The sequence below is a fragment of the Triplophysa rosa genome, linkage group LG1, assembly GCF_024868665.1.
Source record: "Triplophysa rosa linkage group LG1, Trosa_1v2, whole genome shotgun sequence".
Classification (NCBI taxonomy): Eukaryota; Metazoa; Chordata; class Actinopteri; order Cypriniformes; family Nemacheilidae; genus Triplophysa; species Triplophysa rosa.
This window is the reverse complement of record NC_079890.1, coordinates 15,607,926-15,668,873: the sequence shown is the minus strand read 5'-3', so window position 1 is coordinate 15,668,873 and position 60,948 is coordinate 15,607,926. Positions and strand designations below refer to the sequence as shown.

Here is a 60,948-nt window from a genome sequence, read left to right as displayed (position 1 = left end):
GAGCAATTTGTTTATGAAAATGACTTTAAATACATGATTCCTATCCTCTAGGTGACCTAAAGGGAGTACGTCTATAAAACTAAACACAGAGATATACACAAATATCCTCACAATGATAAGAAAAGTCTTAACTATCTGCGTAGCCTACCAGCTAGAGGTTATAGGTTAAATGGAAGGATGAGGTTAAGGCAATAGAAAATACAGTTTGTACAGACATCATTACGTATACGGAAATTCCCCTCAATGTATAAAAAACAAACCTGTGCAGTCCTCACAATGTATAGAAACTTGTACACACCCACAAACATTGTTTCTATACATTGGGGACTTAGCATAGACATAATGACTTAACTTAGACTGTAGCCTATCCCTAATCCTCATCGTACATCTAAATTTAACTCTCTCACAAACCTGCATTTTACATGAAAAAGCTTAATTTCATCAATAACCATATTTTAAAAGACTAAAAATTGTTTCATATATGTAATAAATTGTAAAAGTACAAAAACATTTGCTTTATGGTAGCACACACAGTATGTTCTAAACGAATAGGGGATTAAACATTTTAGAATACTTATATTACATAAATAATTTTAAACACGTTTATACAGGGGTATCCCACGAGTAAGATTTGAAAACATGTGAAAAAGTAAAAAGTTAAATTACCCCTTATTATGTTACATTTACCTCTATTTTATCCTCAAGAGTAAATTTTACCCTCGTTGTGAGACATGTGATTTTGCCCTACGGCGCTAGTTCGGGTATTTACATCATTCGTAGTCTTTTCAGCACAACCTGGTTAATATGGATTGAATATGTTTTTCAAAGATTGCGTGACGCTGCTACAAATAGCCCACGGGGATTTCTGCAAACTCAACAGCCAATAGGACACGACGTAAACACGCAGCGTGTCATTATCAAGTGACAGTGTCTTCTTCCTTGAATTTTCTGTAACGGCATCCAGTGAATCTAGTGCAGCAGTCTGCAGCATCCAGACACCGACCGGGTCCAGAGGTATGGCTCAGGTCAACCATCTGCAGGACTTTGACGAGAAAGACTTGCGCGATGTAGTTTTAATAAGAACCAGCGTGGGCGCGTGTTTGCGTGGCTGTTTTAGAAGCACGGGACGCCAAGTGGCTGTCAAGTTACTTACAGATAGGTAAGATCTTATAGTCACGTTTCGTTTACAGATACGGATAATAACAATTTAGTACAAGCATAATTTTCTATTAAATTGCAATACTTTGTGGAATAAAATCTATGTGTTTTAGAGTATTTCTTGCTTTTAAGGGATAGTTCACCCTTCATTTATATTCACTTTAGAGTCGTTCCAAATCTGTATAAATGTCTTTGTTCTGATGAAGACAGAGAAAGATATTTGGAAGAATGCTTATAACCAAACAGTTCTTGGAGCCCATTGACTACCATAGTTGGAAAAACAACTCTCTATATTTTGTTTTGTTCTGTTGAACACTAAAGAAGATATTTTGAAGAATGTAGGAAAGCAAACAGCTCTGGGGCACTTTTGACCACCCATACAGAAGTTACATAGGTAGAAATATATGTTACAAATATATTTAAATATTCGATTTTGGCCACTTTCTTATATTTTTCACATATATTAAACATGTGTAAATATATGTGTAATGGATATATTTACATCTATTTATGTAAATAAGTTTTACATGCACATATATGTAAATATATTATTTTGCAATGTCCATAAATGAATCTTTAATATTTGTTAACATATTAGTTTCCTGGTATATTTAAATCTATTTTAAACATATATTCAATTAGTGCTCCTTTAGTATATTTCACATATAAAGAAACATTAGGCTATATACACATTTATATCGACTTTATTGAAAAACACTCCTAACATTTCATTTTACATACATTTACTGTATAATCTGACACTCCCTCAATAAATCAAGCACTCAGATAACATTAAAAAGTTGCATCTTCCAGATTATGCAATGCAAAAACAATAAAGTACAGTGTATAACATTTAATGCACATTGACTTCACATAAACAACATTAATAAAGCCAACAACAAATAATAGACTGGGACATATTCACAAAACATTTTATCTTAGCACTAGGAGTTCTCCTAAATAGCAGTAAAAGTTTTTAGTTAAGCGTTTTCTCTTAAAACCTATTCACAAAGCTGCCGAGAGAAAGGTTAACCTCATTATAGGTTATTTTCAACCTATGCTGGGTTATTTCAAGCCAGAATGCTAGGTTATTTTAACCCATTGTAGGGTCAAATATAAACCATTTGATGGGTTAATTTAACCCAGTGGTTGGGTTCGTCCCTTTTTAACCCAATGCTGGGTTGAAAATAACCCAGCATTTTTTAGAGTGCAGATTTTAAAATTATATAATTTATGTAAACGTATATGTTCAGTAAATTGTCAGCCTCACATGTAACTGATTTCAGCACTAAAGCACTTGTGAAATACCCTGACAGAACGAACGAGCCTCACTGAACCTAGCAGCCATGAGTAGCTGCGATCCCGGCAGGCCCACCTTCTATTCGGCATCCGCCAGAAGGAACTGGAGGTGCGGATTTTTGCCCGGGATTTCCTGACTGCGGCAGTGGAAACAGAGTTCAATGAGGACGAGCTTAAGCTCATCTTCAACAGTGGCCTCATTGAACCCCTGACCGCCAGCGAGGTGAGAATGCTCAGGCCTCTGGACTTTACCGGCACGGTGAGGTACCTGTGCAACCGGGACGAGTCCGGGACCTCACCTCAAGTCAGGCCCCTCTTTCCTCTGGCGGATATCCCGGAGCACTGCACCCTGGGCACGGTCACCCTGGGGACCTCAGCACCTTCCGCCTCACCCCCTGGAGCCTCTCCACCACCAGCTAGCCTCCGTGGCAGGCGTGGATGGAGGGAGTCGTGGGACTCACCGTCCGACTCCATCACGGAGCCAGCCGGTTCCCCCATCGCTTCTCTGCCCCCGGCCACACATCTAGTGGGCCGGTCTAAGAAAAAGCAGAAGAGGGGGTCGCTGAGTCCTGCCCTGCCGCAGTCGTCCAGTCCTGCCCACCCGCAGGCGTCCAGCCCTGCCCAGCCGGCGATTTTGCCGGCGTCCCCGCCGGTGATTCAGCCAGTGACCTAGCCTGTTGCCCAGCCGTCGGAGAATGCTGCCCAGCTGCTAGAGAGCGCTGCCCAGCCACTGACACCCTGTCCTGTCCCGCCGACACCCAGTCCTGTCCCGCTGGCGACTCAGCCAGCCTTCCAGCCTGCACCCAGCCCTGCCTCCAGTTCGGCACCCTGCCCGGTCCTGCCGGCACCCCGGCCGACAGCCAAGCCGGCCCCGGTCAAGTCCCCCCAGACCCCGCGCTCTCGAGTTCCCCCCTGGACTATGACTCCCCCACCCAGCCCCAATTCCTATGGACTTCCCCATATGGACTCTTTTGTTCTTGTTTCGCTCTTGTCCTGTGCTCGTTCGTACTGTGATATAGCGTGTTCACACCGCCTGTACCCTGTATTGTATGCCTTGCCTTGTTCGCCGTCTTGCATTGCCTTGTCTTGTCCCTTTGTTATTTAGTTTGGTGTCCGGATTACTGTAAATTTTGTTACCTTGTTCCTTTGTTTTTCCCCCACGTGGGAAGTATTTAATTTTTGTTTTGTTATTTAGTCCTGTCCTTATTTTACCCCCCCCTTTGTTTTGGGGGGGGTAAAATTCTTTGTTTTGTGTTTATTGTTTAAATAAATCTCGTTTTATGATTAACCCCTTAACTGCTGCCTGCACTTGGGTTCTTCCCCGAAAAGCTCATCAGATGTCACCAGAGCGTCACACATCAATATGCCCATATATGGCAATATTTAATAGCCAATTAGCAGAAAGACCCATATATGGCAAACAACAATTAAAATTGCTGGTGTTAGTTTGACTGCAGTGCAGAAATACAGTCCAGCTGCTGTTTTGATCAAATGAAAATATTTTCACTAAATTAAAGTTCTAATATTGTAATATTTTTATTTTAAGATTTAGATTACCATATGGAGGTTTGTTATTCTTAGTAGAAACCACACATTACAAAAAAATCACTTAATTTATTATTTGATAGATGACTTGAGACATGAAATATATTTTCAAACATAAATAAACCTATTTAGAAATGCAACATTAACATCAGTTTGTAAGGTTTAGGATATATGTATTTTGAAAATACGTTTTATATAATAAAACATATTTAAAATAATATATTCAGCAGTGTTTCACATATTAAAGCAATAATCCCCAAGAAGCAGTGGGTTACTGGGGTATTTTATAACGGCTTAGAACTCCGCTCAGCCAATCAGAATCAAGGACCAGAACTGACCGTTTTATAAATGTGAATATATTACATTTCCGTATGGGTACCATTGTCCTTTTTCCTACTATGGTAGTTAATGGGGTCCAAGAACTGTTTGGTTACAAGCATTCGTCCACATATCTTTCTCTGTGTTAAGCCAAGCAACTACATTTATACAGATTTGGAACAACTAATGAGTAATTCACGTTTTTGGATGAACTATCCATTTAAATTAAAATCATTTTAAAAGAGTCTAACTTATTCAAAGTCATGCATTGCTTTTTGAAATTGAAACCTAAGTGCCTTGTGTGTGTGCATATGTGTCTATCTGTCTGTGGTATCAGTAAATGGATTGACAGGTTACAGAGAGTAAGAATTTGTTGCGAGCATGTACTAGTCCCGCTGGGCGTATACAGGGCTAACTCTCTAGTTGGGCTGGTGTGGGACTGGATGACAGAAGGGTCTTTAGATTCAACACTGCACGAGGTAAGTATAACCTTGCACATCACACATGTCAAAACGTTTTAATAATAAACAAACAATTGTCTTAATGTGCTGGATGAATCTGTGACCTGAAGCAGGATGCAGTGTGAGTTTATCTCATAAACTGAGTGGAAATCCCCTGGGAATTGTCCAATAATTGTCAAGTATTAAAATAGTAACTAACAACAAACAGTAGGATCAGGTTTTGGTTTCTGTGGTTATTTCCCATTGACATAAAACGTTGTTTCTTTTAAGAAGCTAAAACATTAAAATTTGCTTTTAATAGACAGACCTGTTCCCAGAGCTTTCAACGGCTCTTTGTCTTCGGATCCTTTTGGATGTTGCTGAAGGGTTATCTCACCTCCATGCCATTCCCCTGCCTCATGGAGCACTGAAAGCCACTAATGTCCTTCTGGACCAACAGTACCGTGCCAAGGTACTGCATGGCTTTGTCCAAAAATGTATTTGAAATAAAAACACGATCACATTTCTTACTTTTGCCCTGTGTGTGTCATTGTAGTTGTGTGACTGGGGCCAAGAGATAGACATGCATTTGATTATGAACACCTCTAGCGGCTGTCGGCCATGCTACAGAGACCTGGCCTATATGTCACCTAAAGGTGCTATTCCTTCTGTGGAGGCAGATATTTACAGGTGAGTTTGTAGAGCAACATACACACATTCTGGGGTCAGACCAGAGATTGTGGCATACGGCTGATGAGTATATATATTTCTCTTCACTGTTTGTGCAGTTTTGGGATTCTGCTGTGGGAAACACTGAACAGAAAGCGTCCATGTGAAGGTATGATGTCAACTCCTGATGGTTGCTGAATCTGTGTTGTAATGTCGTAATTCTATTCTGCATAAGGATTGTTTATTCATCTTTGGGCCATTTCCACTGCAATTGATTAACAGGTATGGATCAGCTTCAGGCCCTCTTGCTTTCTGCTCAGGAGAAGTTGGAGCTTGGTGTGAGGGGTGACCGCCTGGAACCAATGACCCCTCAGAATCATGTACTTACCCAGCTTATCATTAGATGCTTGCACAATAACCCTAAAAAACGGCCATCAGCTCAGGGTGAGTTATTCATTTCTTATTAAGATTATAGATGTTACGTTATAACGTTTGCTCAGCACTCACTCCTCTCTGCTTATACAGAGTGTGCAGTAGTTCTACGGACAGCTTTGGCAGTGTTTGAACCACAGACTTTCACTGATGCTGTTCTACATCTGAAAACATGGAAGGTATTCATCCACAGTTTATTGACCCAGTAATAGTTAAAATTGCAGTTTTGTATGTTGATTATTGTTGCTTAAATATTTCATATGGTTGTGACGTATTTGATGATTGACCAACTATGTGTTTGAGTGGGAATGTTTATTTGTGTATGTGTTTGTCTTGTTCATTAGGAGAAGACGCTGGATTCATCCTGGGAGTTGCCTATTGAGCTACACAACCTAGAAGTGAGAAAACTGTGTTTTTGCATTTGTTCTTTGTGAATATGTGTAAACATATCAGTTCTTAGACCTGCGTCTGACCATTGACTGCTTTTACCACCAGCAGAGCGGTAGCTGCACAGATACCAAAAAGTGGACCTCCAAAGTGATTCCAAGGAATGAAACTTGTTCATCAAAGAATCCCAAATTAGAAGCAAAGGGAAAGGTTTCTGCGCAGACGACCAGAAGAGGTTATCCTCAGATTAGATGCTGTATGGGTTAGTGATCTCTTATTATTCGATTTTTTCAGACACTTACTTTGCTAGTATAAAATGTCTTACTTTTTTCCTTGCTTTTGTTCTCCATAGATACTCAGAATAACTCTGTCCAGTCTGGTAGCTCCTGCAGAGATCATGGTTTCACGCAGACTCCTGGACATTGTGGAAGCCCCCAGAGACAGAGTCCCACGTCTTTAAGGTCCCATTGTGTTTCTCCCGCAGCTCTGAATCAGAGTACACTGCAAAATAATGCTGGCAACCAAGGTGAGTAATCAGTTCCTCCTCCGGAATTTCCTAACAGTATTATGAGTTTTTTTAGTCCTTTTATTTCTCTCCATTATTGTCCCACACACTGCAGATTTATGAGTCTGGTCCAAGAATATAAACAAATCTGCTTTAAACCCATCACAAAGTGTCTGCTTTTAGCTATATTACTCTGGAGGCCTCTAAATAACTTCTCTTTGTGTATCTATTCTAACATACTTTTAAACACGACTAATTGTATGCAGAAATATGTATCAGTTATCATTTGTGTTGTGCTTTACTGTACATGTGCGAAGTAAGCATTTCTGTGGGACTGTGCTTGCTTGCTTCCTGAACGTAACACTACATGCCTTATCTGTGTTCAGTGTGTTTCCTCCCTTGTGGGTTTTTGTTTTTCTCAGAATTAGCCTTGTTTTGTTCATTTAAATGTTCTGGCACCCAGTAGTTTTGTCTCATCCAGCAGAATTCTAGCATTTTGAATGGTTGAAGGTTTTGCAGCCATAAAAGAGCTGATTTTCCTTGCTAATTTTAAAACATTTTACTATTCTACAGTAAAAACATTGTACTATTCGACAGTAAAAAAAAATACTATTCAACAGTATTTTTATTGTTTATTTCTTCAAACCGAAATGTAAAGTTTAGGGTAATGTATGAGTTTTATTAGATTATAAAAAAATACTTGTATTTTATTTTGTCTTAGTTTACCCAAAATGTAAAATCTTTTATTATGAACTCGCACTTGTGTTATTTCAAATCTGTATGACTTTCTTTCTTATGCCAAACACAAAAGATATTTTGAAGAATGTTAGGATGCAACAACATTGGCCCCCACTGATTTCAACTGACACAAAACAGACATTTCTCAAAATATCTTCTTTTGTGTTCCACAGAAGAAAGAGTTTATACAGGTTTTGGTAAATGAATGATGACAAAAAAATATTTTTGGGTGAACTATCCCCTTTAATAAGTGTATACAGAATGAATCCTGATTGATTGATTGATTGATTGATTGATTTGTTTTGAGTAGTTTTAAATAGTCATTAAAGTGATGATGAAAATTCTGTCATCATTTACTCACCCTTTTGTCATTTAAAACCTGTATGAGTTTCTTTCTTCTGCAGAATACAAAAGAAGATATTTTGAAGAATGTTTTTAACCGAACCCATTCGCATGCATTAGTTTGGCCAATAGAACTGAATGGGTGCCGGTGCTGTTCGGTTACCAATTTTCTTCAAACTATCTTCATATGTGTTCTGCGGAAGAAAGCAAGTCATGCATGTTTAAAATGACAAGAGGGTGAATAAATGATGACAGAATTTGCATTTTTGGGTGAACTGTCACTTTAATTGCACCATTATGTTTAAATTAAAAGCAACTTTTAAAAGATGAAGTCAACTCACAATTACATCATGAACTCTAATCCTTCCTCTTTCTCCAGTTACATGTCAAATGTCATTGGGAAGGAGCTGTTGCCAGCTTTTGCAGGAGAGAAGGGAGGCCATTGTTCGTTTCATGACCGAAGGCCGACTCAACAACCTGTTAGATGTGTTGCGGGCCAGGCAGGCTGTGACCCGTGAAACATACGAGATCATCACAGCTGCCCTGACCTTAAATGCACGAACACGCTGTTTACTTGATATCTGTTCCTGCCTAGGAGAAAATGTTGCTATTTTGGTGGCCACAACTTTAGGTCTAGTATCTACCAAAAATACTCAGGAAGCCTATAAGTGGCAGGCTGGATAGCTTGCTGTAATGTAGTATATTATAATGTTACATACCATTATAATATGTGAAGCCTTTATCTTGTTTGGTCTGCTTTGGAGCAGAGATAAGGTTAGGTTGGACCCTCTGAAACGGTACGCTGCCATGCAGTTTCAATCTAATAAAATCTCATCAATTTAACAGTCGTTATTAAAGGTACTAAAGATTTTATTCATTGTTTTCCAGTTCACATACTGAAGGGATTAATTCTATGACTTTGAACTGGAAGGTCCGTTAAAGGGGCAGGCACTGTTTTGATCACATTCTTTTGTGTTTAAATCTGGAAAGTAAAGAAATAAGAAGACAATTACCCTTTATTTTAATTCATGGAGGCATACTTCATGCATACTTCTCACATCAGTGTTTACAGTAAAAATTCACACAGATACTGTTAACACAGTTGTAGTTGTTTGGGCCCATTATAGATGATAAGATAGAGAACAGCTTTTTGGATGATCAAATATTTCACTTTTTTTCCTTTGTGTACTCTGCATCTCTGATACAAGGTTGCATGTGTTTGTGATGTTAAAATTGTGCATGCTGCACAACTGACTCAGTAGTTTCTGATTGTAGAGTATCTTGCAACAAGACCTTTTTTACTTGCATTTAATGGAATATTGGTTGCTTCTATATGTACTTAACGTAACCTGTTTAAACCATGTTTAAAGAATTTAAATGAAACATTCATCTAGACAAAATGAATGGTGTTTTCCTTTTTAAGATATATAATATATGACTTGTTTTAAGCCCTACCACCGCTTAACAGTGTCCCACTACAACTTCAGAATTTGACTTAGGTTCTTATGTAAGACCCAGTTCTTGGAAAACAGTTATTATTACATAGGTAAGGAGGACAATACCATGTCACATACCTCCTAACATACTCATTATAATTACATGGATGATCTATACACTGGTTTACACATCGATACACTGATAAGGTCTTTGCTGTAAGGGCCTTACTCTGTAATGGGAGACATGACATTTTTTGTTTACACAATTAGGCAATCGTGAACAACTAAAGACCAAAATTGTTATTCTTATTTTTTATTATTAGTTTTGTTATTATGATTTATTTTATTATTCATTTAATTTTTACCTATTTTATTTACTGTATAGTTAACACATTGTGTATAACATTTGGCTTCATCATTATTACCCATTTTAATGCTAATTCCTATATCAGCATATTATGTGTAAATCAGATTTAATCAGAAACCACTTAACACATAGCCTAATACAGAAAAAAACACATTAGCTTAAAACAGGTCGTCATCTTGTCTTGAAGGTGGCTGGTACTAATGCCATACTTGATCGGACATACAGCCAGACCAGACCGGGTCCCAGCTAGCACACGTACGTCTGTAAGACGTCTGCTAAAGAGCTGGAGATCTGGAAAACATCTGCTGTGTAAAAACATCTGCTAAACATCTTAGAAAGAGCAGTTTTACATCCATTCTAAATCATAAACATGTTACAGATGTCTTAGATGTCTATATGACATCTGACAGCAGACGTCTCCGAGACGTATGGCAGATGAGCAAACTATGTATTGCAGATGGCAAATAGACTTAGAGGTCTCCCAGATGGAGTGTGCTAATATCAGGGGTCGGTTTGTTTGATTTGCAGAAACCGCACGTGACATCAATTTTACCGGCATCACGTGACTTTCTTGGCTGCTTGCCCTTCGTGTTTTAGGGTTTCTGCTGTTGTTAAAGATGCTGTCCTGTCTGCTAACCTTATCACTTGGACAAAGGGGATAAACGGTGGAAGAAGGCAGGTAAGGTAAGCACAATTTCTGATTTTAACATGACGCTTAAAGAAGATAGACTGGTCTAGTTTCCTTAGATGAGCGAGATTTATTGTCTTTTAATACTGTTAACCCGGTTATTTCTTAAAATTCAACGGAGTGAATGGTCTTTGAATATGTTAAAAATAAAATAAGTTTGGAGAATAACAGCGCGTCAGGACGCAGTGATCAGATCTTATTAAGATCTTATCTTATTATGATCAGACCTACTGCTGCTCTTGGAAAAACAGGATGTCGCTTGTCATCCCATCGATTACACAATGCTACGTGGATCAACTTTTATTACAGTCATTTATACTACCAGCTTTCCGAATAACTGCATTAATCAGTCATTCGCTTAAAAATTAAAGCGATTGTACAAAGGACATCAATGCGCGTTTAAAAAGCAACATGATGGGTTGTTTTGACGAACAGCTGATTTGTTGAAGTGTCGTAATACCTCTTATCTGGTTTCAGATACTTTAGTTGGTTGATTTCTTTTTCTGTCAGTCAAAACCACGTAATAATGAGCAGTATTTTGTATCGAACACGATTTTGAATTCTTTAGTTTGACGCGATAAGCGACTGATGTTCAGTCGGCATCAAAGCGGGTTGCCAAATATTAACTTGTTTTGAGCTGGGGATGCCAAATTTGTTTCATAAATGTGAATATTGAAATTGTTTTCCATTGCACTTCCTTTGCTTTTACGTTTCCTAATAGCTACTTTCGCGTTTCTTAAAAATCGAAAAAAGATGAAACGACAACCTGTCAATTTTTATTTAACTTGATATGCGCATACGCCGTGCTAGACGCAGTATGTCATTTTTCCTCTAGACAAAAATGTGTACCAGTTGTATTAAAGAAACGGCTTTGTTTTGAGGAAAATAATTGACTTGGTTATAACGTTACCAGTCCTTAAACCTAACATGCATTTAAACACATGCATGGCTGGCTAACAAACATCAAAACGTTTTTATATGTTTCGATGCGAAGATGAAGCCTGTTTTATTATGCACTTATTTTCTTCTGAATGAGCACCTATCGCTTTGATATTTGATATAAACAAGACAAGTTCCCACAACAAGGTAACTGCTCAGTCAAAACAAAAATGATGTCATTGGGTTTCCAGGGGAACTGCAGTGGACTGTCCTTTACAGCTGTAAACTTATGTGTCAATAGGGCAAATGTTTTTAGGATGGGAAACAAGTCTTGGGGAAAGTAAGCTCTTTGTGGAGAATTTGGAGAAAATATATTATTTAGTGTAATGGTCAGTTCGCAAGAATTGGTGTTTGGTGCAAGTCGATTAATGTAAAGGAATGTATTATCAGCTCTCCACAGTAAAGAGAGGTGTCAGCTGTAGAACACAATGAGTTTAATCATTTATAAAGGGTCAACAAACGGCAAATACCAGACTGAAACTGTGATTTCTAAATGAGAGAAACCTGACTATTAAAGTCTCTAATTACACTTTATTGTGTATAGTGTTCAATTTTTATCTTAGAATTGAAAAAGATTTACAAAGAAGGGTGTTGAGATTCTGGACTCTTTTGTTACAGTCATAGTGATGCAATCTTCACACTAACATTTCATCAGTTAGACATTTTACACGTATGTTACATACTTATCATGCTGCTTACCCATGGATGCTGACTTCACACCATCACTAGACATTGGAGGTTGCATGTGACTTTAATTAAATATATTTGGTATACATTATGCAGTGACGAGAATACACCTGTTCAGTCCACAACTCCTAATGTCTTTGGCTGAATGTCATAAATAAAAGTAGATAACTTTGTTTTCTGTTCACAGTCAGGTTGGACAAGGCCGGCAACGGCCGTTTCTCTCTCTGAGCACCAACACGCAGACCTGTGGACACAATGGAAAACAACCCCGAATCCAAAACACTGAACGGCCAGCCCGAGGGTCCTGAAGCCCCCTCACAGCCCAAAGAGAGCATGCAGCTCAAAAAAGAAATCTCGCTGCTGAATGGTGTCAGCCTTATCGTGGGCAACATGATTGGTTCAGGCATCTTTGTGTCTCCAAAGGGCGTTCTTTTTTACAGTGCCTCCTAAGGACTGTCCCTAGTCATCTGGGCCATCGGGGGCATTTTCTCAGTGGTGGGGGCTCTCTGTTATGCTGAGCTGGGCACAACCATCACCAAATCAGGTGCCAGCTATGCTTATATCCTAGAGTCGTTCGGAGGCTTCATAGCTTTCATACGGCTTTGGACATCGCTGCTTATTATCGAACCGACGAGTCAGGCTGTCATCGCCATCACTTTTGCAAACTACTTGGTTCAGCCGCTTTTCCCCACGTGCGAGCCCCCATATTCTGCCTCTCGCCTCATCGCTGCTGCTTGTATATGTAAGTTAGCTTCATGATGGTCAACGCATGGATGGGGTAATGGTACCTTTTAAATGATGGAATGTTTAAAACTGTTTTCCTATTTATGTGAATTTTACAAATCCTGTTTGAGAATGTACAGATCACATTTAATATTAAAATCAAATGTTTGACATAACACATTACATTCTTTTTTACATTTATGCATTGCATAAAACGCAATCAAATTAAGCAACTGAGCACCACGCACCCCACCCTAGTTCTCACTTTGTACTTCTCACTACAAAGTTCTCACTTAAATTTCAAGATATTAGAATTATATATTTTTTCTCATATATTTTGACACTATATCCGTTTTAAAAATCATGCTGTTTGTGTGCTTTAACTGTTTTTAAACATCTGAAAAAATGTTTAAATTCACATATTGCCCTTCATCCTTTACTGTTCTCTTTCTCTGCTTTCTCACCCTGATAAATTGCAGATACACCTTCTAGTTTAACTTTAAAAATGTCTTGAGGCTGCCTTCAGGAAGCTTGTTTTTCTGGTTCTGTGGGGCCTCTAGTACCTGTTTCACTTGGATACCTTCAGTATCCTCATTCTCTACTCCATTAGACATGCCACTCTAAATGACAGAAACATTACTGTTGGCATGACTACATGAAACTTTCACTAATCCCTTCCATTTAGATTAACTGCTGTCCTATCCTAAGGGAGTAACCACTGTGGTATTTTCGTAAATAACACGCCCACTGTTGTGCTGCTGTCAATCATTGTACATTCATTTACCTGTTCATCTTTCAGAAATGTTTCATTTGTTTAATTTTGTGTTAACGCGCTACCTATTTGTGATATTTCAGGCCTTCTGACCTTTATTAATTCCGCTTATGTCAAGTGGGGTACCAGAGTGCAGGATGTGTTCACTTATGCCAAAGTGCTGGCCCTCATCGTCATTATCATCACCGGGATAGTGAAACTGTGCCAAGGTAAAAGAGTCTACACTATCATGCATGCCTTGTATTTTTCAAACGTTAGGCTTGTTTTGTCTCAAATGTTCATATATGGAAATCCATGCCATATTTTCTAACCAAATATGTAAATCGGCATGATTAATTAATACTGCAGTTGGATAAAAAGGGCTGCTTAACAGTTTAGTATTTTTATGATGTTTCTCACGTAGGTTACACCATGAACTTTGAGGATTCTTTCCAAGGCTCGTCTAAAGACCCAGGAGCGATTGCTTTGGCACTGTATTCTGCACTTTTCTCATATTCAGGCTGGGACACTCTTAACTTTGTCACAGAAGAGATTAAGGACCCCGAAAGGTACCCTTTTGAGGCCAACACAAATTCGGAGTGTTTGTAAACTATAAACAACGATATAAAATGACTAATTCTATCCATGTGTGTACCAGGAACCTTCCTCTCTCCATTGCAATCTCCATGCCGATTGTTACCATCATCTACATCCTGACAAACGTCGCCTACTATGCAGTGCTTGATATAAGTGCCATCCTTGCCAGCGATGCTGTCGCTGTGGTGGGTTCATAATGTTACACTAGTGTACCTCTGAAATAATCTCTTATGCAATCGTTTGTGGTATTAACAGTTTATGTTTCCTGTTGTTGACTTTAGACGTTTGCAGACCACACCCTGGGAGTGATGAGCTGGACCATCCCCATTGCGGTTGCTTTGTCCTGCTATGGAGGTCTAAACGCTTCCATCATTGCTGCATCCAGGTCAGTCTTGACGCTTGAGCAATTTTTAACACACCATCGTGAAGAAACAGCAAAATGTTAGTTTTGGTCGTTTAACTGTTTGTGTTGCTGTAATCCATTCTGAAAATGTCCTACAATTTCTGGAGCTTTATGGATTGTTATTGCATTAAGACATCTGCTTTGTTCCTCAAGTTTATTCCAAATGACTGGTGTTAACCTCTTAAAGAAGGAATAAAGCTTTGTTCAGCTCCTGTGGTTTTTATAGGGAGCAACTCAATTGCTCAAACCATCTGGAGCTGCTTTCTGGTAATGACTCCACAAGGGGGGGAGCCCATTACTATTCCATGTGTGGAATAATATATAAGGAATGTTAAGGGGTTTTGGAAATGTGAGAAAAATACATGTAATGCAGATTATTCAAATTATATTGTGGCATTTGTTTATTGTGTTGTGCAAGTTTTATGCTTTAGAAAGGGATATATACTTGACTGGCCTGCACAAAACTTGGACCTTAGCAACACTGAGAAATGAATTGGAACATCAGCTGTGAGACATTATTAATTAGTAAATAGTATAATGAGTAGTCTGAAGCTTTTTTGTATAGTTATGTTTTTAATTTGCCTTTTTTATCTGTGTTGCAGGTTATTCTTTGTGGGAGCTCGAGAAGGTCATCTCCCTGATGCGTTGTCTATGATTCACATGGAGAGATTCACACCAGTTCCTGCTCTGCTATTTAATGTAAGTACATGTTAGCATCCACCCATTTAATCATACAGATGACTCCCTAATGCATCTCAACATTCTCTCATTTTCGTTGACCTATTGACCTGTTTTTGTTTAGTTTCATGACAAAGCAACTTGCAAAGTATTATGTTGTTGGATTTATTGCAATTCCAGCACTATGGATGTGACATTTTGAGTCAAAACTTGAAATCTTAATTCTTAGAGAATGTATTTGTTACCAATATATTGAACCATGACGATAGAGTCCAGACAACAGAAAAATATCAGTCTATGGGTACTTGGCAGACTAATATGTAAATTTGTCCTATGGTGTGACGGCAAAAATGCACGTTTTTGCGAGGCAGCATGCTTTGTAGGATTTTTATGAATTAAAATGCACACACCAGAAGGAATAACACCCAACAAATGGAGAAGGGATGCCTCTTAATAGACCATTAAATACTGTAGTTCATTTAATTTTTACTTTCACTCCCATTTATAAGGAATATGGATCGTTATGAATGTGACATTTCGCTTACCTGACTATGAACAAGCATGCTGTTAAGAATTCTTTAAAAACTTAGACCTTGCATGGGTTTTTAAACCACCAAATATTGACATCTGACCTATCAGTATGGTGAAAACCTTTGGTATAAGCTTGATTTTTTCATCTTTAAGGTAAACATTTGCATGGTATTGCCCTGTTGCATAATGTTTGTTTTCGTGAAATGGTCTTATGGTTTGCATACTGAATCACAACAGAATTGCATGGGATATTTTGGAATTTTTGTCTCCATCTAGTGGACCAGCTAACTTAGGTTTTGTCTTTGCAGTGTGCCATGGCTCTAATCTACCTTTCTGTGGAGGATGTTTTCCAGCTGATAAACTATTACAGCTTCAGTTACTGGTTTTTTGTTGGGTTATCCATTGCCGGTCAGATCTACCTTCGCTGGAAGGAGCCGGACAGACACAGACCACTGAAGGTGCTGAGCCATGTTTACATTTTAATATTAATATGCCAAAGTTTATGGTATGTCACTAGCACATTTACACCTTTTAAAACAGTTACTAGAATATAAGACGGAACTGTTCTTAAAAATGAGAGTATACATTATAAAAAACATTTAAGATCAGCTCAGTCTTGTTTGTTGCTTTCAATAATCCATTTTTTTCCTCTTTCATCTTTTTTGAGCAGTTGAGTCTGCTGTATCCCATCATCTTCTGCATGTGCGTTGTGTTTCTGGTGGCTGTTCCTCTTTATTCCGACACAGTAAACTCACTTATTGGAATTGCCATCGCTCTCTCAGGAGTGCCTGTTTACTTCCTGGGTATCTATCTTCCAGAATCCAAGCGCCCACCCATCATCACTAAACTACTGCGTAAGTGCCACAGCTTATAGCATCGATACTTCTGACTGACTCAAAGGCAAAATTGCCTTAATTTAAACCTTTTTCCTTCACACAGGTGCCATTACTCGTTTCACCCAGTTCACCTGCTTTTGTGTGCTCACTGAAATGGACATGGAGTGAATAAAACACTATTTATGAGAACACTTGCACACCCCACCCACAGACTTGAATGACTTGGGGAACTTGAATGAGTTGGGGAAGAAGAAACCAAGATTTGGACATGAGGGACAAAGATCTGTTAAACACACAGACACACTCACTGCATTGGATTCCTCTATTTTTCCTATATCATTAAAGGCCTCCGTTGAGGTAACAGTGCACGGTAGTGTTGGGATTGTGGCATTATTACCACATGGCATGAAAATAAGGTCCCACGGAGAGGTTCTGGTTCACACTGGTATCAGAGCACTGAAAACTGTATTGATCATCTGTATTGCTGTGAGAAGAATGAAGAATGCAGACACGGGCAAGACGCAATGGTTTGTATGTGATTTCTTGCTCACTGGGTATCTATGTAATATATTTTTCCTGTTTTTAATCTAACGTGGTTTTGTTTAGAATATAGGTTTTACTGTCAATTTGTTCAGTTTATTTATAAACTTTCTTTGAAAGACATCTTGATTTTAGTTTAATTTGTGGTTTATTTTATCAAAACTGTGACAGTTCTTTAACAGTGTTTGAAATGTTTTTGGTCAGTTTTGTTAAATTGCCACATGCCTTAAATGGGTTTTAGAGGGAAGGCGATTTTACACACTTCCACTTTAAAAAACTGCTGCTATGCCTTTGGCTTGTAGACCAGGGTGCTCTTGTTTTATAATCACATGATCATTTAGGAGAAAGCAATGTGAGGAATAAAGATAACGAGTTTATCAGATGTGCTGGAAACATTTGTAGGCTGAGAATGGCTGTATTGAATCTGAAAGTCTACTACCTGCATTGTTTTCATCTACTTTTGCAATACAAAATAAACAGGCATAAATCAAAAAGCATTCATTCCAGGAACCTAAGCAATGGCAACTATGGATTGTAGCATTTGTTAAATCATCGTGGCAGTCAGTCAAACATGCAATAAACTTTATAAATTAAGATTCCAGGTGAACTCAGGATGCCAGCTCAAATATAATCTGAACAGAGTTTGTTACATTCTAAAACACTGAACAGATCTTTAAACTATTTTTGTTAAATGCTTTTATGTACATGTTTATTAATTTATTGTAAAGAATATCAATAAAACATTTTTCAGCAGACACCACAAACTTTTTGTACGACTATACAAGAATTTCAGTTTAATTCTGAAGTCTTTATTTTTTATACACATCTACATATTTACAGGTATTTTTTCTTTTTCACCCCTTGAATATGGGGAACGTATAAACACTACACACATAACTGACAACACAAAGCACCCCACACTTACACAAACTCAAAATATCACACCATTTTCTCTCCATACTATCTTCACATCAAACAATCGCAACTATAGCAAATATTAAATCACTCTCCTCGCTAACACGCAATTCAAGCCACCCAAACAAAAACACGCACATGTGCTACCACATACATTCACTTTTGACAAAAGAACATACTGCTTCACTCCACACACGTCAGTAAAAATGGCCCCTCTCATGCTCATGAACACACTGAGGCTCTCAGTCAGAATCATACTCTCGCTCCTCGTCGTCATCCTCACGGTTATCGTTCTCTAACTCCTCCATGATGTCCTGCCTGTAGCGTTCCCAGCTCCTCCTGCTGTAAGAGTGCTCTTCGCTCCAGCAACCTGGAAAGAACCGTAAAAACATTTTAATAGCATTCTAATCAGGGACTGTTTATTTTTATAAGAATGGTTTGGTTTTGACAGCTTCAGAGATTGAGATTTAACTTTGATGCATAACCTCCATAACGCTCCTCAGCATCACTGTTATCCTCACTGCTCTCATCTGGGTAATCGTTTCTCCAGTTGGTTTCAGTGTTCTCATCATCCTCATCTTCATACACCTCTTCCTCGCAGGCCACTACATCAGGTACCTATTTATTAAAGGTCCAAAAAAAGAATGGACATTCGTATCAGTTCGTGTACAAATTCATGTACAACTTAAAATGTTTTTAGTGAGCAAAAACTCACCAGCTCGCCCTCTTGTGTGTAAGGTCTGACAGACAGAATGTCTTGTATCCACCCTGGTGTGACTGTTTCCTGGTAGTACAAGTCATACACATAATCATCCTCTTTCTCACGATGTTCAGTGCCGAGCCTATCTCCCGAAACGCTGAGTTTCTCACGAATCATCTTCACAGAGTTACATAGGATTGTCTCTGGGTCAGACACAACATTCTGGGAGAGAAAGATGAACAGTTGAGCAATTAAAACACACCTTATTAACTCTATCTTTTGTGAGGTAATACCTTATATTTCATTTAAACTCAATTTCTGCACAAGTGAAAGGTTATAACTCAGGGTCACTAACTTCAAATAGAATAACAGACCATGATTATTTTTTCTGCATACATGCCAAAAAATTGAGTAGAGGTAGGCAAAACATGCTGAGCACGCATGGAAAATGATATGGTAAAAAACAACTATCTAAACATCTAAAGATAAATATTTAAAGTGCAGAACTGTAAACTAGACAATGCGTGGCTACTTTTAACTTGTTGAATAGAAATTACAAATAAAGAAAAAGAATAAATGCATTTATTTAAATAGACATTTAGGCCCAGTTTCACAGACACGGCTTAGTCTAAGCCAGGACTATGCCTTAGTTGAATTAAGATATTTATGTTGCGTTTATAAAAGGCATTTTTATAAACGCAACATAAATATCTTAAAATATATCAGTGCCATTGTTTTGTCTCAAGATGCACACCAGTAATGTATTCTTCTTAGGCATTAAGAAGAATACATTACTGGTGTGCATCTTGAGACAAAACAATGGCACTGATATATTTTAAGATATTTCTGTGAAAGTTATATTCAGTTAAGACAGGTCACACATTCATTTTAGTCTGGGACTAGCCTTAAGCCTTGTCTGTGAAACCGGGCCTTAAAGCTTACAAGTGAGAGCTTATTATAATTTAAAGATTTTTGATTTACCAAAAATGGTCATTTATGTAAACATTAACTTCCGATGATCAAATCTGATATGGTTTTACCTTGCCAGGCATCTTCCTGTCATCATCCTCATGCACAATATCAAACACTTGAACTTCTCCCAAAGGCTGGCTGTCATGGTTCTCTGTCTGGCTCTCATCGTTCTCCTCTCTGACAGGAGCAGGTTCTGGTGGCAGTCCAGCCCGGTGACTGGAAAGGATCCGGTACCGTTCCTCTCGCCTGGTGCTCCATTTGACACTGCGCAGATCACCGATGATCCTTTGAGCGCTTCCCTGAGATGGGCGCAAAGCATGATGGGCCAGCCGTGGGCGTGCCAGAGCCTCACGGACATGTGTCTGTACTGGAGCATCCTGCAATGAAAATTGCCATATAGAAGAGACAGACAACTATGAAGATACAGCTGATGTAATCATCAGCTGATCAAAGTCATCATTTCTTTATAACTGGAGAGCTGTACCACAAACCCAACTTCTATACAATTATTTTATCTATTTTTTCTTCAGTATTCCAATATTTTAAGTCTTCATTTATGCATGCATCTCTCTAGAGCGTACAATGCATAGCAGCATGCACAAACACATGTACTTCAACTACAAATGCTTTAAATATACATAGAGCAAGCACAGTTATCATTAACTGTTGTCTTATATTTTGACGGACACGTTGACAACTGCACTCGTTGTTTGACGTCATGAGCCATCACTGAAAACAATACGACATTTAGCATCACTACACTTTTTTGACTGCTAAAGCCGCAACAGGAGATACAATTCATTCATCACCTGCGAAGCCACAGTAGCCACTAGTTTGAAGACCGAGTTCTCTATATTGGGCTCCTGCGGTTCTGGTTCTGTCTCGTCGCTGGGATGAGCCGCCGCGGCCTCCGGACGGATCCGCTTACAGGCCAGCAGCAGCGCGTCCGCCGGGTCAGTACCTCTCTTCCTCTTCACCCGCAGAATGGTCGTGCTCGGGTCCATGTCACCAGAGAAACGCCCGCTGGGTCCCCAGAAAAAGAATTTAGATGACAAACAAACAAATGCTGCAGCCGACGAGTGAAAACAACAACATGCGCTGTAGCCTTTCTTTCTTCCTTCCTTCCTTTTCACTCGTTTTTTCTCCTTTGGCGCTTTTCTCGTAAGCTGCGATTAAATGGGCAGTAGCGTCGCCCTTGTGGTGTGGAGGGGTACAAACTGAGCGCACACTTCACAAGTATTTGTTGCAGGCTGGGACAGAGGTGGACGAAGTACACAACTTCCTTACTTGAGTGAAAGCACAGATACTACTGGTCAAATATTACTCCACTACAAGTAAAAGTTGTAAAGACAGATTCTTACTTAAGTAAAAGTACAGAAGTACGTGCTTTTAAAAGTACTCAAGTATTAAAAGTAAATTTCCTTTATGTCAGTTGTGCATTGTTTTATTGTCGTATACCTTATGCCTCTGAAGCAACCTACTGAATACAATGAGTAGCTCAGAATCAGTAGTATTAAAGGAGTAGTTCACTTCAACATTTGCCCCCATTGACTTTCCATAGTAGTTTTTATTCCTACTATGGAAAGTCTATGGGGGCAAATTTTGCAGTGTGCAACTCCTTTAAGAGCTTTATATGTTTAGCACACATATGTTTAGTTTAGATATAATCCTGTATGATCATTTAGCCTAATTATCCTCATTAGCCCCCTAGGCCTATATGTATTTATGAACAGTGTTCTTTTATTTTGTATATTCCCTTTACCAGTTTTACCAGCAATTTACCAGTAAGTAGTAAGGTTCTTGTAAATAGTCAAGTGTAGAACCCATGTGTTTGTTGGATTTATTACCATTTGTATTACCATAATTTAACTACAAACATAAACTATAGCTAGTATAATGAAACTATGGTATTTTTAGTTGCTGTGGTTTTACTAAAGATTATTAATTGGAGTATGGTTCCTATATTCGAAAATGGTAAATTTGTGGATACTGTGGTTTTACTGCAAATACCATCCCTGCTGAAAAAAACAATGAATTTTTGAATTAGAATGAGATTTTTAAATTAAATTCCTCTTTGTAGTGTGTTTTGGGTTTTATTCCAATAGGATTTACCATCCCACCAATAGAATCCATCACATACAAGTAAACAACAAGTATCCATAGTAGGCTACAATTCCCATTATAACCATTAAATCCATTACATTTTATGTTGTATTTTGGGCAGGGTTCCATAGTTTTTATTTCAACAGGAATACTTCAACTGTAGTTACATTAGATGATTACACCACACATTAACATGTGCCTTTTTCGTCTTTTAATGTTCTATTTGCCTTTTTAGAGAGCTATCAACGGTGTAGCAGCGCCTACGTTTACATTAGTTTAGCGGGGAAGATCCCAGAGTTGCCAGATTTGCGTAAAAAAATCTGCCAAATGGCCATTCAAAGCTTGCCGGAAAACCGCGATATTAGAAATTTTTCGCAACAGTAAAAGGTCCTGGCAGATCGCAAGCCAGATAAATTGCGCACACAGGAAAACCCGCTGCATAGAAACCACTTTTTCTACTTTTGGACCTTTTTATAAATGTAGTGGAGTAAAAAGTATTATTGTCTTTCAAATGTAGTGAAGTTAAAGTACAAGTCCTCAGAAAAAATAATACTCAAGTAAAGTACAGATACTCAAAAAGTGTACTTAAGTACAGTACTCAGGTAAATTTACTTCGTTACTGGAATACAACCCCATGTTGTTGCAATTATCTGCCTGCAGAGGTCGCGGTTTAATTGGGTTTAATTAAAGGTTGACGAAAAGAGGCCACCTGAAATCCTTGGGTCGGCTCCTGTTGCACTTGCAACTATGAGGTTCATTTATATCATGGACGATAAAAAGTGCACGGCTACAAAATGAACACATATTCTCGTATACATTATGAAACAAATATTCATGATATATTTATATTTAAGACTCCCAAAGACGTTTTTATTATAAAGGAGTGGTGTGTTTCTAGTCTTTGTACACCCATTATGCCACTGTTGCCAGTTGAATAGTTTCCCCGACATTAAAATCAATTCTGTCCGAAGTACATGGGCTCCAGGAGATCAATAAAAGGAACACTTTTGTGTGAATGCGCTCACACCCCCATCCCCCGACACACACACATACACACTCACACTGAATCATGGAGAGAGACAGAAAAGGCTCCTTTTCACATACACGCACGCGCGCGCGCACGCTCCTCTCTCACACACATCTTCTGTGGAAGCGCTCAGAAGCGCGAATCGACTGACAAACTGCGGATGAAAATGAGTGGGTCACTCGTGTCGGAGTAAACGCGTGTTTTTGAGCTCGACTCTAAACTCTGGACCGATCACCATGGGAGCTGTTTGGACTGCACGACTCATGTGTTTGTTTTCGCTCTTGTTAAATACTCGCCAAAGCGCCGCACTTCCACACAATACTGGTAAGAGGCTCCACTTTGTTACTGCCGATGCTCTCCACACGCAGTTCCCATTCGCAAGTTTTTGTGACTTGTTTACCTTCACTTGTTTTGATACTTTGTTTCTTTACACTTTCTTTGCAACCGAAACATGCATGGAATAAAACACGTTAAACATGCCCATATGAACTGTAACTTAAATTTTATCCCATGTATTTTCCATGATGTTGTCTTTGCAATGCATATAATTTTTGAGCAAAACATTACACATGCCACACGTATTTCATCATACTATAATCAATTACTGTATTCAAAACAATAATAAAGTTTATTTACTTAAGACTTAACAAAAAAATACACATTTTGTACGATTTATTTTAAATTAAGTAGTAAATGCGCTTGAGCGATATCATAACAAAAATACTCCTAATAGCCTGCTAATGATCGTTCTGCTTCATGTTTCTTGCACTTGTTCAGATTCAGATCAGTGCGCAGAGGGAAGCGATGCCTGTCACATAGACGCTATTTGTCAAAATACACCGACTTCATACAAGTGCACATGTAAAACGGGCTTTAAAGGAGACGGCAAACACTGTGAAGGTAACAGCTTCCTTTATACACAAACTGGAGTGTACTTTATCTGATACTTGTGAATTATAAGTTTTATTTCGTTTTTTTAAACATTTATTTTGAGGCTTTCGTTTGAACCCAAAATTGTACATTTACTTTATTACAAATTACTTAAAAAAAGTTTTTTAAACATTTATTTTGAGGCTTTCGTTTGAACCCAAAATTGTACATTTACTTTATTACAAATTACTTAAAAAAAAGTTTTTTAAACATTTATTTTGAGGCTTTCGTTTGAACCCAAAATTGTACGTTTACTTTATTACAAATTACTTTTTTACTTTGAGATTGCAAGCAATCACCAGCCTTGATTTCTGTTCCATTTCTTAGACATTGATGAATGTGACTTGCAATACAATGGTGGCTGTGTACATGAGTGTAACAACATACCTGGAAATTATCGCTGCACTTGCCTTGATGGGTTTCATTTGGCGCATGATGGACACAACTGTCTTGGTAAGCAGAAATGTATCAAGAATACCAAGTTTGGCAAGTGATCACACCGGTGAAGTAACTACGTTACGAGCACCTTGGTGCATAATGTCATGGTCACTACTTTGACATTCTTTGTCTTTAGATGTGGATGAATGTGTCGTCAACAATGGTGGCTGTCAGCATATATGTGTCAACACCATGGGAAGCTATGAGTGCCGCTGCAAGGAGGGCTTTTTCCTGAGTGACAATCAGCACACATGCATCCATCGCTCTGTGGGTGAGCAACTAGCTGTCTTTATCACACCTTTTCTATCTACCATGTTCCCCACAATACTTACGAGATCTGCTTCAGTGCATTTGTAAATGAAAACATGACTTGCAAAATCTTAGTCGTGGTGGACATTCTCCTATGACCCTGATGCTAGGAGTGTATTTGCGAAGGCTTGTTGGAGTACGCACTTGCAGAGGTGTCATTCCAAGCAAAGCCATCCTAATTTATAACTGTTCTCACATGAGATCGTGATTGACAGCTCAATGGAGAATGGCAGCTTTTAAGTTGGGTTTCCCCTCTACGGGGCTTTATCTTTAGCAGTTCAGTTCCAAAGGGCCCATGCTGTGGGAAAGGGAGCCCCATGTTCAGAGGAACAAAACAAGTTAATAACTGCAACACTCAGGGCTTTGTGGTCTGTGTCATAGATGAGAATAAAAAACCTTTTTATGTGTCTGTAGCTTCTCAGCCGCGAGTATTGTTTCCCCTCGGTAAATTGAGCTAAGGTTTGCAAGGTTTTCCACCCCATTTGGTTTCTCTGGGTAAACTTGCTAAATCCTATCAGCACATTCACTGAGCTGCCGAATGAATTGCAGGAAACCAGCCCTCACTGACCCAGAGACACGCTATTGATGTCAGGTCAGGCTGCGTGGCATTAAATGGCATTGAATTTGAAAAGAATTGTAACAACAGGTGCTTGGTGATTCGAACGTAGGGTTGTTTGCTTTCTTTCGTTCTTATACTGATAGTTTAATTATTTACCTATTAACTTTATCAGGGAAGTTCATTACGTAGTCCACGTACCTACCACACAAAAAGTGCTGCGCAAGATTTTTGTTTAGAATTTTGTTCAATTCAATTGATATTTGTAAGAGAACAAGCATTACCTGTAATCTTAAGGATTTGTATTAGTAATCCACAGAACATCTTAATATTGATTTAACAGTCTGCCTACAGTTTCGGTTGGTAATGACGCTTGGAACTGCCTCTCCTTGTACCATTATTTGACAATTGATTGCCTCTAGTTAAAGGGACAGTTCACCCGAAATAAAAATTCTGTCTTCATTTACTCACCCTCGAGTTCTTCCAAATCTGTATAAATTACTTTGTTCTGATGAACACCGAGAAAGACATTTGGAAGAATGCTTGTAACCAAACAGTTCTTGGCCACCATTAACTACTGTAGTAGGAAAAATGACAACAGTAGTCAAAAGTTCCCCGGAATTGTGTGCTTTCCTACATTCCTCAAAATATCTTCTTTTGAGTTCAAAAGAACGAAGAAATGTATAAAACAACTTTTCCTACTATGGAAGTCAATGGTTGCCAAGATCTGTTTGGTTACAAGCATTCTTCCAAATATCTTTCTATGTGTTCATCAGAACAAAGACATTTATACAGATTTGGAACAATTTGAGAGTGAGTAAATGAAGACAGAAGTTTCATTTTGGGGTGTACTGTTCCTTTAACAGCAATTAAAATACAGATTTGGCATTAATATACAATTAAAGGGAGGTTTTATTAAATGCAACTTGCTGTATCAACAAAATCTGTGGCATCCTGCTGATTCTTATACTCCCAGTATGATACTCGGTATATTAAATACATTTAAATAATATCAGATTTGTAATCTTGCTTACATTAGCTTATCTTATATTTACAGAATTGTATAAGTCTGCCTGACTGTATCTCTTCCTCACAGAAGGCCTGAGCTGCATGAATAAAGACCACGGCTGTGCTCATATCTGTAAGGAAACACCCAGAGGTGGCGTAGCCTGTGAGTGCCGACCAGGTTTCGAGCTGGCCAAAAACCAGCGGGGCTGCATCCGTACGTGTGAATCATCCACCATTAGGATGAGAAATACCACAGAACACCTCACTGTAGCTGTTGATGTGACGCTGTTTATGTTCTGTTGCATAGTGACCTGTAACCACGGCAATGGGGGCTGCCAGCACATCTGTGAGGACACAGAACAGGGGCCCATCTGCAGGTGTCACGGCAGGTACGCGCTGCACGCGGATGGCAGAACATGTGTAGGTAAGGCTACCTTACTAGTTTTGCTGATTTTGTTGTGTTGTTTGGTAAATCTGCGCACTTGTTTGATTCTGAAGTAAGTGTTTGAAGTTGCAATGATCTGTTGACAAGTAATTGGAGCTACTTTAAGCTCATCTACTGTATTTTTTGTTCGCACATGTGCAAAGGCGATGATAGAGATCTCTCTCTCAGACACAAACGCACACAGACACACACATATTTGATCAGATAATGAGAAAGAACAGCTGGAGCCTGCAGGCTGTGTGTGTGAGGTCTGCGTTTATCATTCTTTCTTCATACTGTCTGAGATATCTCAGCTTTTCCTGATTGTCTTATAGTGTAGAAAGTGATGATCATTTTGTATTATTTGTGAACACTAAAGAACAGTAAGCTTGGCAGTCAGGGAGGTCTTTTTGCCTGGGATTGGTTAGTTGTGATTTATAAAAAGGTGAACTTATCATTTTTCTTGTTAGATCAGACAAGATGAGTATGTGATGCCACAGTCTAAAGCTTTAGATGGGACTGTTTCAGCATCTTATTTTATAGCGGTTTTGTTTCATTTCATACTGCTATACAAACACCAAATGAAGTAATTGTGCTAATACTGAAAGTGAAAGTCCTGATTTTTTATAGTTACAGGCAGTTTCTCTGGGAGTTTACAGACTAATGTAAACCTATGTTTGTTGAAGGAAAACACGTTTTTATTGACGTTCTAAATTAAACTAAAGTTACAATGGAATTGGAATAAAAGATGACACACAGTGCAGTTGTAATGTTAAAGACCAATCGCTTAATGGTAAAACAATCATTTTAAAGTAGTTTGAAATAACAAAAGTAATCATTTGAAATCAAATCTGATTACAATAAACAAAACATTTTAGGTTACACATGCTTTTCACATGCTGTTGTCTGTCTCTTTCAGAAAGGGACGAAACAGCCCCCACCACCCCTGACCACAATGCCACAGCCCTGGCCGAGGTCGACAAACGAGTCAAGCGTCGACTGCTCATGGGTAAAACTCTACCACAAACAAAAAGAAAATCAAAGTAAAGATATAGGCTTCAACTATTTGGTTTGATACAATAAAACAGCGTTCGATATTTTAGTGCTTGTAGAGAAATCCAAGAAACATTGTGTCAGCCTATAGCGCATATATTTAGAGTACCATATCCTGGCCAGGCTGGGCATTCCACAGTCTTTTAGGTAAACTGTGAAATGACTGGGAACCCACAATTCACCACGTCTGATTTTTCTGTTGTAAAATACGCCCTGGTGATGGAGTGGTACATTTCACATGTGTTTCTCTCATGCACAAGTTGTGCTGAGTGTTGTGTTTGTCAATGTCAACTTATATTTACATAGCGCACTGCATATGGCCTCTTTGTCCTTGGATTTATGCTATCCATGAAGTCTATAGACTTGAGCACATAAACTGAATCAATGTTGAAAAAGTTTGTGGAGAAATAACATCAGGCTGTAAATCACACATTTCTGATCACTGAATCTGTCTTTTCAGAGACGTGTGCGGTGAATAATGGAGGCTGTGACAGCACCTGTAAGGACACATCCACAGGGGTTCGCTGTAGCTGCCCAGTGGGATTCACTCTCCAGCCTGATGGCAAGTCCTGCAAAGGTGCGAATCAACATCACATAGTATTCCCTTACATGCAGCTTTCATTTGCTTTAGTGTGAATGTAATACAAACACCTCCAAGTCTCATTGCACCCTAAAATGAAGATACTTGAAGAAATGCAGAAATTACTTTAATATGAAGATTTTTGAATTGCATAAAACTAAAAGTAATAATAAGGTCTTTACACTTAGATGTAATCATTTAGTTGACACTATTCTCCCTTTTATTTTATGGAACACAAAGCTAATTATCCTTTAGAATCATAAACATGAAAAGTGCCACAATACAGTATACAGAAGTTCAAAGTTCCAGTAAGGAAAGAAAAAAACAAAATGACTTTATTTTGAAGTCATTAAAAGAATGAAGTCAAGTGTTTACCAAAGATGCGTTGGCAGGGTTGTGAAAATCATTTCACAGAGCAGTAAAATTTCAAGGAACAGTAAAAGTGATTTTATGTTTCTTTGTTGATACCATAAGGGATCTTTTAGTACTCACTGCAGACTTCTGTAAGCAGTTTTCAGTCGAAAACCTGTGAATTATAATGTATAAATACTGTATATTAGAGTAAAAAAACCATACAACACATAACAATACATCATCATTTTTAAGAGAATAACAGTAATGTGAATTGGATGGAATGCAAAAAGAATTGAATGGTCCTAAAAATGTTAAGGTTTATTTCAAACAAAAGAACATTTCGTCCTTTTCATTCGCCATGTTCTTGACGCGTTTCATGAAACACTTGTAGCACTTCGCCTTGTGGCTGATCAGTTCACATATGTTCTACAGCATGATTTGGTCCTTCTTTGTCCCTCAGACATTGATGAGTGTGAAGTCCACAACGGTGGCTGTGACCATTACTGCAGGAACACCATCGGCAGCTTTGAGTGTAGCTGTCGAAAAGGCTTCAAGCTGCTGACGGACGAGCGCTCATGCCAGGGTAGGACACTGTTCTTCCTCTACATGTCCTTTGCGACAGAGAAACAGCGTGGGGGTTGCTGTTTGTACCTGCGTGTTTGTAGCTAGACTAGGAGATAAGACTGGAAGTCTCCTAAAGGGTGCCAGTATCGACTTGCAAGATTCCTTTGAAGATCCTTAACACAGACGATGAGAATTATGCTTAGCCTTCAAGAATACATTTTGCCTAAGCACACAGACAACCCCCTCTCCTTGATGCGAGACTCCTAAGGCATCTCGCTGTTATTAATCAAACCACCAATGAATCAACGGTGAATCTTTGAACACAAAATGAGCGTACTTGATGTAAAAGTGTACTGTTGCTGCAGTTCATTTGGGTTTGTTTATAGACATCGACGAGTGCTTCTTTGAGAGGACATGTGACCACACTTGTGTCAACTCACCTGGCAGCTTCCAGTGCGTGTGTAACAAGGGCTACACTCTCTATGGCCTCGCCCATTGTGGAGGTATGGATACAAACAGCTAGAGGAAGTGAAGTGATGTTGACTTTTGAAGCTGCTTGATGGAAATCAGTTTTGGTGTTCCCTCCGTTCTTAGATATAAACGAATGCAGTTTGAACAATGGAGGTTGTGAGCACACTTGTGAGAACACTATGGGAAGCTTCGAGTGCCGCTGTCATGCTGGTTACAAGCTGCACTGGAACAAGAAAGACTGTATCGGTAAGATCAGCCCCAGTGAATCTGAATGCTGGGTTTTACCATCTGATGTTAGCTTAGATGGAAATCACCTCAGGTTTTCATCCCTATAAGAGTTAAAAACAGGAGATACTTTGAGGTACTTTCTGTTCTCAGTCTGGCTCTCACTATCTGTGCCACTGCTGACCAACCAGACATCAAGTAATGTCTAACTCAAAACTTGAATGTGGTTGGTATGTATCGTATAATGTATATTGTATGTTGATATACATTCTTCTGTCTGTTGTGTTCGCCTTCTGAACCTTAACATGCTGCATGGTTGATCTTTCTGACTGCTTTGTCTCTTCAAATCAGTCCTTCCACATCTCTCAGCTTGTGTACTGTACTTTTAAGCCTTGTGATTTTCACATTCAGAAGCAGAGGACTCTACCGCTGTGCCACCACCTGGCAGACCCACTCTCAACTGCAGTAAGCAGGGGGGAGGTGAGCACTGCTTCCTGACCTGCCAGTCTCAGGTTCATATAAGCAGTGGTGAGTTTACATTCATACCCTGGCCTGTACTTCACACCTTTGACATATTACATATTTTCTGACACTTTACCTTCATCTGTAGGAGCTCAGGATTCGTACACAGTGACCTGTGGCATGCCCCTGCCCTGCCTTGCTGGAGGACATTGGAAAGAGAACGGGTCATACTGCCCAGGCGAGTGCATGTTGGTGGTGGTTTTAAAGCTCACTGTGTTAAAGGCATCTTATGCAAAATTAAGCATAAAGGTTCAATGATAGGGGTCAGGACTCAAATGCCCTGATGATTTAATAAAATGATAATAAAATAAATAATAAGAAAAAGCAAAATATTCAGTATGGAATGTCATGCTTCCATTTGTATATAGTACATGTTTATGGTAACAGATTGTTGCTATACAACCAAACCAGGAGGTGTGATAGATTGGTGAATATTACTGTGAATTTTATTATGAATAATGGTTTATCTGCCATTATAGGGTCAAAGAATGCATGTGCTGTGTGTAAAGCTCATGGTGTTGCCATTCCTCTTACAGGTTCAGGAATCAAAACCATTGCCACCTTTAAATCTGGACCGGGGAAATGCAATCTAAAGCGCAGTCAGGAAAATCTTGCACAGAGCTTCAAAACTGCTCTATCGGGTACTGTCCTTACAATTCTCACGATATCGCCAAGCTGAAATGACAACCAAAGTGTCCATTTTGATGCTTTCGGCCCATCAATGAAATGCTGTGACTGTGACTGCAACTGTCAAATTGTAAGGTTGAACCCAACCCAAAGCTACCTTTCAGCAGGCCAAATTTGTAAGAATAAAAAGGCATTTTTCATTCAATTTGAACTTTAAAAATTAGACAAAAAAAAAAAACGGACCCAAAGCTGGCCTGAATTATAAAACTTTATTTTTTTACAGATGTTATTAAATGTAGCATGATGAGAGGGGTCAGTGTGATGTAGTGAATGTGAGGAGGAGGTTCAGACCATTAACATTTTTAGAATGCCTTGTTACTACACACTGTCCAGCAGTGTAAGAAAATGTTAGATCAAATTAACCATGGCACGCCTTTCAACAGATCCCTGCCCAGGCCATTAATCACACAGATCTCTGATAAGTCTCAGTGTTTATCCTTCACATCCTTCAATGTCCAACTCTTTAAACCTTAGAGAGATTTGATTTCATGTTTGAATCCTTGAGTCTGTATTTTGAAATCATTCGATTTCCTTTTAATATCTATTTACTCAGATAAAAGAGCCACAGAGAATGTCCAGTTCAGCTTTGTTAGCCTGCACTGTGCCTCTTCAAGCAGACAGCCACGCAGTCGCCACGGGCGGAAGGCTGGTGAGGAGGAGGGGTCGTCCATTACTGCCCAGTTTGAGCTGGACGTGAACCTGGAGGAGGTAACAGGTTGGTTTCGCTGCACTGCATGCGTGCTGCTAGCTTACATCTCACCTCTCTTTCTGCTTCTGCTGCTATGTTACTAAAACAAGCCAAAGGTGAAAGTATCTCCTGATTTGCGTGTGAATGTGAGTTCTGAATTGAAAATGTGTGCATGTAGGGAAAGACAATGTGTGTGTTGTAGTGGACAAGAAGATATGGTATTCATTATTTCTCCCAGCAGAGGGGTGTGACCTGGCATGCGCTCGACGGCGCTCTGAGAAGCGGCTTAGGAAAACCATCCGCACTCTTCGTAAGTCCATTAACCGGGAGCAGTTCCACCTGCACTTCGCTGGATCGGAGTAAGAGCTCTCCAAGAAACTGGTCCGAACAGCTGACACGCATGAGAACTGCGGCACGGGACAGGTTCTGCTGGACAAAAGATGTGGTGAGTGGACAGTGATGCTAAACATTTGAAAATGCTTGTTTTGTGCTACATGCTTGTTGGTAACTTGCTATTGCTTAAAGAATGAAAAGATTTCATAAGATTCCCATATGGACAACATAATTTGCTTTCTTTTGCCAAATATCATTAGCCCTTATTTATGTTGGTTGTGCTCCAGTTAAGTGATTATGTCTCGCTGGAATGAATCTGTTAAATCCAACTCAGTATTGCAACATTTTAGAGTGTTTGGACCAAAAAGTAGATTTGGCCTCAGCGCGGGCCAGATGACATATTAGGTGTTAAATAGTTTAATATGAATGGTGAGAGAGAGAGTTGGCATGAGTTGCATTAAAGAGTGTCAAAACTTTGGGGATTAAGAGAGCGAAAGTGTGGGCTGCTATTGGCTCTTACAGCTAAAAGCCGTTCCAATCTACAATTACGCATTGTGAAGGTTGTGACAGACATACTTCAGGTCAAATAGGTACATTATCTTTTCCACTTGGCAACTTCTTTAGTCTTCTTTAGACTCTAGAATAAACAACTTGAACTCTTTGTCTGGGCGACTCATTGTCTTTAACATTATCTCATTGCCTCCATTGTTTTTAACATAGGGCACCAGAAACCTTTCAAACATGTCTTTTTTTAAGGTCTTTTAAGGTTGTTTGTCCTCTTTTATGGTGGGAAAGTCCATTATCTTTTCACGGGTTTTCAAGGCTCAGTATCACGGGTAGAGGAGACAAAACAGAGCTTTTTGGTAATAGGCTCTTAGCTTTTTTGGTCTCTCGAGAAGTTTATTTGTAAAGGCATTTTTAAATGTTTTTGCTCACTATCATAACACTTTGCTCAGTTATGTTTCGTTCAAGTGTCGAAAACTGAAAATTCTCGGGAGAAATAAAAGCAGAAACAAAGGAGATCGTTATTGAGAATCACTTCGAGTATATAGCTATGCAATAAAGGAATAAATGTGGATAGCATAGCTCGTATAGTTTGATCTTGGAAGAATTTGATAAGAATTGATGTTAACAAAATGATTGTAGACTTTGGTATCTTTGTAAATCTGAGCGGGGTTTGTGACATTCTTCTGATCTCTTGAGAGGAAACGCAGAAGTCGTCTTTTTCTCAGGGGAAATATCTGAGAAACAAGGCAATTTGCACTCCGTTTAATCATACTGCTGTCGAAGAAAAGGGTTGAGATATTAAAGAGGTCTCATTTTAATTTCCTTTGGGCCTATCTGAATCCCAGACGAGTCAAAAACACAGTGAGAGTTTCCATAAAGACGTTCCTTGGAATTGCTGCAAGTTTATTTTTGTCAGAGCCAAGCCCCATATCATAGGAGTTGTAGTGGTTAACTTTTCTGTCAATCTCGGGATGGCGGGGTTTTAAGTATCTATTTTAACTGAGTGGATTTATTCTCCACTGAAGACTGAGAATGGAGGGAAGTGAGATAATGAGTGACTGTTGATGAGCTCCCTTCTCATTGTTTTACAAATCACAAGTCCGACTAAAAGCAACAAAGCCCCTCACCAAGCTTTACTTCTCCGTCGAATTTAACACGGTTTAAAAGCAATGCCAAGGTAAGTTGTATATGCTAGCTTGCCAATAATTACTTAATTGAATACATACAGAATGCAGCGTTGTACTTTTTCACAAGGCAAACTACAGTCATCTCAGAAGCAGACATAGAATTAAGGTACACAAACCTGCAGTGTCCAAGTGCCAGCTAAACCGAGCTTTGACTCGGGTTCAAAAAGAAGTATATTTTCCCCCGATCTGGCCTCCCCCACTGGCTCACTTCACTAAGTGCAGTTTAGCCTTTTCAGTTTGCCTACTCCATTGTAAATCCCAGTGGGGCTTGTTCAAGCCGCTGGAGTAAGTGGGGAAAAATCCCCACTTCAACACCTTTTCTCAGCTTCTCTCATATGTTTTCTTTTTAACCCCTTAAGGGTCACCAAAACACATTTTATATCAAATTATGGGTACAGTACACTTATATATTGACATTTAATAGACAAACATTGAATTGTTAATGGCGCTTTTTATTATAACACACGTGCAGATTAACTAATAAAACGGCGGATTTTGTGCGAGTTTGTCCTCTCGGGTGCCGTTTCCACTCCTGTCCATAAATGTGCTACGTTATTGTTTGGTTGTTTGTTTTTGTAGGGGGTATGCTTTAGAAGGATGTTTATTCAAGCAAGCAGTTTAAGTGCCAAATTCCTCCTTAGGCAGGGCCACTCTGCGTGACCCCAGCCAGCGAGCAGCTCGAGAGAATTGACTTCAGCGACACCATGGGAATCAATTAGCATCAGCTGTTTGGGCCCCTGCCTGATAGGCGCAAGGAGCGATTGGACCCCGCTGAATGGGGGGATTCACAATCCTGACCCCTTTTATTGGGTTCAGCTCCTTACCACTGTGATACCATAGTGTTTGCCTATGTCATCAAATAGGCAAAAGCCGGGAGACTTGAATAGAGGTGAAAGGTCCTTTAAACCTCTTTGGGGCCATCAATTCGAGGATTCAATGGAATCGTTGCTTTGCATTTGAAAGGCTTCAAGGTTTTCTTCTCTCTCTCCATCTCTCACTCTTTTCCTCTCCTCTCTCGCTCTGTCAAAGAAAAGCAGCCCAGGACAATGTGACCGTGGCTCCTCATGGTCATTCAGGATTAACAAAAGAGGGGAAAAAATGAACTGCTCTTGAGAGAATTACATTTTCTTCTTCTCTTGGAAAATCGGGCAATTTGCTGAGGCGCACGTAATTGCCATGCTGTTTAAGCTTTTGTGGAATTAGCCATTATTACCATAAACTGGAGTAAGAGCTTCGTCTAAATTCTCCTGTCGGTTGGATGTTTGCGCAGAGACAGCGAGATGAAAGTAAAGTTTCCAAATTACCACGCTCCGAACTGTTCCAGCGGGTAGCTTTTTTTAGAGATCGGTGCGTGTGCGAAACACCTTTGAAATCCTCACTATAAATCAGAGCGGTTTCTAAAGTAAACATTAAAAAGGCTGTGTTCCACTCCCTTTAATCAGACTTCATAGGTTTATGTGAGGTAAGAGGCAAATATCCCTTTGAGCGTGTTCAGTATCTGCTTCGGTGAAGTGAAGGTGCGCTTATAATGGTATTGTGTATGCTTGTGAGGGCTGTTTGATGTGGGGCACCAGGCAGCTGTGCAAAGCCTCCGTTCTCTTATTTGTTTGGATTTTTGGCATAGCTGCAACGGGTCGATTTGCAGCGCCCCTTTAGTGGCTTAATGCAAGGCCCTTGTTGTTTAAGTGTTCTAGGATTAGCTTCTGTCTGACCACGTTTCTTTCCATGTTAGTCAAATGCAGCGTTGGCACATACTACGACGGAGAACAGGGGAGGTGCTTCCTTTGCCCCCCCGGGACGTACCAGGATGAAAAGGGGCAGGTGTCGTGCGACGTGTGCCCGGGACCTGAGGGCAGGGGAATCCCGAGAACCGCAGGAGCACGAAACGTCTCGGAGTGCGGAGGTAAGAAGTTCAGAGAAACTTTCCAACATCACACGCTCCCAATTAAGGTTGAATTTTCACAGATGTTTCAGTTGAACAAACAAAAACATTCCAAACCCTTTCCTGTCATCCGTTTCAGCACAATTTTGAAAGAATATCCTGGTTTCTCATTTCCATATAAATTAAGTTAAAGGGATAGTTCGCCCAAAAATGAAAAATTCTCTCTTCATTTATTCGCCTTCATAAATGATGAGACTATAACTATATACGACTGTGGAAAACAAAATATATTTATAGAAATATAAGATATGTATATTTAAAAGGTATATTTTGTGTTCTGCAGAAGATGACATGAGGGTGAGTAAATGATGACAGAATTTTTATTTTTGAGTGAACTATCACTTTAAGCATGTGCCATTTCAAGTAGTCCTAACATCAAGTAAAGTTTGGTCATGAGACCGGTAAGAACCAATAACATTGTCTTCAAGGATCATATTGCTTTAACACGACATTCAGTTCATACTTCATGAGTTTTTAACTTCTTTTATAATACGATTATGCTTCTTTATTTGATTTTGGAGATTGACAGCACCCATCTCCATTCAATCTCATAATGTGAACATCACAGCCAGGATATTCTTTAAATATTCATCTTTTGTGTTTCATGGGTATCTTATTATGTTCATACGTCATAAGAGCAAGTAACCGATGACAGAATTTTTATTTTTGGGAGAACTGTTCTTTAAAGGTCTTGAAAGGAGATATTATGAATCACATCCTGTTTTTTGTTTATGCAGTTGGCAGGAAGCATACCTGTATTGATCAAATCTCTCTGACACACGGCTTGTTAAGCTTGAGTTGAGTTTGTGTGATTGTGCGAGTGTTTTTGTGTATGATGGGAGTGGTCATTTCATGCAGTCCTGCAAATCCTCAAATGTCTGATCCATTCACACCAACAAAGAATTCCAGGTCTTGTGTTAAGAAAAAAGGCACCACCATGTTTCTGCTCGGCAAACAGTGTTATCAAAGGCACCTTGCCACCAAGGCACAGATGCTGTCTTTTGCTTTCAGCTGATAGACAAAACAGAAGGAGCTATTAGGGCCAGTCTCACTGGCAGCCCATTTATTGTGGTCACAAGAAGGCTGAGGGAATGCCTGCAGTGTCTTAGATAATGAACTTGCATGACATCATTGCCGTTTGCTTTTGCTGGAAGGCAATAAAGCACTCAACCGTGAGAAGTCAGCTGGTTTGTTTGGCATTGTCTTAATGTTTTGTTGATCCTAGGTCAGTGTCGTCCTGGTCAGTTCTCCCGGGATGGGTTTGTGCCTTGTATGGCTTGCCCACAAGGAACTTATCAGCCTGAGGTGGGCCGCACATCCTGTTTCTCATGTGGAGGAAGCCTCGCAACCAAATATGAAGGTGCCTTGTCATTCCAGGATTGTGAGACTAAAGGTGACAATTTACCACAACATCTTTTAAAGCTGCCATAACACAGGCAGTTTCTGCCAATCTTATATTAATCTTGAGTACCTATAGAGTAGTATTGCATACTTCGTATCTTCGAAGAGTATTTGGTTTGATCACATTTATAAAAGATAGATACAGCTGTACGATTATTTCCGGAAAAGTACGACGTCCTGGGGGTGTGACGGGGGAGGAACTAAATCACGAGCACACAATAGCCTGCCCTACATCATCGCGTTATCCCTGCATAACTATTGATTCACTATAAGTTTGTGTGGTGTACCTTATGCACGTACGATTGCCAACCAAACACAGACATATGACTTAGTTTTACTTACCGCATGCTGTTCATGTCCGGCATCTTTTAGCGCTGGGACCGCTCCATCTATCAGTTTCAAACGATCTGCAAATCCAGTGTTATATCCACCGTTTATATAACATTCATCACTGAAGTGCCGTGAACAAACAGACACCTAAACTTCACTATCAAGAGTAACGAGCTGCAGGGAGCTGCAGGCCCACAGCACAGCCGCATTACTTGATGGTAAGCGGGTCTCGCTCGTCAGTTGGCACGTGGGCGGGCTCTTTCTTTCGCCTTGCCGTGCTTTTCTGGGAGAATTGCCCAACAAAAGAAATAGGATCCCTGTTTAGACTTATAAAAAACTTTCCGAAACAAGTTGGAGTGCTGGGGGAGTGTATCAAGCAAAGAAATACTACGTCATACTTCCAACTCCTTTTTTGACAAGTTGATCATGTTAAGCATGAGAAGCCTGCATGTTTAACATTGTAAATAAGTCAGAATGCATGAAACACCGTTGCATCCCCCCTTTAAGTTTGAATAAATGTTATAATTACGGTAAGACAACTTTCTTATGCTGCAACAGACATTTACGTCATCAGTATTTTTTTTCTGTTAATAAAGATACCCTATAGATAAGAAACAAACTTGTGTAAGATAATAAGACTTTATTTGGGGAATATTTTTATTTACTCACCCCAATTCTAAAATATTTTTATAGAATCATACATTTGACTAAATGTAGTGATGTTTATTGCTAAAAAATGAATCAATTCAAGGTATCATCTCTGAATACTGTATATCTTATTTATATATTTTGCCTAAAGTATTTTTATGATCTTTTATTGATGTTTTATATATTTATAAAAATTATTTTGTAGTGTAAAAACTTTGGTTAACCTCCGGAGGTCATATCATATCAGTTGTGTAGATAAGTGTTATTTATATGAAATATTATATAATATACCTAGCATGTTTTCTTTACAGTCCAGTGCTCCCCAGGACATTACTACAACACTAGCACCCATCGATGTATCCGTTGCCCCGTTGGAACCTATCAGATGGAGTTTGGTCAGAACTATTGCATTGCATGCCCTGGAAACACTACCACTGATTTTGATGGCTCAACAAACATAATGCAGTGCAAAAGTAAGCAAACTATCTGAGCTTTTTGTGACCAAAAAAAATGAATGTAGTTAAACTGAACTGAGACTTTGAATTATACATGAATATGTCTCCAACAATATATATATATACTGTATATTCTTACATGATTTCATTTATGTTTGTTCACCTCTCAGACAGGCACTGTGGAGGAGAGCTCGGAGAATACACTGGCTATATTGAATCTCCCAACTACCCTGGCAACTACCCAGCCAACATCGAGTGCACCTGGACCATCACCCCTCCTCCCAAGCGCAGAATCCTGGTTGTTGTACCCGAGATCTACCTTCCCATTGAAGATGAGTGTGGGGACTATTTGGTCATGCGAAAGAGCTGTAAGTGTTGCAAGACTGTGATTTGGTGTGAATCTGTTAGCTCCTGAATGACCAGCTGGGTAATAATGAATACACTTGTGAGGAAATGGGGGAGGAGCCACATGATGGGCTCATTAGCTCCTTCATCTCCTACTGCTTGAATAAGCCACTGAAAGAAGTTTCTTTACTGTTCCCACAGCTCTGCCCAATTCAGTGACGACCTATGAGACATGCCAGACATATGAGCGGCCCATCGCCTTCACCTCCCGTTCCAAGAAGCTCTGGATTCAGTTTCGCTCAAATGAAGGAAACAGTGGAAAAGGCTTTCTAGTGCCTTATGTTACCTATGATGGTGAGAGCTGAATTGCTGATGCTTTATTAGCATGGATGTTTGTACTGTATGATGGGCAGTATGTTAAACTGTGTAATGTCGTTTCTTCAGAGGACTACCAGGAGCTTATTGAGGACATTGTTCGGGATGGAAGATTATATGCTTCTGAGAATCATCAAGAAATTCTGAAGGTATAGTGGAAATGTTTTTTTTACTTTATTTTTAATGTGTCACATTATAACTTGTATTTAAACAGTTAAAGGCGGGGTGTCCGATTTCTCTTAGCCGTTGTTGATGTTCAAATCACCAAAACAGACACACCCCTACCCCCATCTTTCGCTTTCGTCAGCGCTCTGCTCGACTAATGTCCGTCCTGTGCACTGTACATCTTACTGCTGATTGGCTACAAGGTTGTTTTGGTACTTGGCTAAACAAGCGTAATTTGGAAATCGGACACCCCGCCTTTAATGGGACAAGGACTGAAATCCAGAGGTGGGTAACTACAGGTCCTAGTAGTGAAAATGGCACAGTAGCGCCACCATGTGGAAGATATCTGATGTATACTGGCAAATTTTCTTTGCAGGACAAGAAGCTTATGAAGGCTCTATTTGATGTCCTTGCCCATCCACAAAACTTCTTCAACTACTCTGCACAAGAGTCTAGAGACATGTTCCCCAAATCCTTTATCAGATTCCTCCGCTCCAAAGTTTTACGATTTCTACGGCCCTGAGTTTTTGAGAAATAATCTTTTGGAATTAACATTCGGTGCTCCATTCAAACTTAAAATAACTAATCTGGAACAAATATCCTTTCTTGGCTATCTGCATGTTCTGCGTGGATTCAAAACTCTCTCTTGGACTTGATGAGAAGAAAACTCATGAGAGATGAGAAGTTTTCTGGGAGAATCTTTCTCTAGAGGAAAATGAACTCTTTTTTCCGGTGAATGGATATGAAGCTGCCCTTTTACACTAACAATATGAGTCAAAGAAAGTCTTGCTTCTGTCATATGTTTATATCCCAGGAGTTGCTATGTTGCCCGAATATGTTAAGTATTGCCTGCATTATGGTTAAATACAAAATTATAAAGCGTTTAAAATGAAGAGGTGACTACATATTGTAGGTTTTAAGAAACAAGATGATCAATTTTTTAAAATATGTTGTCCACCTTATTTTTGATACTTTAGAGCACTACAAAAAATGTAGTGAAAGTTAAAGCAGTTAAAGTTTTATGTGAGTCTGAATATGTTGTACATTATGTAAAAAAATTAGGATCAGCTCTCATGTTACTGGATTGTATTTTTTCATTGTAGCCTTCTTTAATACATGAGTTTATATTTTTAATTTGTTTACAATAAGAAACTTTAGGTGTACAAAATATTTACAGTGGTACTGGTTAGACATTATGATCATTTGGTTTATCACACGCACACGCGCACACACATGTCTGGTTTACTATCCCCGTGGGGCCAGTCCATAGGCGTAATGTTTTTTATACTGTACAAACTGTATATTCTATCCCCTATCCCTATCCCTAAACCTAAAGATCATAGAACACTTTTTGCATTTTTAGATATAAAAAAAATATTGTTCTGTACAATTTATAAGCTTTTTTGCCCGTGGGGACCTCAATTTTGGTCCCCATGGTGACACGAGTCCCCATGTGTTGGTGTGCATTCAGGTTTAGGTCCCCACCGGGATATACAAACACGAACACACGCACACACACACACACACACACACACGCACGCACGCACGCACGCACACACACACAAATCACCAAAGCTGATTTTTAGCTTAAAAGGCTCCTGATATACGATTGTTTACCCATTGATGACATGCAGAGTAAATTAAATGTTTATATTTTTATGTTTGTACATCTAACATGTAAATAAACAAATACACTCATGTTTTGTTGTATCAGTCAAATTCCACAGATTCCACGGATTGCAATGCATGTGGTTACATTGTAGTTGGTGACCTTTTAGAGAAATACATTTGATGTACAAGTGAATTTCAGATTACACTCTTGTACTGAACCTTTAAGGAGTCATAAAAATATGGAGACAGATCAGCCTCAATAATAATACATTTACAAAACACAATTCATAAATTCACAGCACAATTTCACATTCACAAAATCAGATTCATAAATTCAAAACACAATTCATAAATTCACAGCACAATTCACATTCACAAAATCAGATTCGTAAATTCAAAACACAATTCATAAATTCACAAACATTTTCCCCAAATGCTCACACAAATATATCTCGCAGAAATAAATTCAGAATGTTTTCACAAATATGTATATATCATGTTCTTGAATTACTTTCCAAGTAAACATTTGTGAATGTTGTTACATGTATTTATGGATTGGTGAATCTGCATTTGCAAATCGTCAAGTGTGTGGATTGCTTTGAATTTGTGTGTGGTATTTTTGAGACTGTCCTGCGCACGGTGAGATTCAAGCGTAACTTTTTTTTAAGGATGGCCTGTTCAGCCAATCGCGTTGAGCTTTTGATCCACCAATCAAAACGCTCCTTACTGAAGTGACTCGAGAAGCTCGACGCTGCACAGTTCTGTGCAGTGTGCCTGCATCGGTTCAAAAACAGAGAGGACGCAAGAGCACACTCAACAAGTAAGTAAAGTTTACTTTTTATACCTGATGCCACTCTATATCTCTAAAATATTCATAAAGCTTGTTTTTGTTACTGAGCTGGCGGTGTTGAATTGAAGGTAAACATGTTTGAACTGGGTTTGTAAGAAGACTGTTGCAGTTACCAGAGCCTTTAAATTTCAGTCGCCACACTTTGACAGTCTGTTTGAGCAAACCCCTGAAGCTACAGTATTTGCAGCCAATTCTAAATATTAACACATTAAATGCACTGATACATAAATCTGAGAAAGCTGGCAAAATATATGCTTTCAGTGACGTCCGTGACTTCTCTTCCGGGGAGGCACGAATGCGAAGCTCATCAAACCATGTATGTAGCCCGTCATTTGTGTGGCTCGTAATGTCAAAAATATGTTTTAGTCGCGTCTCAAGAGACGCTCGCATTCACAGCATACTCGTAAGACACTCTCTTAACACTTAACTATAATTACACACGAGACTAAGCGAGTATCTAGCAAACGCGAGCACCTCTTTTATAATAAACCCTCTGGACGCATCTAAAGCAGGCACGTATTTTGACATGATACGTGATTGCACGTAGTTCACGCGACGAACACATATTTTGACATGACGAACCAAACACATATTTTGCATTTTTGCCTCCCTGGAAGAGAAGTGTCAGAGCGATCATCCAGCTGTTGCTGTCATATTTTGGAGAAAAGACGTTCGGGAACGAAAACGAAAGCAGCAGCAGCAGGTCATCTTCATTCATTTTACTGACTGGGAACACTGCAGCACGCAGGCCTAAAATAAACACAATGTTATCGTTGTCGTCCGCTGGTGTGGACGCAAATATAGTTATAGTTATAATATGAACGTTCCGGCCGTTTAGACTATGACAACCTGTCACGTCTACTTTGTTTCGCCATAGTTTTAAAACGAACAGAAAATCTTTATAACAACACATTGTCTAATGTTGTTTTGCGACGTTGTTTCTGGATCTGATTCTGCAAAGCATGCATCTTTCACTCAGACCCCCACATAGCACACGCACAAACCAGTGGTGCAGTGTTTACAGACTTTATTTCTTCAGAAAAGCAATAGTGAGTAGTGACATTTTGAATAAACAGCTTTCAGTGAAAGGAATGGGTTTAGTTTAAGAGAGAACGTAACATAGAATACATAACATAGTCGTAATTATATACTAATGCTTACATATAAGACATCCACATAAACATGCAAAACAAGTAAATATCAGTGGATGCAAGCAACAATAAATACATTTGGCAGTAATTGCAAAATAAATAAGGCAACAAACATTTTATTTGTTAATATATCCAGGTAGTAGATGAGCCTTTCCTTGAATGGAAAGTCGTCACACTCATTAAACCTCTTACAGGTAGAAAAAGGAGACCAGAAAAGGCATAAACATGAAAATAGCCATTGCATCCTTTTAATTTTATGCCAGTGATGATAGTAAAAACTAAATGTCTCCAGTACAGCAACAGTTACCTAAAAAGTCAAGTTAATTTAGTAAGTAACCAACTGTCAAGCAAATGTAGCAATGTAGTTAAACATAAAATATTTGTGACATAGTGAAGTTGAAATATGTTCCATGGGTATGTATCTGTTTGACTTGTTTGTCTGGTCTCTTGTCTTTGCATTATTATTAATGTATGAATTTATGATATAAAACTGTCCATATTATATCAAGTGCCTCAAGTGCTTTACATCATATTAATATCTGCTTTAAAAATTAGTGAAAATGTGTGGCCTTGTATGTGATAGCACTTTGGCACTTGACAATGAATTTATAACTAATTTCAGACAATATTCAATTCAATTCTATCTTACAGGCTAATCATCAAACCACCCCACCAGCTCCAGCAACTCCACCAGTCCAACGACCCCACTGAGAAACTGCATCACTCTACCAGAAAATTCATCACTCCACTCATTAGCCATCCTGCTGAAAACAAAGACATACACCCGTTAACAAGCCACATTTAAGAGTAAAAAAAAAAAAAAGCTTATGTCATTTCAGTCTCTGTAACAGACTACCTGCTTAATAATAACAATAACGAAATAATAATCGGTCCTACTGTACATGTGTAGTGTTTGTTGTATTATTTGCCTGTATTAAATAAATAATAACAACACCCACCACAACTGAAACTTGAGACTGCATGACTACAGGAAAATCTCTTGCTTAGACTTTTCTATCAGCTCCTATTAAGGAGAGAGAACAATGTGTCAGAGGTTTAAGTTGTGTGGCACAGTTTAAATTCATCAATGTATCTAAGTTTATTGTTAGTATAGTTAACTGCAGTTAGAACATATAAATCTAAGTAGCTATTATCTACCAATACACATTAACTAAAGCTGACTACTACTGGATGTGAGAGATCAACTAATATGTTAAAAAGACAAGAAATGCAGTCATTTCAGCAACAAATGTGGTCGAAAAATACTGAAATAAATGTGCTTTGGTGCTGAAATTCAATATTTGAAACTATCTATCACCACAAGTCATATTCCACGCCATTTCCCTTCTTTCATTAACATATCAAAGCTTTAAATATGCTTTGTCTTGCGAATCGCGATGACATCCTGAAGAGGTAAAACATTGCCAGCATTTAAAATATAACAGCAGAGGATCCAACGCCCCCGAGCCCCAACTACAATATTTAAAATTACTCTTATTTTATCGCTCAGGCATACGTGTCAACATCTGTTTAAATGTTTTATTACGTGAACCGCAAGAGCAAAGTTTGTGGCGACTGAAATTTAAAGGCTCTGGTAACTGCAACAGTCTTCTTACAAACACCAGTTCAAACATGTTCACCTTCAATTCAACACCGCCAGCTCAGTAACAAAAACAAGCTTTATGAATATTTTATGAGATATAGAGTGGCATCAGGTATAAAAAGTAAACTTTACTTACTTGTTGAGTGTGCTCTTGCGTCCCTCTCTGTTTTTGAACCGATGCAGGCACACTGCACAGAACTGTGCAGCGTCGAGCTTCTCGAGTCACTTCAGTAAGGAGCGTTTTGATTGGTGGATCAAAAGCTCAACGCGATTGGCTGAACAGGCCATCCTTAAAAAAAAGTTACGCTTGAATCTCACCGTGGCAGGACAGTCTCAAAAATACCACACACAAATTCAAAGACACACACACGCACGCACGCACGCACGCACACACACACAAATCACCAAAGCTGATTTTTAGCTTAAAAGGCTCCTGATATACGATTGTTTACCCATTGATGACATGCAGAGTAAATTAAATGTTTATATTTTTATGTTTGTACATCTAACATGTAAATAAACAAATACACTCATGTTTTGTTGTATCAGTCAAATTCCACAGATTCCACGGATTGCAATGCATGTGGTTACATTGTAGTTGGTGACCTTTTAGAGAAATACATTTGATGTACAAGTGAATTTCAGATTACACTCTTGTACTGAACCTTTAAGGAGTCATAAAAACAGGGCATCATACGGTAACACCTGACTGAATTTTATGAAATGGATTGCTTTATGGATTGAGGCGTACAACCTGACGTCATCAGCATTTAGATCGTTAGCGTTTCACTTTATGCGGGGCTGCGCAAACTGATCCGCGTATGACGACAAAGTACTGCGAGAGCGATTCGATAGCATACAAAGCAGCCTACTCTCGCGGTCTCTAAGATCATAGGCCGATCAGTCTGCGCAACTCCGCATGACGTCGAACGCACTAAATGTGCATGAAAGAGTGGTTCCTACTCACTTGTTTCCGGAGGGATGAGCTAATGCGCGTACCGGCTGCTGATGGTCAGCTGATGTGTCGGACTGTACCCATCCCACACGTATTGTTTTGTTGACGTTTCTCTGGACCAAAAGAGCTGCATGCGCTGTAACATAAACATTAATATATTATTCTGGGACACCTGTCTTCAGTATTTAACAATATTGGCCGGGGCGTAACGTTAGCTGAAAAATGTCTCCAGTGACTTCAACAGCCGCTGTCAATCTGTTGACGGTTTCTTCGATTGTTTGCTTTTTTCTGATATTATCAGGACAACCCTCAGAAGCCAAGGTGAGTTATAATATTTGGCATTTGTATTATAAGACACGTCAACTGTAGTCATATAAGTTTGACGTGTTGTTATCGTAACGTTACTGTTTTGCTGTGTTAGCTAGCAGTGCTAACTAGCCGCTAACATGTTATATACACAAATTATATACATTAACAATAAATACACGACTGAATAAACATATAAATATTATCTACGTCGCACACTAAGTTAGGTGAATAAGATATCTAAACTGTAAACAGCATATTTGCCAGTGCCATTGGAGTGTTGCTTTCATGTCAATCATTGGTGAGAATGTAATGAACATAAAGTTGTATTTTTGTGATCACGTTTCATAGAATTCAGAAGACATCAGATGTAAATGTATATGTCCGCCCTACAAGGACACTAAGGGACAGATCTACAATCAAAACGTTTCTCTAAAGGACTGGTAAATGATTTACTTAATTTAACATGTGTGTATGTACAGCCACTCATTAAGTTCCTCCAATTCACTGAATTCATCATATAACTCATCCTTTTTCTCAGTAATTGCCTTCATGTGGTGGAGCCAATGCCTGTTGATGGTAAAGATGTGGAAGCATACTGTTTACGCTGTGAATGTAAATATGAAGAAAGAAGCTCTGGAACAATCAAAGTGAGTCTTTTATAAATGACATGAGTCTTTGTACCATGAACCATGTAGAAGGTGACTGTTTTGTTAGTTTATACAGGAATAGGAATAGTTGATAAAAAGAGGACGTTCTGTCATGATGTACTTCCCCTTATTGATACAAACCCGTATGACCTCCTTGCTGTAGTAAAAAACGAAATCATGATTTTTGAAAAATATCCAGCCCACAGAAATACATTTATTAGTTGTGGGTATTTCTATACAGAACTGTCACGTATATGGCAGTCATGAGCTGTGGCCCAATTCAAAGGAATGTCTTTAAAAGGAAGCCCACGAAGCAAACTGAAATGAAAAGGTCTAGCCTTACTGAGGATTTCCTAATTCCGTCACCTGCTGCTCCTGTTGCCTATGACAGTAGCGGAACACAGCAGAGACGTTTCTGACTTTTTGAAACAAATATGGAGCCAGAAAAATGTAGTGTTATTTTAGAGAATATGATGCGTTTATGTAAATTAAAACAGCCCAACTGTATATTAAATTAAAGGAGTATTTCATCTTCAAAATGAAAATTCGGTCATCATTTACTCATTTCATTTGTCATTTCAAACCTGTATGACTTTCTTTCTTCCGCAGAACACAAAAGAAGATATTTTGAAGAATGTTGTTAATAGCCCCCCATTCACTTGCATTGGTTACAATAGAAGTGAATGGGGGGCTGTGCTGTTCTGTTACCAACATTTTTCAAAATATCTTCTTTTGTGTTCTGCAGAAGAAAGAAAGTCATGGTTTGAAATGACAAGAGGCTGTGTAAATGATGACAGAATTTTCATTTTGACGGTGAACTACTCCTTTAACCAACATTAGAAATGCAAAACACAATAATGCACCAATAATGTTAATGAACAACATCATATGTAAGGGATAATGTACAGGCAGACGGTTGTTATCGCAGAAATAAGCCCCAAGTGTGTCTTGTATCACACTGAAGGGGCTTATTTCGCGATAACTGTCTGCCCATTGCTTGTACATTATCCCGCTTATTACACGGCTACTTGCCACATGAGAAAAAAAACTGGACATGAAATGTGAATATGAAATATTTTTTAGCTCATTTTTACCGAATGCAGAAAGCGGCCATTCCCCGTGATGCCAATTTTCAAACTTTAGTTAGTGTGTAATGTTGCTGTTAGAGCATAAACAATATCTGCAAAATGATAAAGCTCAAAGTTCAATGCCAAGCGAGATATTGTCTTTAACAGAATTCGCTTTTCAAGGACTACAGAGAACGGCTGGAATCGGACTACAGGGGTACATGATGTCACTATTCAGAGTTTTTGAAAAACCTCCGCCCAAAGGAATACGCCAAAAAAGGGCGAGGCCTTCCTTAGAGAAGAGGAAGAGCCGCTGGAGTAGTGTTTGGTTATCAGAGATTGTAAACATTTAACTGAGCTGCGCAATTAATTACTTTCACTTTCATCACAGTCCTACAGCTGGTAATAAGAATTCAGCTACACACATTCTCAGATAACCAACGGTCAAATAACAGCTTCCATGACTTTAACATCGGCTGTGAAAGCTGTTCTGTGTAATACACTGATATTGTGTGTGTGTGTGTGTGTGTGTGTGTGTGTGGGCATACCTGTAAAACACTTCTATGAAACGTCCTTTGAAGTCCTGCTTGCAAATGTCTCCTAGTCAATCTGCTTGTTTTATTATCCAACTTAGGTCCAATATTAAAAGACAAAACTAACGCTTCTGTTATTAGTGTTAATTAATATAACCGGTCTGACCCAGTCAGTCCGGTGTCATTTCCCTCGCCATAGTTGGGAAAAAATCGCGATCTCTAACAAAGATTGACATTTGCACATGCACTAGCAGACCTCCGTTACACTTCGATCGATCCGCATGTTTTTAACTGATGAAGTGAAGTTGACGCCATTGTTATTGTTTATTGCTAAAAGCCAAAGCGTATGAATACACGTACACTGAGAGGGGGACCGACCAATCACAACAGCCTGAGAAGCGGAAGCTCGCTGATATGGTGTGGGTGGGACATCTTCAGACACACGAACAGGCAATTTGGGTTTAATCATTTGTAAATATAATGTCATATATGTTATTAAAAGATATTTTTATATTTAATTTGTCAAAAAAATATCTGGGAATAACAAACCTGCAAATGTCGCGACTGGCCAATCAGAATCAAGCATTCCAATGAGCCGTGTAATAAATAATACTAAAACACTGACAGGGAGTATTTTTGCAAATTACATGCTTTTATTTATTTAAAAATTTCCAGGTATTAGAGGCGCACTATGCATCTTCGGATAGCCGAGGCGGTTGAGGATACATTTGTTCTATTCTTAAAAACCCGTGGAAATAAGGTCACATTTTGAGGCTGCATTTGAAGCAACCTTTGAACTGGGACAGCCTTACCAGCCTTCAGTCGCGCTGCTGTGACGTAATCGGTCTTAAAATGCAAAGGATGCTGCCCCCGAATTGGGACACAGCTATGGTGTCTGGTCTTGTGTTGGTCTGAGCATTCACCAATGTTATTCAACAGAGGTAGCATTCTTAAGTTCACCACCAGGGGTAGTGTGTACAGGAGGCAGCAGAGAGAAAAGTAACAAATGGAGAAATTGAAATCTGAAATTGAAATAGATCTCTCTTTCACTGAAAAGAAAATGTGAGGCTGAATTATTGATATAGTGATAGACCCTACTGACTGGTGCATGTTTATGTTGTCAGTGCCAAAACAGTGTAGCATGTATGCAACTGCAGGGACGAAATGAAATTAAGATAGAAAAAGAGGGAGGTATGTTCTTTCTACCACGGAGGAAATAATTGCAAAACTATTTTCATCTTGAGATGCTGCTTCAGGTTTTTGACAGATTGCACCAAATGTACCAGCTTGAACACTGACACGATAAGGAAGATACCCATTTAAACATCTTCCTTTTACCTTTGCAAGTTGTGTTATGCAGACAACTGTAACCACTTCCAGCACATGCCCATATCAACTGGTTTAGAGTGAACAGCCACATAGTAATGGCAGCAGCACAACCCTCAATGACCCTCAAGTCAATGAATAACTTCACTGTCAGGTGATCAGTCAGTGTATAACCTGTCCTTGACTGTTGGTGTGGAAAAATAATATAATTTAGGAAACAATTTACATTTATGCATTTGACAGCTGCTTCTATTTAAAGTGACACAATGCATCAGGATATACTTTAAAGTCCATTGCTTCCCTGGAAATTGAACCTTTGACCCTGGCCTGTTAGCGCCATGCTCGACCAGTTAAACTATAAGAACACTTAAGTAAGAAATTGTTTATTTGGTGAATAAATGTTTTGTATGATTAAGCAAAATAAAATACAAAAGTTTTATGTTGTTTTATGTTTAATAGAAGACCATGCAATTCCTTAAAATAAATATAGCATTTGTGTGGCCCAGAAATATGTGACCTTGGTAGTTAATTGAGCTTAATCCTGGTTAAAGTTTCACAGTTCTCCATGAGACTAAACTTTAACTCTGTTGCTCTGTTAAAGGGATACTTAACTAGCAAATCAAAATTTCCCCATGTTTTACTCATCCTCAAGGCATACTAACTGAATATAGTTTTCTTCTTGAAGAATAATGCAGTCTGAGTTATAATACCACGTATCGTTTTACTTCCAAGCGGTAGAATGGGAGTGAATGGTTGTTGACTTTTTGAAGCTCCAAAAAGTGCATCCATCGATCAAAGAACGGCTTGACACGGCTCCGTGGTCTTAACAAAGGTCTACTGAAGCGAATCGATGGGTTTGTTTAAGAGAAATATCCATATTGACAGCGCTATTAACGTTGATGTCTAGCTTCCGTCATCTCTGGAATGCGCGTGAACCAGAGGCTTGTTTTTGATTTTCAAATTTTTTTTATTTGCTAGTGAAGTATCCCTTTAAGCAAGTAGTATACATTGAACAATGAACACCCTTGATATGTCTTAATAGACCATCTATTTTGCAGGTCACCATTATTATTTATCTGTCTATTCTGGGACTTCTACTGTTGTATATGGTCTATCTGACACTGTTGGAGCCAATGTTGAAGAGAAGACTATTTGGCCATTCACAGCTCATTCAGAGCGATGATGATGTTGGAGTAAGTGGATGTTAATGTTCTCCTATGATTCGTTTGTCTTTTAACTATAATATTTTAATATAGATGTAAATGTAAGTATGTTAGCTTAAAATACATTTGCAGATCAGTTTTATTGAATGAATGTAAATGAAAAGCCAAGCTGTGTCTTTAATGGTAGCACTACCAATCTCTGATGCAATATAAATGTTAATGTTACAGGACCAGCAGCCCTTCGCTAACGCCCATGATGTGCTTTCTCACTCTCGCTCGCGTTCCAACATGCTTAACAAAGTGGAGCATGCTCAACAGCGTTGGAGGAGGCAGGTTCAAGAACAGCGCAAGTCTGTCTTTGACCGCCATGTGGTGCTCAGCTAAAAGCACTTAGTCTGGACTGTCATGAATGGGCTCTGGTACTGTGCTCAAGGCCGAGTCTTCTTCATAGTGTTGAATACTCCCTAGTGCCCATGTCTAACATTGTTTGTGTGTATGTTTTTTCTGTGTAGGTTTCTCGTTTTGATCAATAAGTGAGAGAAAACCTTTTTTAATGTTTATCTAATGTCTTGCTTATGATTCAGTTGCTTCAATTTGTGTTCTTGTGTGTTCTCAAATTTTGAAGTAATGCACTCCGAAATAAGCAACAAAAAAAGTTTACTCATGCAGTCCAGGCACACTGAAATTGATGTGGGGATAGAAGTGCCAATTTCCTCATGAAATTAGGTGATCCATTTGTTCTGTAAATGTTTTATATAAATTTAAGAATCGTTATTAATCCAACATATCAATTTTCAGTTTATTGTACAGTGTAAAATCCCCTCTACCACTCTTCTTTCTTACACTTCTCTTTCTTACCTTGCGGATTACTGTCAGCGATTATATGTGTATAATACTGTGGATGCATACTGAATTAATACTCTGGATAATATATAATCTGTGGGAGTGTGTAGTCACAATCGCCCAATGATGTGCTATTTGACTACTAACTACATAAACCAGTAAAGTTCTTTTCTAGCTTATTGTAGATTCAGTTTCAAGCTTCCTGAACCTGTCTTGATGATGTATGATTTTTTTATCTCTGACTTTGAGTTCTTCTTTTGAAGTACAGTATTTTACAAAGTATATCCTTTGAAGATGGCAGAATTATATTCTTTGTTAAGAAGTTATTTATATTGAAATGTTGCAGGTACGTGGTAAGAGCTGTTTTGACATTCTAATTTACAGATTTGTTGAATATACGAACCTGAAAATGTGATTGTCCTGTTGCCATTACTTTGCCATTTCAACACTAAAACTGAACCAAAAGTGTTTAAACTTAAACAACAGGGGGCGCTGTTTAAAATCTTTTCATTTTTTCAATAAGGTAAAATAACATTCCCACCAACAGTGGGTATTTTGATTTTTACAAAGAAACGTAAGATTGTCTTCACCTGTTATATACCTATAATAATGATGATTATGATAAATGGAACTAAAAACAAAATAAAACAATGGGAAAGTTTTCGTCCATATGTAACGGACATTGTAAATGAACGCGTTGAGCTATTTAACAGAGAAGCTAGGCATTTTATTATCTGAAAGTATTGACAACAATAAAAGGTTAAACGTTTATACAGACTTTGCATATCGCATTTCTCAAATAACGGTTCTCATCATTTCCTGCACCCCCCTCCTCCCAGCCCATCCAAAACTACTGAACAGACTGAGCAGCAGTCAGAACTCCACTGAAAACTCACTTGCACAAACTCACACAATGGATATGTAACAGGTAACCTTGGCAACAGAAGCGTCAATTATTCAGATAAGGTAAGAAATTGATGTTCTGGCTCAATGTTTGATGCTCACGGGGTTTGTGCTTAGCATTTTATTGTTTGTAAAAGCATGACATTTAATGGGTGATCATTTTAAATGAACTAATCGGTCTGTGTAGAGCCACGAAGAAATGTATAATGACAGAAAAAAATATAATGAAGGTAATATACTGTAAGTACACCGAGTAAGTAACTAACGCATACATAAGAGAAAAGGTCATGTGTGTCTGGCTGTGATCAATGAAACAAGGTAGCCAGAACTACAGGAGGGTCGACATTTCTTTCAGTGTAAAAGTCGCACGTGCTGATGGGAGCAGTAGGTGGCTGTACTAATCATTAGGATGTTGTTTATCATGTGCATTGGAGCATCATGTACTGTAACTGTGGTTCCGCGAATCAGAAACAAGGAGGCGCTCTTAAACCTTAAAACCACTCTGAGAAAACTTTCTAGTAATGTTATCATTATGGCAATATAAGAGGATTAAAAGATATTGTTTTTACACAATATCTTTTATTCAGATTAGGCTATAATTTAAAATATAATCTGAATAAAAAAATTAAATTAAAGATCACTTTCATGTGAAATTTCTTGTTTTATTAATGGTTGACTTCTAGCTCTAATAGAATCTGCCATTCAGATTCAATTCTACAATAAGTAATGTTCCTACATTCTCCTTATCTCGCTGGTAAATAATACCATATTCTGGGTTTGTCTGTCCCCCAGGGCCATGATTAAGGCTTTGAGATTGTGCCACAAACCACCGCTTTTTCTGTCTCTCTTTCTGTCTGTCTCCTCAAGGCCGTTCATAATTTCCCCATGGCTTATCGTGGCTGCTTGACAGATCTATCTTGAATGTTTCTTTTTGATGTGTCCTTGTCCTTGTTTAAAATGTAATTTCTTTCATTGTAACACTGCAACCAGGGCTAGAAACTCTGGGAACACTTTCAAATGATGTCACCATAGTATGTATATAGCTTACATCATAGCATTAATAGCCACATGGCAAATTTTAAAATGTAGTTACCAGAAATAATTCTGACACTTCTGAAACTTAAGTCACATATGAAAATATATAATTACTATTGCGTTGGATAACAAAACATCAAATTAAATGGCATGTGCAAACAAATAGACCATGACCCAGTTTCAAAGACAAGCTCAGCTAACCCAGGACTATGCCTTAGTTTAATTAGGATATATAATTCACTTTTATAAGTATTACTAGTGTGCATATTGAGACAAAACAATGGCACTGGTATATTTTAAGATATTTCTAACATTTATTTTAGTCTGGGACTAGCCTTAAAGTGATAGTTCACACAAAAATGAAAATTCTGTCATCATTTACTCACCCTTTTGTTATTTCAAACCTGTATGACTTTCTTTCTTCCGCAGAACACAAAAAAGAAGATATCTTGAATAAAGTTGGTAACCGAACAGCACTGGACCTCGTTCACGTCTATATGCAAACAAAACCAAAGCAAGTGAAAGGGGTCCCGTTAACAACATTTTTCAAAATATCTTCTTTTGTGTTCTGCGGAAGAAAGAACACAAATGATGTGTAAATGATGACAGAATTTTTATTTTTGGGTGAGCTATCACTTTAAGCCTGGTCTGTGAAACTGTGCCCGGTAGTTATCGTGAAATATTATATTAAACAGGAAAAAAGTGCCTGTTGTTATTGTGAAACCGTGCCCGTGTAGCTATTGTGAAATATTACATTTGACATTAAAAATGTGATATTAGAGCAAGAGAATGTGTAGTGCAGGTATATCTTAAATCAGTAATTTGAACCTAACCCCTATAAAACAAAAACAAACTGACACACCAACCCCCTTACAAGAATTTCTATAATCTTTCTATAATGTAAAACATATTCTGAGTATTATCATAATCTGAGGATAAATTTACAATACAATATTCTGTTTTGTACCTTCAGATGTCTTAACGGAATGATTGTGTCAGGAAAATCTGTGGTGTGGTGAACACCCAGGAGTGTTGCAAGAAGAAATACAGTTGTATTTTGGAGATTTTGTGGTTTTTGCTTGACATGATTGATGGAGTCTTTAAAAATGTGTTCAAGGAAGAGGAAACAATTTAACTTCGGTGTAATGTTTCTCCTGCGCCTAAATGACTTTAACAGGTGTAAATTGTACCTTTCCCATAATTGATTTAGGTGTACTTGAAACAAAATTTTCAGACATACAAGGAAATGCCCTAGACTAAATCATTACATTATGGCAACCTAATATGTTACGCTATTGTGTGTATTGGTTAAAAGGTGAAAGTTCTGTAGTGTCCCGCCTGCAGGATTAATCCATTAAAAATGAATTAGTACCAGCTGCATAAATTCCATTAGCATTACCTTGGTTTAAACATACACCGTGTCTACACCGGACGCGACCGGCGCGACATTAGAAACGCATTAGAACCCATTATCATTTTTAATATCGTCCATACTGGTTGCGGCGTGACAAACGTATTGAGAACAAGCAGGTTGTCATCTCGCGTCGCGCCTGTCGCGTTCGGTGTAAACATGGTGTTAGACTTTTACCATCTGGGATTCATTAATACAGTATCAACATGTAACAGGACTAACATGAATCATATTCAGTTTTTTCTTACTTCAAATGTTTTTCAGGATAAAAAGCCCCATTGGGCCTGGGAGTGCCCTATGCATGCATTTCAGCAACCAGCAACTTCCTCTGAGAAAAGAGCAAAGGAGCATTGAGACTTCCATATTTCCAATCAGAGGGATGATGGTATGCCTAAGGGGGTTTATGTCCAGCATGTAATTCAGTCACAACAATGGGTGGAAACCTGCACTAGTTTCACCATAATGTCTTAAACAGTCAGTGTGCTTAACACTGGCACACAGATGGAGTTTGTAGGGTATTATTAGTACTTTCTTTGGTGCTGATAGATGAAAACAGTGGTTCGCACTGATGGGCTATGTTATACACCGACCATATTGAGATTGCATTATGTTTCGATTAGGTCAAAACTCTTTCTGCATTGATTTAAAAAAGTTTTTTTTTGCTTTCAGTTAGTCCGCTTCTAGCGAACACCTCCAGCCGCATATGTTGGTGTCATGATCGCCGTAACAGGCATCCTCTACCATGGGAGATGTTTAGTCTGGGCCTCATGGTGTTCTTGACATGGGCTGCTGCTCAAGATCAGGATGCAAGGTTAAAAATAGCGAAAGCTTGGATTAAATGGAAAGAACATGCTGTTATTTGACCTTAGCAAATATACATCAAATCTCAGCTATTTGTTCGTCTGCTTTAATACTAGTTTGAGGATCAGCAGGTTATTGCACGTACATTTATATACTGTTCACTTTACAACACGTCTTATGGTTTTCTAATGCTGCTATTTCTGAGTCTTATATTATTTGCCTCTCAAAGACACCTGGAGTGAATTAGTGTTCTGAGAAATGAATGAAGTGATGATCTGTGCCATAACCATCCCTGAGCTATTATATCAGAATTTAATACAGATTTGAGAAAAGTTCCCACGTCACGTTCCAACACCAGAAACCACAACTCTACTGAGCTTTTGGCACAAGGGTTCCAGAGTAAGATATAACATGTTGTCACCGTACAGCATTTGTTGACCACAGATTGCTTATAAGTGTCTACATTTATACAAGGTGCTTGTATTTGCAGATGTTTCAATCCATCGTTTTAAAGAATTTTAGCTTTTCTTCTGTGTTCCACAAATGGTCATTTAAAATAGCTTATGACATTTAATGGCTTGGTTTATGGTAATATTAAGATAATATGACATTCTATATTTTCTTTCAGTTAGCAGTTACTTTGTACTATCAAGTCAACATTATTTGTTAGCTTCATAGATATATTCAACTACTAAACTCATAAATTTGATTCAATATTAAAATTTTGTTTTGAAAGTTTGACAACGTTTTCCTTCCTGTCTACTTAACACGCACTTAAATATCACAACAGTGTTGAAATATCCTTGTTTATTCTTTCGAAGCTACATAAACACCCATCAGTATCTGTTGCTTACCACGCTGTGTTGAATCAAAATGAGTGCATACTCACTCAGAGGCCAGTGGGAGGATCTTGTTTAGCTTTCACTCCAATCTCATCCCCAAGTACAGTCTCAAAGGTTCTTTGTGTGTTCTGAAACTTAAGCTTCACTTACATGTGATTGCTTACCACAGTTTAGACAGCTGCTTGCAACGTGACTTGCCTGTTCTTTGCTTCCGAAAACCCAAAGATGGATAATGGTAAATCATGGATGCCTCAACATGGCAGGCAAGACATCTCTAGACTCTAACAGGAAATATTATCGCACCCATGATATCATTTATTTGTCCACCCAAAATAAATCAGAAATATGGAGTGTTAATATAAAAGTATTTATAAAATAAAGATACTAAGCAATATATAAAAAAAATCAAAAATTTAGACTATATTAATGCATAGCAGCAAAAAAGTCATTGAAAATGTTGGTTCAGATGATCTATTCTCCATGTTTAGGTAATGAACTTGATTTCGTCTAAGGAAGGATGAAAAAGCAGGCAATATGTGTGAAGTTGAACGGACTCGCTTCGTTTGACATTGCAGAGGACCGTAAAGAGTCCAGATCATGTGGCACTCGTTCAGAAGAGCCGGAGCGGTTTAGTATGGGAGCGTTTTAAAGCGAGTGGGGGGGCAAAACAATCCGTCTCCATGGAAACTAGCTCAGCCTTCGGCCAGAGAGACTTCTCAAGTAGGGAGGGATTTACCCCGCTCGAAAGAACATGCCTGGAAGTTTAGGGAAAAGTTCCAGGTATTACCGGCAAATCGATGAGTTTTCCCGTCGCTATGTGTGTTTGTGAGAAACGGAACAAAATGGCACGGATAGCGGCATATTTCGTTCAGGTAATAACTTTTATCTTCATTCTGGCGAAACGTTAACGGTTACAGTGTATGAAAATGAGCACGGTCAATGGCAAACAAAGAGTGTGTCAAAATCTACTGAGCTGTCTACACAGCAATTTAACCATCATAGATAACATTGACTCGGAGAGCGCGTGACTCCACAAAACTGGAAGAAAACACGATGCCAAAAAGTGTCCTTAGGCAGCTCACTATGTTTTTGAGACACAGACAAACGGAAGAATAATACGTGTGTTGTCATAGCCTATAGGAGTTTTATTTTAAAGTGTGTGTGAAAGTGTACCTGTTGTGTTTTACACTATTTGGTGTCACTTGGTACCTTATTTACTCAACCTTTATGAGTGTTAGTTGAACTGTTTACTCAAAAATGTAATAAGCTTAGGATTTAAATGTTTTAAACTAACAAAATGTGCGTTTTTCTTTAGCTAATGAACAGTTTGTTGCCTCAAGGTCATCTTTCTGTGATAGAGGAGAAAAAGAAAAACAATACGGCTAAAGAAAGCAAACGTTTACAGCTGAATGAGAGATTATTGACACTACAGTCAACAGATGGGTTCTTCCTTTATGGCACTTTTCATATGGGTTGTTACTTTCCAGTACACTGTTGAGCACACTCACAAGCATGTAGGCTACACATGCAGGTTACTTGATCAATTCTGGCATATGGAGTGCCCCCTGCTTTCGGCTTTGGCCTACTGCAGCTGCAAGTCCCTTTTTTCCTGAACTTTCTGAACAGACTGTCTATTGTGCTTTTGGAACAATGACCGTTCCTTCTCATTGGTCTGGATTGTCAGCTCGATCATGGGAGCTGCTCTGTTCTCTGTCCAGTGCTTGCGCAATATGAATCAGGATGGGATGTCACCAAACCTTGAAGAAAACAGATAGTCGTGGTTGCATAAATATATAATAACCTTGTCGTAGGGTCAAGCTTTAGTCTGTCCACAGCTTGGCATTCGGCCGTGAATGTGATTTCGTCCACATACTGTGTCAGCTGAAATAACAGTGATGCCATGACCCTTGATCCAAACTCCACTCTGCATTTAGCTTTCCTGTAGCTCAGTGGTTAGAGCATGGCGCCAGCAACGCCAAGTTCATGGGTTCGATCCCAGGGATTGCACATACTCAGATACAAAAATGTATAGAATAATGCAGTGTAAGTCGCTTTGGATAAAAGCGTCTGCCAAATGCATAAATGTAAATGTAAATTTCACGTGCCAGTGCCACAGTATTACTGTACATGCAACTTTATTCTGTCTCAGGTTCTGGTGCTCTATATAAATATATAAAGCCAGATTGTGATTTTGCACACTGACTGGCAATAAATAGTAAATGAAATGTTATGTGGTGTAATAGTTTAATGGTTGACTTTGAGATTGCACTGTGGAATACTTTGAAAAAAAAACATATCATATCAAAGTATGTATCACTTTACTATCACCCTATGTCTAAGAGATGATTCCCTTATACAGTACCTATCCTCGAAAAGCTTTTTTTCAGTCTTGGGTGGGGAGTCATAACAAGGAACGTTTTATTCTGTAGTTGTGTGTCATTGGTATTAGTCAGGAACAGCACCTGCTGTCAATCTATTATACAATTATACTGCATTATTCATATGGGAGAGGAGATTGCTTTTGTCTTATTGTTGTGTAACATCCTCTTTCAAATCTCTGAGATTTCTGTAAACTACCCGACACAATAGACTGTGATAACATGCTTGATGCTTGAACAAAGGTACAAGTCTTATTTTCATTACGTGACAGATTGTTTATCAGTAATAATTCAGCCAAAAATAAAAATTCTATCCTTATGCTTATCCTTATTTCTCTATGTCATTCAAAACCAAAAGCTGTTCATTTTTTGATGGAACACAAATGCAGAATTGCAAAATAATCTATGTACGGTCATTTTAATGACTTTTTAAAGGAAAAGTTAACTTTAAAATAAACATTTCATGATAATTCACTCACCCACATGTCATGCAAGCCGTCCATGTGTTTATTTCTACTGTCGAAAACAAATTGAGGCTTTTGAGGAAAGGTTTCCAGGGTTCTTATCCATATAATGTACTTCAACGGGGGGCTGTTGGTTAATGTCCAAATTTCAGTTTCATCTGAGCTTCAAAAGGCTCTACACAATACGGCGAAAGTTTTTGTTATTTTCCAAGAAAACTACAAAATTATATACTTTTTAAACACAAATCGTAACTTGTAAACACTGGGTCTTAACTCACTCTTGAACAGTGTTGGGAGTAATGCGTTACAAAAGTAATGCATTACAGTAACTTATTACTTTTTGCTGTAACGCAGTAGTGTAAGGCATTACGAATCAATTTTCAGTAATATTTTACTCTGTACGTGTTCAGTAATGCTTGCGTTGCAATGCCCGCGAGACATTAACAAATAAAAAATCCCGCAAGTAAGTTCTATTTCCTGTTCGTGAATAGATGCGTGTGGTGTCATTCATCTCCCTCTGGCTGGTGGAACTTTGTATTTTGTATTGTACACGGCATGATTTCAGCCTCTGAGCTCGAGGTCCGAGGCTATTGGCCCCGCCCTAGCGCCAGTGTTGCCAAGGTCGCGGTTTTATGGAATTATTTTTTATAATTTATTAAAATTATGGCGTTGCGGGTTTTTGGGATACTTTCAAAATGTACTGCGGCCACCAAAATGTTTATTTATATTCCAAGGATAAATGTTAATTGATCAGATTCTTAATGTGAATTCATACTCAGATGAATACCTGGCAACTCCAGGACCAGCCCGTTCTCAAAAGTGTGGGGAACGAGTGTCTGACAGGCAGGCTACAGTACATGGAGGGACGCGGAGCACAGCTCAACCAAAGAGGAAAATATAGCGGTGGTATTAGACAATGCATCCGAATTATGTTTTTACCAATGTTTCGTACTAAGGTGCATGTCACGTTGCACAATGAAAGAAATCACTCGTGAGTGTACAACAGTTGATTCTACCTGCTGCCAAATATCACGTTTGAGCAGCTATACGCAGTCTAAAACAACTAAAACATTGACGTGCTTGTACACATTATACATATGCAATACATTTAACCATGCTTATTTCTTAAGCAAGTTTTTGCATGTCTTACGAAGAGAAAACACGTTTCTCGTCCATTTCCGTGCGTGGCCTCGAGCACACATGGGATCTTTTTTAAAGGGACACTCCACCCAAAAATGAAAATTCTGTTATGGATTACTCACCCTCTAGTTGTTCCAAACCTGTATACATTTCTTTGTTCGGTTGAACACAAAGATATTTGGTAGAATGTTAGCAACTGAAAATTCTTTGGCATCATTGACTACCATAGCATAAAAAAATATAATGGTAGTCAAAGGTGACCCAGAATTGTTTGCTTTCCTAAATCCCCCAAAACATCTTTTGAGTTCAACAGAACAAAAAATATATACAATACCTAGGAAACCATTCAGATAAGTAAATATAGCAATAGAAACGTCTTTTGGCAGTTGTTAACTTTGATTTGACACCGGAAAATAATTGGGCTAGTTTTCATTGGGCTGCTTTCAGGAAGCTAGTTAGCAAGATTCCTGTGACCAGCAGCAATGACAAGGTATGCTAAAGTTTACATGATGACTAGCTAGAATTCTATATAATCTAGTTCAGTGATGGGATGGGACTGTTTTGTATTTAAATACCTTTGAAAAAAATTAATTGTATTTTGTATTTAAATGTGTTTAATCTTAGTATTTTTGTATTTTCAAACTGAAATACTTTTTGCCAATCAACCTCCTTATTAGACTGCATGGATGGGCA

General features: G+C 38.7%; 6 protein-coding genes and 1 long non-coding RNA gene across 15 annotated transcripts in view; 5 read left to right on the top strand and 2 right to left on the bottom strand.

Moving 5' to 3' along the window:
* Positions 1 to 959: 959 nt before the first annotated feature.
* Positions 960 to 17,640, top strand: si:dkey-181f22.4 (receptor-interacting serine/threonine-protein kinase 2). 4 transcript variants are annotated; one of them, XM_057329628.1, is made up of 20 exons: positions 960 to 1,159; positions 4,658 to 4,799; positions 5,083 to 5,232; positions 5,317 to 5,450; positions 5,549 to 5,598; positions 5,712 to 5,873; positions 5,955 to 6,040; positions 6,206 to 6,259; positions 6,360 to 6,510; positions 6,601 to 6,774; positions 8,213 to 10,320; positions 12,138 to 12,692; positions 13,529 to 13,654; positions 13,849 to 13,993; positions 14,083 to 14,206; positions 14,303 to 14,406; positions 15,027 to 15,123; positions 15,942 to 16,091; positions 16,304 to 16,487; positions 16,573 to 17,640. In XM_057329628.1, exons 1-11 carry the CDS (start codon positions 1,017 to 1,019, stop codon positions 8,515 to 8,517), a joined length of 1,551 nt encoding a protein of 516 aa, XP_057185611.1. In that variant the 5' UTR covers positions 960 to 1,016; the 3' UTR covers positions 8,518 to 10,320; positions 12,138 to 12,692; positions 13,529 to 13,654; positions 13,849 to 13,993; positions 14,083 to 14,206; positions 14,303 to 14,406; positions 15,027 to 15,123; positions 15,942 to 16,091; positions 16,304 to 16,487; positions 16,573 to 17,640. The 4 variants fall into 4 exon arrangements, with proteins under 4 accessions (XP_057185611.1, XP_057185593.1, XP_057185602.1 ...); XM_057329610.1 differs by having other exon boundaries at positions 6,357 to 6,510; positions 8,213 to 10,315; XM_057329619.1 differs by having other exon boundaries at positions 6,357 to 6,510; positions 12,138 to 12,494.
* slc7a6 (solute carrier family 7 member 6) lies at positions 12,206 to 16,637 on the top strand. Its single transcript, XM_057324266.1, has 10 exons — positions 12,206 to 12,347; positions 12,402 to 12,692; positions 13,529 to 13,654; positions 13,849 to 13,993; positions 14,083 to 14,206; positions 14,303 to 14,406; positions 15,027 to 15,123; positions 15,942 to 16,091; positions 16,304 to 16,487; positions 16,573 to 16,637. Exons 1-10 carry the CDS (start codon positions 12,206 to 12,208, stop codon positions 16,635 to 16,637), a joined length of 1,428 nt encoding a protein of 475 aa, XP_057180249.1.
* A 172-nt stretch (positions 17,641 to 17,812) lies between the features above and the next one.
* On the bottom strand, positions 17,813 to 20,749 carry slc7a6os (solute carrier family 7 member 6 opposite strand). The gene is made up of 5 exons (XM_057329661.1): positions 20,406 to 20,749; positions 19,665 to 19,973; positions 18,640 to 18,846; positions 18,410 to 18,542; positions 17,813 to 18,294 (listed from the first exon to the last, which is right to left on the bottom strand). The coding sequence occupies exons 1-5, from the start codon at positions 20,598 to 20,600 to the stop codon at positions 18,167 to 18,169; spliced, it is 972 nt and encodes a 323-aa protein (XP_057185644.1). The 5' UTR covers positions 20,601 to 20,749; the 3' UTR covers positions 17,813 to 18,166.
* Positions 20,750 to 22,825: 2,076 nt separating this feature from the next.
* On the top strand, positions 22,826 to 38,623 carry scube2 (signal peptide, CUB domain, EGF-like 2). 3 transcript variants are annotated; one of them, XM_057329566.1, is made up of 20 exons: positions 22,826 to 23,050; positions 23,504 to 23,626; positions 23,984 to 24,109; positions 24,231 to 24,365; positions 26,056 to 26,181; positions 26,275 to 26,391; positions 27,311 to 27,400; positions 27,905 to 28,021; positions 28,839 to 28,961; positions 29,329 to 29,445; positions 29,537 to 29,659; positions 30,050 to 30,166; positions 30,249 to 30,338; positions 30,697 to 30,801; positions 31,401 to 31,555; positions 31,774 to 31,980; positions 35,295 to 35,465; positions 36,730 to 36,864; positions 38,195 to 38,356; positions 38,509 to 38,623. In XM_057329566.1, the coding sequence occupies exons 1-19, from the start codon at positions 22,963 to 22,965 to the stop codon at positions 38,342 to 38,344; spliced, it is 2,415 nt and encodes an 804-aa protein (XP_057185549.1). In that variant the 5' UTR covers positions 22,826 to 22,962; the 3' UTR covers positions 38,345 to 38,356; positions 38,509 to 38,623. The 3 variants fall into 3 exon arrangements, 2 of the variants coding, with proteins under 2 accessions (XP_057185549.1, XP_057185542.1); XM_057329559.1 differs by having other exon boundaries at positions 36,730 to 36,897; XR_008962650.1 differs by lacking the exons at positions 36,730 to 36,864; positions 38,195 to 38,356; positions 38,509 to 38,623 and having other exon boundaries at positions 31,401 to 31,562; positions 35,295 to 35,408.
* A 4,860-nt stretch (positions 38,624 to 43,483) lies between these two features.
* On the bottom strand, positions 43,484 to 44,767 carry LOC130551783 (uncharacterized). 2 transcript variants are annotated; one of them, XR_008962655.1, is made up of 3 exons: positions 44,575 to 44,763; positions 43,795 to 43,859; positions 43,484 to 43,596 (listed from the first exon to the last, which is right to left on the bottom strand). It is a non-coding gene; the product is annotated as an uncharacterized LOC130551783 (long non-coding RNA). The 2 variants fall into 2 exon arrangements; XR_008962654.1 differs by having other exon boundaries at positions 43,486 to 43,599; positions 44,575 to 44,767.
* Positions 44,768 to 45,411: 644 nt separating this feature from the next.
* Positions 45,412 to 52,044, top strand: tmem9b (TMEM9 domain family, member B). The gene is made up of 5 exons (XM_057329689.1): positions 45,412 to 45,714; positions 46,051 to 46,142; positions 46,241 to 46,349; positions 50,334 to 50,468; positions 50,667 to 52,044. Exons 1-5 carry the CDS (start codon positions 45,616 to 45,618, stop codon positions 50,820 to 50,822), a joined length of 591 nt encoding a protein of 196 aa, XP_057185672.1. The 5' UTR covers positions 45,412 to 45,615; the 3' UTR covers positions 50,823 to 52,044.
* A 99-nt stretch (positions 52,045 to 52,143) lies between these two features.
* Positions 52,144 to 60,948, top strand: part of dennd2b (DENN domain containing 2B) — a 68,094-nt gene continuing 59,289 nt past the window's right edge. The window contains exon 1 of one of the 3 annotated variants that reach the window (XM_057329481.1): positions 52,144 to 52,247. The gene's annotated coding sequence lies outside the window, so the exon portion shown is untranslated. Of the gene's footprint in view, positions 52,248 to 56,915; positions 57,146 to 60,948 lie in introns of those variants that run through there. The other 2 variants (XM_057329472.1, XM_057329489.1) reach the window with 2 other exon arrangements.

Bases quoted from the DNA above. Each gene is read 5' to 3' on its own strand.
- si:dkey-181f22.4 (XM_057329610.1), top strand. From the start codon at position 1,017: ATGGCTCAGGTCAACCATCTGCAGGACTTTGACGAGAAAGACTTGCGC. The intron at 5,233-5,316 runs GTACTGCATGGC...GTGTCATTGTAG, and splicing joins ACCAACAGTACCGTGCCAAG to TTGTGTGACTGGGGCCAAGA. The intron at 6,511-6,600 runs GTTAGTGATCTC...TGTTCTCCATAG, and splicing joins TCAGATTAGATGCTGTATGG to ATACTCAGAATAACTCTGTC.
- slc7a6 (XM_057324266.1), top strand. From the start codon at position 12,206: ATGGAAAACAACCCCGAATCCAAAACACTGAACGGCCAGCCCGAGGGT. The intron at 12,348-12,401 runs GTTCAGGCATCT...GTGCCTCCTAAG, and splicing joins TATCGTGGGCAACATGATTG to GACTGTCCCTAGTCATCTGG. The intron at 12,693-13,528 runs GTAAGTTAGCTT...GTGATATTTCAG, and splicing joins CATCGCTGCTGCTTGTATAT to GCCTTCTGACCTTTATTAAT.
- slc7a6os (XM_057329661.1), bottom strand. From the start codon at position 20,600: ATGGACCCGAGCACGACCATTCTGCGGGTGAAGAGGAAGAGAGGTACT. The intron at 19,974-20,405 runs GTGATGAATGAA...TTTTCATTGCAG, and splicing joins TGGCTACTGTGGCTTCGCAG to GATGCTCCAGTACAGACACA. The intron at 18,295-18,409 runs GTTATGCATCAA...GGTTCTTTCCAG, and splicing joins TGCTGAGGAGCGTTATGGAG to GTTGCTGGAGCGAAGAGCAC.
- scube2 (XM_057329559.1), top strand. From the start codon at position 22,963: ATGGGAGCTGTTTGGACTGCACGACTCATGTGTTTGTTTTCGCTCTTG. The intron at 26,182-26,274 runs GTACGTGTGAAT...TCTGTTGCATAG, and splicing joins AAACCAGCGGGGCTGCATCC to TGACCTGTAACCACGGCAAT. The intron at 28,022-28,838 runs GTGCGAATCAAC...TTTGTCCCTCAG, and splicing joins TGATGGCAAGTCCTGCAAAG to ACATTGATGAGTGTGAAGTC.
- tmem9b (XM_057329689.1), top strand. From the start codon at position 45,616: ATGTCTCCAGTGACTTCAACAGCCGCTGTCAATCTGTTGACGGTTTCT. The intron at 45,715-46,050 runs GTGAGTTATAAT...CACGTTTCATAG, and splicing joins GACAACCCTCAGAAGCCAAG to AATTCAGAAGACATCAGATG. The intron at 50,469-50,666 runs GTAAGTGGATGT...TTAATGTTACAG, and splicing joins AGAGCGATGATGATGTTGGA to GACCAGCAGCCCTTCGCTAA.